The 60948-nt window shown below is 40.4% G+C and overlaps 1 protein-coding gene across 1 annotated transcript; it reads left to right on the top strand.

The window, feature by feature from the left end:
* Window positions 1–262: 262 nt before the first annotated feature.
* Window positions 263–43648, top strand: LOC127631772 (gap junction delta-2 protein). Its single transcript, XM_052110088.1, has 2 exons — window positions 263–468; window positions 42805–43648. The coding sequence occupies exons 1-2, from the start codon at window positions 398–400 to the stop codon at window positions 43646–43648; spliced, it is 915 nt and encodes a 304-aa protein (XP_051966048.1). The 5' UTR covers window positions 263–397.
* The last annotated feature ends 17300 nt before the right edge of the window (window positions 43649–60948 follow it).

Here is a 60948-nt window from a genome sequence, read left to right as displayed (position 1 = left end):
GTGTTGTGTGTCGGTGAGTCTGTGTGTATTTAGATGCTAAACCAATGAAAGATTTAACTTTTGTATGCCAGGGTCATCCAGGGACAAGACACAAGTAAAAATCTCCAATTATGCGCCTTTAACCTAGTTGCTCTCGCCTAGTAACTGCCACCTGAGAACTTCAGACCCAACGAAGAAAAGCACAAATACATTTAGACTAAAGCAGATGAGGAGGAACCATATGTAAGCATGTCTTCTTAAGCCATCAAAGGGACTACTTGTAGGAGCAGAGCGTATCTGTTGCTGTTGACTACCTCAAAGAGAGGTCGTGTGGACTGTTGGGTATCTTCAGAGGTCGACGTGAAGGATTCTTGGGTGTCCGGGTACAGTGACCCCTGCATGCATTCAGCACCCAACCATGGGAGAGTGGACCATTCTAGAGCGCCTCCTAGAGGCTGCTGTGCAGCAGCACTCTACAATGATCGGAAGGTAAGGAATGCAAAATCAATGTGATACTCTGGACAGTTTTCTCTGGTTTGAATAAGAATTTGGTCTTTGGTGTGATGCGTGCAATTTTTTTATGTAAGCTTCATGTTGGGGTCCTGATCACCCTTTCGGGGTTTATTTTGCGATAACAACCAGCCAACTTTAAATTATCCTGCTTATTGCACAGCTACTTACCAAATAAATATTTGCATTGAAATTATGTAATTATGTGAAAAGAAAGAAATCGCTGAACATCTGAATTCTGTTGTTTTTTTTTTCTTTATGTGAAAAAGGGCGTCTGACTGCTCAATATCCAGCTTATTATTACAAGACTTGTTGCCGAATAAATAAATAATGGACATGAAACATTGATTTCAGTTGAAATTATTTTATTAGCTTTCTTGTAGAGATTGCAGAGTGATCCGAGAAATAGGAAAGTTGACTCGCAATACCCGGATGTCCGTCTGATTTGTCTTAATCTCTAGATGTCCGGTTGTTACTCAGAAATATCAGATGCTAGATGATGCCATTGACCAATCAGAATCGAGTATTCCATAGACCCATGTAATAAGTACATGCTAGGGTGTGCATATTTTTTTTCATGTGCTGTTCTGTCAAGCACTCAGCCTTTCAAATGAAAACCACAAGCCCATACAAACATAATCGACACTAGGGGTCTCCACGGGCATTAAGTTGAAGCCTGAACACGGTCTGTACCAAGATTTTAAGGGTGCCTTCACACTTGCACTTTTGCTGCTCACCCGAGTTCGAATGACGTCGAAGTTTGGTTCATTTGGGTGGTGTGAATGCTGTTTTTCTTCAAGTCCTGGGTGGTCTTGGGTATGGTTAATGTGAACTCCTGTGCGTTTTGCTGCTAATATGAATGCAAATGTACCAAATCATTAAATCATTTTTAATGTCTAATATTCTTCACATCATTGCACATTCAATGCATCCGTGGCAGACAAACATATTTGTCCTTTTTTGCATTTAAATACAAAGAGATGAATACTATAATAACACAGCAAAGCTGATGTCTTCTTGAGTTGTTGCCTAGTTACAGTGGTAAACAGCTGCCACTTGTCCTCACATTGATGATGTAATCGGACCGCGGTTCCGACCCAAAAAATATGATGAGAACAGAGACCAGTGGGGGCAGTGGGGAGGAAACAAACTCCGGTCCGGTCCAAGCAATTGAACCAAGTGTTAAAGCACTCTAAATCAGGAGATCCATATCTAGGCTCCAGAATATCATAGAGACTTAATGGTGCACTCTTTTGACTGAACTAGCAACCACTAGAACACCAGAATAGAGTTTTTCACAGGTAAGCAAAACTCACATTTTATTCAGAAAATAAAAACATTATTATGTTAATTTTGCGGTTCCATTTGGTGCTGCTAGTGTCACAGAAATTACACAATTATCCCTGAACATATTTCTGAAACTTAGTGGCAGAAATATGTCCATGGAATCTTGTTAATAGTGCCATTCATGTTTGAGTTTAACCATAAAACAAAAGCAACAGTTTAAGTCTACTATAGGTATCTTATACTATATATATATATATATATATATATATATATATATATATATATAACGGCAAATTGAAATACAGAAAACTGCATGTATTGCGTGGATAAGGATAAGGTATTTTCATTTCCCAGTATTATAGTATGGTGTTATCTGCTCATAATGGTGGCTTATGGTGGAGAGAAAGTGACCTCGAGCTTTGAGCTTTGAGTTAATCCTGCACACAGCTTGAGCTCCTATTGGTTGATCTCAAGCTTCAGCAGTTCCAATGTTTGAACCACTGAAGCTCGTGAGACCTCAACTGACATCAAATGCTCGTGTGATGCTATTTTCTTTTCTTGTTTAGCCCTCACATTCTCCTCTCCTCTTCTAATTTGGACACAATTGTGCTTCCGGATTTAGCTCAAGCAAATATTGCATCTTTTTAAGGACATTTTTCAATGCTTGTTTGTGCTACATGGGGTTTTTATCATATATGACCTGCACATCTGACATTAGACTTTAGCTTTGCTTTGTGTGCATTGCCTTGTACTTAAAATTCGAATGCAATTTTCTGAAAAATACACTAATTTGTCTCAGCCAGTCATCTGAATTTATGTTTAAGGCAGTCACTGTCAAGCAGGGTGCATGAAGGCAGTCAGCCAGCAGACAAGGAAGGTGAAATGGTGAACAGCCCTCCACAGATGCTTAGCATCCAGGTTATTGGCAACTCACCTACTGACAGTGCATCATATATCATGTGAACATGGTGGTATGACCAAAAATAATTAAGAAATGTTGAAAAAAAGGAAAAGTCTTATAATACTTTTGTTAAATTAGATGTGACCACAAATTAGTTAATATCATATTAATGCAGCAAGTTGTGACATTGCTCTGCAACTACAAACAACTAAACTCTGATTTGCCTTTTGCCTAGCAAATACCCCTTATATGCTGCTCTGTATTTTCACACTACTCCATGTTTCTTTGTTGTTCTTACATTTAAATAACTTAAAACAGATTCAGAAAAAAATGGTCATACAGGTCTTGATAGTTTTGAGCAACATGAGGTTGAGTTTCAGTTAGGGATACACCAATGCATCAGCCCCTGATATTAATCAGTCAATTATTGACCAAATTAAAACTATCGGCATATTGGTTAAAGCATGAAAATGCATATATGAAAAATCAATAGTTTATTTATAATTCATTATCAATGCACCTTGTTAAAACTCTGTCAATTCAAATGCACAATCCAGAAATAATGATAGTCATGTAGAATGGTTGGCACTCCTAAAAACATTTTTTAATTTTTGGTTCTCACATTAATGAGGACAAACCAGCGTTACAGACGTGACATTTGACTTCTGAGACATTGGTATGGTATCCATTAAGGCTGCACGACTGATTGAGTTAAGATTAAAAATCGCAACAATTAAAATGTAGTCTGGATGTAGTCTGCATTTTGCACTTCATTCAGTGCTTTAGTCAGTGCTGTGTGAGCAGCCGGCGCCCTCTACCAGTCTAGACATTGCACCCTGATAGAATTTAAAAGGTTGGTTTTTTTGTTGATTATAAATGTTTATTTTTTTTAATATTTTTTAGCATTTTTGTGGAATTGCCTAGCATATGTAAAATATGTAATGTTCTATCATATACAATACATACTGAGCGGCTGTCTTTCTGTACTCTCGTTTTCTGTGCTCCCTCCTCTGCCTCATGCTCTCTCTGTCACTCTTGGTGAGTGTAGCTTTGCCCCATCTCCCTCTCTTCCTCCCATTCTCTCTCTCTCTCTCTAAAAATACACTTGGCTCAAAAATCCAAACTGTTCTCATAGAATCCTTTACTATACCTACATTTTTGAAAAATTATTTATTCCCTTTAATACAAGTTGCAATATCAATATTGTGAGTAAAATAGCAGATGTTCAGTTCACAATACAGAAAACTGCTAAATACTTCTTAGTCAATGTAGGTATTATTTTTTATCTAAACAAAGTCTATCTAGAAAATAATCGAAATAAAATCGAAATAAATCTCTAGATATGATAAAGTATATATAGATAAGGGGGCTCTTTAAAACCTGCAGACTTTGACCTCTAAAACAATGGTATGGTATCCATGAAGGCTGCACAATTTACTGTGTTTTATAATCTGATCATCTTCATTCACCATTCAGCACTGTGTGAGCATTTGGCGCCCTCTAGTGGTACACGCTAAGCAGTGCAGGAATATGAAAGGATTTATCATTACCGTTCACCTTGCAATGTTTGTCAAAATGATCGCTTCCACAATGTTGGCTTTGATTTTATTTTCAAACTCAACAGGTTTGCTGCAGAAGAGAAAGTTAAATATGGATCGAAGTGAACATAAAAGTGAGAGAGTGTAGTCTCAGCCCATTATACACTGGAACAAAATATCTTTTTGATTAGTCTTTTTTGGCTTGTTTTCCAAAATAATATCTAAAACTCCTTTAACGTACACATTTACTTCAGTAGCTATACTGCAGAAAAAAAAATTGTTATCGGAGAATGTTGAATGGAATATTTAATCAGGGCTCAACATTAACACTTGTCTGGGACAAGTTAATTTTTGAAGGGGCAAGTGAAACAGAATGTTACTTAAGCAGGCTGATTAAAATGTCAATAGCGCAAAAATAACTGGCTATATTTGTGATTGCCTAGGCCTGTGTCACTTCTTATAAATATCATATTCTTATTTTGCTGTTGAAAATAATCCAGAGCACATAATTTTAGAATTCACTAGTGATCTAGTAATCATTATAATAATTAAACAACCATAACAAGAAAACGAGAAAACACTCACTGCTCTTGACTGAGTAACTTTAGTATCTTTAAAAAGTATTAATGTATTATAATCATACAGTGAAGACCAGTAGTAGTTTTTATGTTGCAGTTCATTCTGAATTTTTACATGAATACTTAAAACTGCTGTTAAAAACTTTTAAAGCTGTTAAAAAGCACTGAATTTTCTTAATTGGTATTTTTTGTTCTATATTTTTAATCTTTCTATTCATTGCTTTTTTTTTCAAAGACTGTTTACTAGTCTTGAAAAATGAATTAACTTGAAACCATTCTTCCATAATTAACATATTAGTGTTATTATTTGTTGTGGTTTTGAAGATGGTATTGAGAATCATCAAATTTCACTACCGACTACTGACATTTTGGTATTGTGATAATGTATAGCCTTGGTAGATCTTGATTTAGTAACATGATGAAAAAGTAGATCTCATTCCATAGAAGTGTGAGCACCCCTGCTGTAAATGATGTCAATGAAGCCTTTCCTTTATCTGACTACCATATGTAACTGTAACAGTTAAAGGTGGGCAAGGAGGAGGCGGGAACTGGCTGAACAGTCAACATAAAGTTTAATGAGAAGCTCAACATAAATCAAACATAAACAAACACACGCACATGCAGCGCGGTCGTGTGCGTCTGTCTCTCTCTCTCTCAAACTGGCGTCTCCGGCCCCCCTTTATCTCACTCTCCCACTGATCATCTGATTCAGTGCCGGCGTGCATCCTCACGACCCGGCCACACCCTCCTACTCATCATAGTAACTTAAAATAATTGTCATATGACAATAGCAGTTTACATTTTCATTTTTAAAGTTTAATAAATGCATGATGTTTCCAAAGTCAATAAGTAATCGTGTTAAATAACCGTGATCGCAATATTGACCAAAATAATCGTGATGTTATTTTTCCCATAACAGAGCAGCCCTACTACAGATGCTGAACTATAATTAGCAATCCATCTGAATCATCGTGGTAAAAGAAGGAGCAGAGGATGTTTGATTCTCCCATTTATGACCTATCCAAATGATTTGATATAAAGCACCCACAACTATCACGCAACTAAAGCTTTGTTATGGGTATTAAAAGAAAACAAAGGAGACTGATCATCAACATGCACAGAAAGCCGAGGCCAGTTCTGGTTAAGCTGCTGTATATATGCATGATGGACGAAGCTGAGCTACAATCACACTGTACAATCGCACTGGAAATATTACTAGTGTCTTTTATATCAGTCTCCCTAATCTGATACTTTTATTTGATGTTTGATTTTGGTTCATTTGCACACGTGCAGCTGATTTGATTGGGCATCAAGCATCAAGCCTCAAGGCATCAAGACAAGTGATATGACATTTTTTCTCTTCCTTGTTCAGTCTTTGGTAGATTGACAACATATCCAACTATAGCATTAGCTAATATTTTTATGTAAATTCTTTGATAAAAAAAAAATGATGTCAAAGTGAAAATTCGAATTAATCAATAAAATTACATTTCACCTCAGAACTGCCATAAAATGTGTAAGGAGCTGCGTAATATAACCACCCAATCCTAAAACCTATGATGTAATGGATGACTGTATCTCTCTCTGCATCTCATTCAGCAAAGTGTGGCATATATTAATAGGCTGAAATGACTTATTCTGCTGAACTCGCAGTTAATTGCTGCACTAGGACCCAAGATATGCCTTGATTCCATGGCAAAAGATGCTTGAATCTTTCCTCTTTCCTTTCACGAGTCTCGGCAGGGCGACATTTGGCGTGTAATTCTGCCATTGTCAAGCCTGGCAGAGATTTGGCTGGCCATCAATAGAGCAACACTTCTGTGGAGGTGCCATCGGGCTGAAAATGAATGATTGCCGGATCATATCTCATTCATTAGTCACTACCTCAACACTCACACTTCACTGAGCGCAGACTGCTTAGCAGCCAATGGTGAATTACTCTGCATTTGACAGGATATGCCTAAGTCCCAAGGAACTGCTTTATTCATTATATTCAGCATTAGTGAGCTGTGTGGGTAGTTTATTTTCTCTAATGTGAGCTTTTATGAGGATTTTAATGAATTTGTGTCATTATCAAAGGGGGTGTAGAAGAATTTTCTTGGCATTTCACCTGAGCATTTCAAGAAAAAGCTCTGTATAATTTTTGCCTGCTGGATAACAATTACATTTAAATAGGGACTCATTCTAGAGACTATAATATCATAAACTACGTTTCCATCCAAGGATATTTTGCAGAAAAAGTATTAGCGCATCAAAATAAAGCTGATGGATATGCACATTATCGTTAAAATGTCACAAATGTCGACATAATATTTTTACGTTTAACTCAAGCACATAAAATCTTTGTCGATAGTTCAGTATAGTTTAAAGTATGTCTGTAATTGCTGGGAGGATTCACATAGTAAAAATGTATTTGTACTGTGTAACACTGTTTCTGTTACTTAACTTAGGTGGCCATCAGGCTTATATGATAAATGCTGTGAATGAGTGTGAAGATCTGAAAAGTGTTTTTCTGAGGACTTAAGGTATATAGAACTAGATAAACTGGGACATCACTCACAGTAGTGCCAATCTTTTGACATCAACATGACTAGAGCCCGAAGCCATTTGTTTTGAGAATAATGGCTGGCTGATGAAGTTATTGGCTGGCTAGCCGGCTCAGCCAAAACCTAAATGGCTGCTGCAGCCGCCAAACTTTTCATAGCTGCAAATGGCTGAAGCTGCCACTTCATGCCTACAGATGTCTATGTTATACTGATTTACTAGATCTCAATATTTCCAAGCAATGCATGACTTACACTATATTTCTACAAAATGCAATACAATGTAATAAAGAAAACACCAGATTTTACTTTCACAACGTATGTGCATATTTATTTTGTAGTCTGTATGCTACTAAACATTTTCAAATAGCCTACAATGTGTTGTGTTTAGGCTAAATGTATGTAGGCTAAGTTGTATACAATAACTTGGCATTATCATGGATGAAGCTTATCATATTACACCTTGATTAAGAACGCAAACTTTTGTTGAATTTATGAGAAATCTACAGACGCAAACAGACGAAGTGTAGTAAAATAAAGACCTAAATGTGTATTTCTGACTTTTTTCACCACAAGTCTGAAAGAAGACATGTTATTGAAGACAAATATCCAAAAATCTCAAAATTGACCAGTAAAAAAAAAACGATGTTTTTGCCTGCCGTGTCTCGCCTTAATATAAACACACACTGTTATCAGTATTATTTTGGACAAAGTTTTGCACATTTCACTTCAATGTACACTGACGCATGCGTTGTGAATTAGCAATGTGGAAACGATGGTTTGTTACTGCAGTAATATTACGTTCAGTGCTATAAATCTCTCCGTTCCAGAATATTTGGTTCATAACATCAATCTTTGATTCAGGTGTTTGTGCAACCGTGCCCTGAAGATTTAACAAATGTCTGGGTAGGCCTAAGTTAAAAAAAAAAAGGAATTAGGAAAGTAGGAATTAGGAAAGTATGTGAGAAGTGAGATCAAAATTACCTTGCATGCTTCTTTCCGCCATTTCACCTCAGTGCGAGAAAAAAATGAATCGCTTCTTCTGTACGGAAAACGAGCAATTTTAATTGGTCGTCAATTCACTGTGAGTCTGTGTATCGTAGCAACGAGCACAAGACTGTGCTGTTATGAATCCAGTGGGAAAATAGAACTCGTGTATTGTTTATATATTTCGTGTGTGTATGTCTCTATGTGTTATGTATACTTTGCCTTGTCTCACGTTTGCCCTTTGTTTGTCATTTTTGTCACTTTCGTAGTTCCGTAGTTTTCATTTTGTCCCTTTTGTAGTTCCATAGTTTTCTTGTTAGCCTCGTGTTCTCTGTTCATTGTTTGCACCTGCCCTCGTTAATTTGCCATTTGCCTTTGTTTATTCCCTTGGTATCTTGTTGGAGTTCTGTTTGTTCATTGGCCCCTTTTTCTTATGTTCATGTATTTATACCCTGGTTTTTGGTTCAGTCCTGGTCAATCGTTGTATGTAGATGAATGTTGATGAATGTTGTCAAGCCTGGTCTGTGTTCCCTGCCCGAGTTCTCAGTTTATGTTTCATCGTGTTTTGTTTATTGTTTTCCCATTGTGGCTTTTTCCTTTGTGTTTATTTGTTTGTTTATTTAATAAAAGTTAAAGCTGCATTTAGATCCGCTCTCCTCGTCTGCCTTCCAAGCCTCCCATTCGTTACAGAACGATTCACCACAAAATGGATCTAGCAGCTTATCTGGCGAATTACCGGCTCCTTTGCCTAAAGCAGGGGGACCGCCCTTTGGAGGACCACGTCCAAGATTTTCTGGAGCTGGCACAAATCTCTGATTTCCCCTTCTTCCGGGGTAGCTTGAACGGGTCTCTGAGGGAGCGGTTGCTGCCGACGAATCGTTGCTGGACACTCCTCAATTATGTGGAGGAGACCCTACGAGTCAGCGGATCGCCGCCCACTATGGACGATCTGGGGGATGACGCTACCGCTCTTCCCACAAAGGTACTCCCCCTGTCTGCCACGATTCGTCTCTGACTTACAGGCTGCCAACCTCGTCCGCTTCAGAGCCGGTGTGCCCCGCTTCCGCGATCCTCGAGCCGGCGTGCTCAACTTCGTCCGCCCAGAGGAGGAAGAGAAGACGGGCTTCCGCCTCCCGGCCCACGCCTGCCCCGGTCTGCGAGCCAGAGCCCACGCCTGCCCCGGTCTGCGAGCCAGAGCCCACGCCTGCCCCGGTCTGCGAGTCAGAGCCCACGCCTGTCACTGTGAGCGAGCCAGAGCCTGCACCCACGTCAGCCACGGTGAGCGAGCCTGCACCCACGTCAGCCACGGTGAGCGAGCCTGCGCCCACGTCAGCCACGGTGAGGGAGCCTGCGCCCACATCAGCCACGGTCTGCGAGCCTGAGCCCTCGTCAGCCCCGGTCAACCAGCCAGTGCCATTAGCCTCCGATGTCAGGGAGCCAGTGCCTGTAGCCTCTGATGTCAGGGAGCCAGCGCCTGTAGCCTCCGACAGCAGGGAGCCAGCGCCTGTAGCCTTGACCGTCCCTGAGCCAGCGCCTGTAGCCTCGACTGTCCCTGAGCCAGCGCCTGTAGCCTCGACCGTCCCTGAGCCAGCACCAGCAGCCATGACCATCCAAGAGCCAGTGCCAGTAGCCATGACCGTCCAAAAGCCAGTGCCAGCAGCCATGACCGTCCAAGAGCCAGTGCCAGCAGCCATGGCCGTCCAAAAGCCAGCGCCAGTGGTCGTGCCCGTCCAAGAGTCAGCGCCTCTCGAGCCTCCCAGGGCTCCTCCTCTTGAGCCTCCCGAGCCTCCTACGGCTCTGTCCCCAGAGACTCCAGAGCCTTCTTGGGCTCCGCCATGGCCCCGCCGTCCACAGATCATCCTTGTACAGTATCAGCCTCTCGACGCCCCTGAGCCTGCTAGGACTCCTCTTCCAGAGTTTCCCAGGACCCCTCCTCTCAAGCCTCTCGAGCCGTCCAGGACTCCGCCTCTCAAGCCTCTCGAGCCTTCCAGGGCTCCGCCTCTCAAACCCCTCGAGCCTCCCAGGACTCCACCCCTCAAGTCTCTCGAGCCTCCCAGGGCTCCGCCCCTCAAGTCCCTCGAGCCTGCCTGGGCTCCGACTCCCGAGCCTCCTACGGCTCTTCTCCCCAAGCCTCCTACGGCTCTGCCCCCGAGACTCCTATGGCTCCGCCTCCAGAGCCTCCCTCGGCTCCGCCTCCAGAGCCTTCCAGGTCTCCACCCCTAAAGCCTCCTATGGCGCCCCCTTCCTCGGCTCCCCCTCCTGAGACTTCCTCGGCTCCCCCTCCTGAGCCTTCCTCAGTTCCGTCTCCTAAGCCTCCCTCGGCTCCACCTCCAGAGCCTTCCAGGCCTCCGCCCCTAAAGCCTCCTATGGCGCTACCTCCATCGGCTCCACCTCCTGAGCCTTCCAGGCCTCCGCCTCTAGAGCCTCCTGCTGCGCCACCTCCCTCGGCTCCGCCTCCAGAGCCTCCCAGGTCTCCACCTCTAGAGTCTCCTCCCACGGCTCCGCCTCCCACGGTTAGGCCTCCAGAGCCTGTCCTTGCCCTGTGGCCAGCTCCCAGGCCGCCTGAGCATGTCCTTGCCCTGTGGCCAGCTCCCAGGCCTCCTGAACCTGTCCTTGCCCTGTGGCCAGCTCCCAGGCCGCCTGAGCCTGTCCTTGCCCTATGGCCAGCTCCCAGGCCTCCTGAGCCTGTCCTTGCCCTGTGGCCAGCTCCCAGGCCTCCTGAACCTGTCCTTGCCCTGTGGCCAGCTCCCAGGCCTCCTGAACCTATCCTTGCCCTGTGGCCAGCTCCCAGGCCCCCTGAACCGGTCCCTGTCCTGTGGCCACCTCCCAGGCCCCCTGACCCAGCCCCCTCTGTACCCCCCTTGGACTGCCGGTCTGCCCCTCATTGCCCCCTGGACTGCCTGTCTGCTCCTCGTTGCCCCCCTTGGTCTGTCTGCCCACCACAAGCTTCCCCCCCAGTCAATGGACATTTGTTTTTTGTGATGGTACTTTTGAGCGTCTGGAATCCGCTCCTTAAAGGGGGGGCTCTGTTATGTATACTTTGCCTTTTCTCACGTTTGCCCTTTGTTTGTCATTTTTGTCACTTTCGTAGTTCCGTAGTTTTCATTTTGTCCCTTTTGTAGTTCCATAGTTTTCTTGTTAGCTTCGTGTTCTTTGTTCATTGTTTGCACCTGCCCTCGTTAATTTGCCATTTGCCTCTGTTTATTCCCTTGGTATCTTGTTGGAGTTCTGTTTGTTCATTGGCCCCTTTTTCTTATGTTCATGTATTTATACCCTGGTTTTTGGTTCAGTCCTGGTCCATCGTTGTATGTAGATGAATGCTGATGAATGTTGTCAAGCCTGGTCTGTGTTCCCTGCCCGAGTTCTCAGTTTATGTTTCATCGTGTTTTGTTTATTGTTTTCCCATTGTGGCTGTTTCCTTTGTGTTTATTTGTTTGTTTATTTAATAAAAGTTAAAGCTGCATTTAGATCCGCTCTCCTCGTCTGCCTTCCAAGCCTCCCATTCGTTACACTATGTGATAGAATTATTATTTGATGCAAATAATTCTAGCCGGCTCATCCAAACTTTATCAGATGGCGGCTCAATTTGGCTTACGAAATTACTGGCTGGCGGCGGCTGAAATTCTAAATGGCGCAAATGGCAGCGCCTGGCGGCGGCTTCGGGGTCTACACATGACAATGAAAGTTCAACACAAGTGAGTCTAGACAATACAGTAATGAATATTTACACAAAGTGGCCTGTAGCAAAATGACACAATCCCTGCTTTTAATCTCTCTATAATAGTCTATTTTTGCTGCATGGCGGTATAAATTAGATTAGATTAGATTCAACTTTATTGTCATTGTGCAGAGTACAGTTACAGAGCCAATGAAATGCAGTTAGCATCAAACCAGAAGTGCAAATAGCTATATACACTCACCTAAAGGATTATTAGGAACACCTGTTCAATTTCTCATTAATGCAATTATCTAATCAACCAATCACATGGCAGTTGCTTCAATGCATTTAGGGGTGTGTTCCTGGTCAAGAGAATCTCCTGAACTCCAAACTGAATGTCAGAATGGGAAAGAAAGGTGATTTAAGCAATTTTGAGCGTGGCATGGTTGTTGGTGCCAGACGGGCCGGTCTGAGTATTTCACAATCTGCTCAGTTACTGGGATTTTCACGCACAACCATTTCTAGGGTTTACAAAGAATGGTGTGAAAAGGGAAAAACATCCAGTATGCGGCAGTCCTGTGGGCAAAAATGCCTTGTTGATGCTAGAGGTCAGAGGAGAATGGGCCAACTGATTCAAGCTGATAGAAGAGCAACTTTGTCTGAAATAACCACTCGTTACAACCGAGGTATGCAGCAAAGCATTTGTGAAGCCATAACACGCACAACCTTGAGGCGGATGGGCTACAACAGCAGAAGACCCCACCGGGTACCACTCATCTCCACTACAAATAGGAAAAAGAGGCTACAATTTGCAAGAGCTCACCAAAATTGGACAGTTGAAGACTGGAAAAATGTTGCCTGGTCTGATGAGTCTCGATTTCTGTTGAGACATTCAGATGGTAGAGTCAGAATTTGGCGTAAACAGAATGAGAACATGAATCCATCATGCCTTGTTACCACTGTGCAGGCTGGTGGTGGTGGTGTAATGGTGTGGGGGATGTTTTCTTGGCACACTTTAGGCCCCTTAGTGCCAATTGGGCATCGTTTAAATGCCACGGCCTACCTGAGCATTGTTTCTGACCATGTCCATCCCTTTATGGCCACCATGTACCATCCTCTAATGGCTACTTCCAGCAGGATAATGCACCATGTCACAAAGCTCGAATCATTTCAAATTGGTTTCTTGAACATGACAATGAGTTCACTGTACTAAAATGGCCCCCACAGTCACCAGATCTCAACCCAATAGAGCATCTTTGGGATGTGGTGGAACGGGTGCTTCGTGCCCTGGATGTGCATCCCACAAATCTCCATCAACTGCAAGATGCTATCCTATCAATATGGGCCAACATTTCTAAAGAATGCTTTCAGCACCTTGTTGAATCAATGCCACGTAGAATTAAGGCAGTTCTGAAGGCGAAAGGGGGTCAAACACAGTATTAGTATGGTGTTCCTAATAATCCTTTAGATGAGTGTATATATATATATATATATATATTTGGCAGTTTTCGCCACCCGATGGAGGGCTTCTGGTCTGAGAATGTGCAGTTGCCATACCACACTGTGATGCAGTATCTTAGGATACTTTCAATAGTGCAGCGGTAAAAGTTCAGCAGGATATTGGAGGACAGGTGTGCTTTCCTTAGCTTTGTAAGGAAGTAAAGACTCTGTTGCACATTTTTGATCAAAGTAGAGATGTTGTAGGTCCAGGAAATATCCTCAGAGATATGGACACCCAGGAACTTGAAGCTAGTCACACGCTCCACTTCGTCCCCATCAATGTAGATGAGTGTATGTGTGGCCCTTCCTAGTCCGACGGTAGTCCACAATCAGCTCCTTGGTTTTCTGGGTTTTGAGTGTGAGATTGTTGTTGGCACACCACACTGCCAGGCGCTGTACCTTTTCCCTAGATGCTGTCTCATCGCTGTCACTGATCAGGCCTACCATCGCGGTGTTATCTGCAAACTTGATTATGGTGCTGGAGCCATCCTCAGGTAAGTAGTTGTGGGTAAAGAGGGAGCAGAGGATTGGACTCAGCACACAGCCTTGTGGTGCATCAGTGTTCAAAGTGAGGGTGGAGGAGTTGTGGTTACTGATCCTAACAGACTGTGGTCTGTTAGTGAGAAAGTCCAAGGTCCAGTTACAGAGGGAGGGGCTGATGCCAAGATCAGTGAGCATGGAGATCAGCTTGGATGGGATCACAGTATTGGAGGCAGAACAAAAATCAATGAATAGTATCCTGACATATTTGTTTTTGTGTCCAAGTTAGTGAAGTGCTGAGGCAATAGCATCCTCATTTGACCTGTTGTGTTTTTAGGCAAACTGATATGGGTCCATTGTTGGGGGCAGGCATGTTTTCAGATGGGAGAGGACCAGCCTCTCAAAACACTTAGTGATGATGGGAGTAAGAGCAACGGGGCGGAAGTTGTTGAGGGCCACTGCAGCAGCATGTTTTGGTACTGGTAAAATGGTGGCTGTTTTGAAGCAGGTGCTTGAAAATGTTGGTGAAGACGTCAGTCAGCTGTTCTGCGCAAGCCCTGAGCACTCGGTCAGGGATGCCAATCATGAACTAAATCAAAACTTTTATGTTTTTGATTAATATAAGTATAAACAAGTGAATTTATTTAGCATTTATAACATGTAAGTTAAAATGCTCACTATTTTGTATTGCAAGAAAGTGGCTATTTGTATTAATGTTGTTATAACTGCATATATATGATTTATAATGTATTTGTTAATGACATATTTGTCATTGATGAACCCTGTTATAAATGCTTAACAAAGGGAACATTAATGTAGTGTTAACAAATATTTTGCAATAATTAATTTTGTAGTCTTAACTATTTTTATAGTCTAATTGTAATTCTGTAGTTCAGCTACAGCTGTGATAAAGTAGTAAGTTAACCACATGCTACTAATACAAAGTACCTACTAAAAAGTATTTTTAAATGAATCTGAAATATAACAGATGATAACATTTAGGAAATATAATAACAGGAAACAATGAGGGTTTTTGAATGAACTATTTAAAATAGGGTGACCGGATTAAACATAATAGATAATGAAATGATAGAACACATGGAATAGATTATACACCCTGTTTCTATAAACAATCCAAAAACATCAACAGAATTTAACTAAATATTCCTCTAAAAAACAAAAATGACTAAAAGATTCAGGATTCAGGTAAACAACAAAAACATGTAGTTAAATTAGAAGCATTGCTACTAGTTGTACTTCCTCCATAACACTGCTACAGATAGCTGTATACACTCACCTAAAGGATTATTAGGAACACCTGTTCAATTTCTCATTAATGCAATTATCTAATCAACCAATCACATGGCAGTTGCTTCAATGCATTTAGGGGTGTGGTCCTGGTCAAGACAATCTCCTGAACTCCAAACTGAATGTCAGAATGGGAAAGAAAGGTGATTTAAGCAATTTTGAGCATGGCATGGTTGTTGGTGCCAGACGGGCCGGTCTGAGTATTTCACAATCTGCTCAGTTACTGGGATTTTCACGCACAACCATTTCTAGGGTTTACAAAGAATGGTGTGAAAAGGGAAGAACATCCAGTATGCGGCAGTCCTGTGGGTGAAAATGCCTTGTTGATGCTAGAGTTCAGAGGAGAATGGGCCAACTGATTCAAGCTGATAGAAGAGCAACTTTGCCTGAAATAACCACTCGTTACAACCGAGGTATGCAGCAAAGTATTTGTGAAGCCACAACACGCACAACCTTGAGGCAGATGGGCTACAACAGCAGAAGACCCCACCGGGTACCACTCATCTCCACTACAAATAAGAAAAAGAGGCTACAATTTGCAAGAGCTCACCAAAATTGGACAGTTGAAGACTGGAAAAATGTTGCCTGGTCTGATGAGTCTCGATTTCTGTTGAGACATTCAGATGGTAGAGTCAGAATTTGGCATAAACAGAATGAGAACATGGATCCATCATGCCTTGTTACCACTGTGCAGGCTGGTGGTGGTGTAATGGTGTGGGGGATGTTTTCTTGGCACACTTTAGGCCCCTTAGTGCCAATTGGGCATCGTTTAAATGCCACGGCCTACCTGAGCATTGTTTCTGACCATGTCCATCCCTTTATGGCCACCATGTACCCATCCTCTGATGGCTACTTCCAGCAGGATAATGCACCATGTCACAAAGCTCGAATCATTTCAAATTGGTTTCTTGAACATGACAATGAGTTCACTGTACTAAAATGGCCCCCACAGTCACCAGATCTCAACCCAATAGAGCATCTTTGGGATGTGGTGGAACGGGAGCTTCATGCCCTGGATGTGCATCCCACAAATCTCCATCAACTGCAAGATGCTATCCTATCAATATGGGCCAACATTTCTAAAGAATGCTTTCAGCACCTTGTTGAATCAATGCAGAATTAAGGCAGTTCTGAAGGCGAAAGGGGGTCAAACACAGTATTAGTATGGTGTTCCTAATAATCCTTTAGGTGAGTGTATACTTTGGAGGGTATTTATAGCTGCACAGGCTTATAGTATTATGTGTGAGTCTCGATGTGTGTCTTTGTGTACTGTACCGAGTAACACCTTGATCATGGCGGATTTGATTTTCCATCCATTTGTTTGTTTTTAAGCCTGACATTTGACTGTTTAATCATTCGTTCATCAAACATCATGTCATTATATGCATTTACAGATTCATGACAGCTCACACACTTGTGCTAGACTCGCACTGTGACTTCCTGAACCACAAGCTGTTGGCTGTTGTCTGTCCCCTCTCTCTACCCTCCATCAATTTTTTTCATCCCTTCTTCCCTGTATGGAGGTCTTAGCACTTGGATTATATAGGTTCTGCATTGGATTGTGTGCAGTTTAATAACATGAAGCCTCAGCAGAGATGTGTTATGACACACATTTCCAAATCATCAATCCGTTTGACACTCAACATCAATACAGATTTCATCCAGATTACAAAGCAGAAATATATATATATATATATATATATATATATATATATATATATATATATATATATATATATATATATTGTTAACACAATAGTTTTCAATCTCCATTACAGCAAGATTATACACTGTGAGGACAGACGTTATGCCAAACAGTGGTGTATACAAATCAACAGGACAGGTGATTTGGAGTTCAAGAAAGAGATAGAGAAGCGATTGAGAGATTGTGGCTCAAAAAAATGAACACTATAGAGGCTTTATAACAACACTAACCTTTATTTCCTTTTCACACAAAACACAATGTAAAATTACAGAATATCGTTTCAGAAACACTTTTTCCCTTATTCTTACACAATGCTATCTCACAACATCTCAACACTTACTATGGTACATGACTGTGGCAGCAGGGGCGTGGTCAAGTGTCGAGAGAGAGCGTTTACAGGCAGCTGTCCGTCATATGTGTGTGTGCCTTTTGTTTTATTAAAATAGCTTTTATATTGTCAAGGTGGTTCTCGCCTCCTCCTTTCCATTAATCCCTTTACACTGGTGCCGAAACGTCCACCCAGGGGAGTGCTGCTGCCATCCGCCAGGGTACGGAGTAGCCCGACCACCCGGACGCGGAGAATGGCCGGCGTCCGTGAGGCGAGTGGGGACTGGACTCCCCGAGTGTGGCTGCCAGGGGCGGAGGAGTGTCCCCATGGGTTGCCGAGAATGCGAAGGGGTGTTCTGTCCGCTGGGGGTCAGACGGCAGTGTCAAGGACTTCCCTCCTCCTCCCGGGTTTCGGCACCAGTGTAAAGGGATTAATGGAAAGGAGGAGGCGAGAACCGGCTTGATAATATAAATAATATTTTAACGTAAAACTGAAACCAAAAGACACAAACACACACATATGACGAACAGCTGCCCATAAACGCTCTCTCTCCCCGGAAGGACACTTGACCACGACCCCGCTGCCACAATGACTTGTTGTTGATTTAGAACTCAATAGCGCATTAACCTCAATTACATCAACTGTTTGGAAGAACATTTAACTCATTTTAGTGCCACACAGTGGCCATTCCACATCAGAACTGCTTTGATACATGTAAGGAACCACATAATATAATTTTGCAAAAATGTTACCATGTAATTTTCATGAGATCAGGCTAGATGCAAGCTTTGGTGGATGGGAAGATGAACATTTTGTATGGCTTCATAATACTTGGAATATAGCACGTGTCGTATAGACCATTTCAAGAATATTCGTCAGTTTAAGGAAGTGATGTCTTTGTTCCTTTTTTCTACTAGTTGTCGAACTCATTCAAAACAACAGCGGGAGGCGCTTCTTTCATAGTGACTTTAACACGATTAATATTGATAACATTAACACGATTGTCATAAAATTCTATTACTAAAATGTGGACCATGTTGTTTGGTGGCTGGATGCTCACTGGATGCCTGGAACTAATGGAAATTGTTTAGATCTCCAAAAAAAGCAAACCACAAATGGACGCATGAACGGCAAGAGTGAAGCGAGATGGCTGGATACGTTCAATGCTAACAACTATAGCACACAACACAACTTATCTCTGGTAAGTGAACTAAATTTATGGCAACTAATTGTACGTTTGCGAAGTAGAGCTCTAAAAGTGACTACAGATCGCTCCCACTATAATGAATGAATCTTGACCGACCGTTTTGGAGATTTCCATCTTTCCCCATTTAAGTAGATAGGAGCTGCATTTTCATGACACTTGTTCACATAAAATAGCTGCGCAAACTGCACAAGAGCGTTCCAAAGATGGCCGCCAAGTGAACTGACCTACTTGAAAAAGAGACATTACTCGAAAGGATCTGGAAATATGTTTGGACCTTTCTAATTTCTTAGTTTTTGTTTACATACTTGAAATGGTCTATAAGCCCACATTTTTGTCTTTTTTCTGAGCTTGACAGCCCTTGGTCACTATAAGCTCTCACTGTATGGAAAGAGCAATTTTTCTACTTTTGTGTTCAGCTGAAATAAATAACAGAATGTGGATTTGAAACGATATTAGGGTGAGAAAATAATGACAGAATCTTTGTTTTTGATTGATCTTTTCCTTTAAAGAGCCCATATTATGCTCATTCACAGGTTCATAATTTTATTTGGGGGGTCAACAAGAATAGATTTACATGCTTTAACGTTCAAAAAACACATACTGTACATTACTGCAGAACCTCTTTTCACCCTCTGTCTGAAACACTCTGTTGTAGCTCCTGTCTCTTTAAAGTCCATCTTTCCAAAAAGCTCTTTGTGATTGGTCAACCGCTTAGTGCGTGTGTCGGAAATGAAACAGCGGGTATTATGCAAATGTGTTGCATAATGACAGCTATGTCACGGAAGTAATGGCAGGACTACAAACCAGGTGTTTCAGGAAGTTCAGGAGCAGTGTTTTCTGTGGGAGAAAGTAACTCCCTTTGGCGTGGACTTTGTGCTTAGTAACTGTGCAGACCTTTTACATGCACAAACAACTATATTACACACTAGAGGAAAGGTAAAATCCCCAAAAGCATAATCGATCCTCTTTAAAGTGGATGTAGTTTTTATGTTCGGTTTAGATTTTGAAGTGAAGTGGACAAGGGGTGTGTGGCAGTTTACTACTGAGAATTGGGAAGACATTTAACTGCATCTCTCCTGAACAAATAAAGGATTAATCTGTGTGTAACTGCTCTGAACATCATCAGAACCTCACACAGCTCGATGGAAGATGACATGAGAAGGGTCCTGTGAGAACAGGAGAGTTGCACATGATGATTGTCAGAACAAATAAATACAGAATGGGTATTCAGGGGTAATATTGTATATTTGTGATGGTGACTCCTATAATAATTTTTTTCTTCTTCTCCAAAATACATTTGCCACAATTATTGGCACCCCTAGAAATTCTTACGAGTAAAATATATCTGAAGAATATTCCCATTTATATTCAGGGGTGGAGAGAGTACTGTAAAATCATTCTCAAGTAGAAGTACAGTTACTTCCCAAAAAATGTAGTATGAGTAAAAGTAGCTATCCTAAAAACTACTCAAGTAAGAGTAAAAGAGTAGCAAGTTGCAAAGCCTATGCCCCATTATAATGAACACTGTATAATTTTAAAATACTTCACTTATCTATGATAAACATGACTTGAATCTGATTCCAAAAAATAAAAGGGAGACACAATGCATACAATGTCCATACAAGGTCCATACAATGAAAGTGAATCGGTGCTAAAATATTGAAGCTCATATAATCACATAAATCAGCATAAAAGTAGTCTATTCCATGTGCCTCCAGTGGTATAATCCATGTCTTCAGAAGAGATATGATAGATGTGGTGAGAAACGGATCACTATTTAATTCCTTTTTTACCATTAATTCTCTTCCCTGCTCAGTCAGTCTCCACTTTAACTTTCACTTTCTTCTTGTGTTTTTGGTGATTCACATTCTTCATGCATATCGACACCTACTGGGCAGAGAGAAGAATTTTTAGCAAAAATGTTCTTAAATATTGATCTGTTTCTCACTCACACCATATATCAATTATGTTGTCATGGATTAAACCACTGGAGTTGTATGTATTACTTTTAAGCTGATTTTTATGTGCTTTTTGGAGCGTCAACATTTTGGCACCTTTCACTTACATTGAATTGATCTACAGAGCTGAAATATTCTTCTAAAAATCTTAATTTTTGTTCTGAAGAAAGACATTCTTAGAAAGATGGTTTGAGGGTGAGTAAATAAGAAGATTTTAATTTTTGAGGGAACTATTTCTTTGAGTAGCACATGGCGGGGCACATTGTCCTTCTTTTGAGATAAGATTTTCAACATTGATTTAGTTCTTGTATCTTTTAAGCCAAAAAATAGTTGTGTTCTCATTCTAATGCATGATGCACCTGTCAATCAAAGGGCGCGCAACTAAAGACATCAGTTAATAAAAACTCAATCTTTTATATTTCATTTTGATCAACCAACCAGTGGTGCTCTTGCTATCAAGATTGATGTAATGAACATGAATGTTCTAGATGTAGAATATAGGCTAAATATTGAAAACTACTCAAAAGTTTGATCGAGGACATCTCTCTCTTTTATTTTCTTCAGATAAACATCTAGATCATTTTATTGCCCAGCGCTATTGATAACATTCCATTAATCTCTCACAGTAGCCCAATAATTTCAGTGATAGATAGTTAAATTGCATGCTATCTTATAGACACGCAGAATCTAGTAAGCAGAAATATGAAATTTATCTCGATATGTTTCTTCAAATTAGAAGCAGTATTAATGCTGATAAATGGCTTGAGCAAGTAAAACTCACGTGACACAGTCAAGCAATTGGCCTTTTTCACTGCAAAAAGCCCTTCCAGGTGCTGTTCAGCTGTAAACTGTGCTTGAGGCATTCTCCACAGTTGCCGCCAGATCGACAGCTGCCCCTCAAGTTTTATGTTTGATTTGATTTGACGGGAGTCACAAGACTCTCCCTAGCCAATCATGTTGATAGATGAAAATTAAATCAGGACAGGGAAGTAGCGAACACAGACAGTGGGAAAATAGCGCAGTAAAACTACAGTTACAGCACTTAAAATATACTAAAGTAAAAGTATACAATTTTTAAACATCATAATAAAGTACAATTCTTGGGGAAAAGTAATTAATTACAGTAATGTGAGTATTAGAAATGTGTTACTTTACACCCCTTTTCATATTTCAAATTTTTTAGGACACCTGGGTGACTAGGAACATGAAATTGTTCAGCCATGACTTCCTTTTTCACATGGATATAAATATGAGGTAACTCACAGACCAAATTCCCTTAGTAATCCACCACAATGGGTAAGACCAAAGAATAGAGTTTTTAGTCCTCATTTTTGGCAAAATGTTGTTGAGCTTCACAAAATGGGAAGTGGCTATAAGAAAATATCTAAAGCATTGAAAATGCCCATTTCCGCCATCAGGGCAATAATTAAGAAGTTCCAATCAACTGGAAATGTTACAAATTGGCCTAGAAGTGGACATGTGTATGTATTGTCTCTATTGTCACTATGGGTGGTTCAAGTGGCCAAAATTCTCCAAGGATCACAGCTGGAGAACTGCAGAAATTAGTTGGGTCTTGTAAACATCACATCACCACAAGTTGTTTGGAAGGGTTTCAAGAAAAAAGCCTCTGCCCTCATCCAACAACAAACTCAAGCATCTTCAGTTTGCCAGACACTACAGGAACTTCAAATGTGACTGGGTTCTATGGTCAGATAAAACTAAAATAGAGCTTTTAGGCAGTAAAGACCAGGGATGAGTTTGGAGCACAGAGAGGTAGCCATATGGAAAAGTACCCCATACCCACGGTTAAATTGGTGGGGGCTGTTTTTATGCCAGAGGTTCTGGACATCTTGTTCGGATACATGACATCATGGACTCTGTCAAATACCAACAGATAAAAATATAATCTGACAGCTTCTGCCAGAAAGCTTACAATGGTCTGTGGATGGATCTTCCAGCATGAGAATGATCCAAAACAAACATCTAAATTATCATAAAAAATTGTTCACTGACCACATAATCAAGGTTCTGCCATGGCTACCCCAGTTCTCGGAACCCCATAAAAACATTTGGGGTGAACTGAAGAGGAGATTTCACCAGTGTGGACCTCAAAATTTTAAGGATCTGGAGAGATTCTGTATGGAGGAATGGTCTCAGATCCCTTGTCATGTGGATCCCTTCTCCAACCTCATTAGGCATTATTGGAGAAGACTCAGAGCTGCTATCTTGGCAAAGGGAGGTTACACAAAGTATTGAATAAAAGTGTGTCAATAATTGTGCCACACATATATTTGACAAAAATGTTTATTTTTTTATTTTTTATAAAACTTGTGTTGTGTTTGCAATTGTTTGATGTCCATTACAAAATGGATGTAAATATTTTGAATAAAAAGGTTAAGGATAAGCAATAAAGACTGCAATGAAGAATATTTATCAAGGGTGCAAATATTTTTGACCACAACTGTATGTCTAGCTTGCCCCTAAAGACCAAACATCTGCTGTATGGAGAAAACCTGTAAATGGAACTCTACAGACAGACCACTAACAATCACACATTTTTATATCCCTATCATCATACTGTATATGTCTAAATATAGGCTACTGGATGCAATATTAAACTCAGAATTTAAAAAAATGGAAATCACATTAGTTAGTTTTCCTCAATCACAATTTAACAATTAAGTAAATATACAGATTCATTTTAAATACAGTTTAAGTCAGAAGTTTACTTACACCTCAGTCAAATACATTGAAATTCAGTATTACTCAATTCCTGACTAATCGTGGTAAACATCCCCTGTCTTAGGTCAGTTAGTATCGTTAATTTATTTTAAGAATATGAAATGTCAGAATAACAGTACAGAGAATTATATATTTCAGCTATTATTTCTTTCATCACATTCCCAGTGGGTCAGAATTTTAGATTAACCCTTTGTTAGTATTTGGTAGCACTGCCTTTAAATAGTTTAACTTTGGTCAAACTTTTTGGGTAGCCTTCCACAAGCTTCTCATAAGTTCCTGGAATTTTGGCCCATTCCTCAGACAGATCTGGTGTAACTGAGTCAGGTTTGTAGGCCTCTTTGCTCCCACACACTTTTTCAGTTCTGCCCACAAATGTTCTATTGGATTGAGGTCAGGGCTTTGTGATGGCCACTCCAATACAATGACTTTGTTGTCCTTAAGCCATTTTGCCACAACTTTGGAGGGATGCTTGGGGTCATTGTCCATTTTGAAGACCCATTTGTGACCAAGCTTTAACTTCCTGGCTGATATCTTGAGATTTTGCTTCAATATATCCACATCATTTTCCTTTCTAATGATGTCATCTATTTTATGAAGTGCACCAGTCCCTCCTGCAGCAAAGAACCCCCACAACATGATGCTGCCACCCCCATGCTTTAACGGTTGGGATGGTGTTCTTCGGCTTGCAAGCCTCACCCTTTTTCCTTCAAATATAACAATGGTCATTATGGCCAAACAGTTACATTTTTGTTTCGTTAGACCAGAGGACATTTCTCCAGAAAGTAAGATCTTTGTCCCCACTTGCACTTGCAAACTGTAGTCTGGCTTTTTATGGCAATTTTAGAGCAGTGGCTTTAGTTAGCTGAGCAGCCTATCAGGTTATGTCGATATAGGACCAGTTTTACTGTGGATATAGATTGTGTCAACCTGTTTCCTCCAGCATCTTCACAAGGTCCTTTGCTGTTGTTCTAGGATTGATTTGCACTTTTCGCACCAAACTACGTTCATCTCTAGGAGACAGAATGCATCTCCTTCCTGAGTGGTATGATGGCTGCATGTTCCCATGGCGTTTATACTTGTGTACTATTGTTTGTACAGATGCACGTGGTACCTTCAGGTGTTTGGAAATTACTCTCAAGGATGAACCAGAATTGTGGAGGTCCACAACTTTTTTGTGGTCTTGGCTGATTTCTTTTGATTTTCTCATGATGTCAAGTGAAGAGGCACGGAGTTTGAAGGTAGGCCTTAAAATACATCCACAGATAAACCTCCAAATCAGTACACATCAGAAGCTAACTGGCTAATTGTCTAAAGGCTTGAGATCATTTTTTCAAGCTGCTTAAAGGCACAGTTAACTTAGTGTATGTAAACTTCTGGCCCATTGGAATTGTGATTTAGTCAATTAAAAGTGAAACAATCTGTTTCATAAAAATCATAAATTGCCAGATTTTCATATTAGAAGTTGCATATCACCTAGCACCTAGAAATATATTATTCTGTTAATTTTAAACATTCTATTTATATTTCTAGGAAATGATACATAATAGCTGTTGTGCAACATTTGAAATGACCTCACAATGTTTAAAAAAATTCTGTAAAGTATGGAAATAGTTTTGTATGCAACTTCTTCAAAATCTGATGAACCCCCAGGGGTTCATGAACCCTAGTTTGGGAACCCCTAGAGTGAATAAAACTCAAAATGTGTTTATTGGGTCAAAGTTACTCAAAATGATGGAACAGGTCACATATTCATTTAATACATTTACAGTGTTCAAAAGGTACTGCATAACAGGAATTACTCACAAAATGAAAACAAACAAAAACACACAAACACACACACACAGCCATCATCCACCACGAGTCATTTGTAGAAGCATTCACAAACACGCACAGCTATAGAGGGAATGCCAACAGTATGTCACCATTTACTAACAGATCACTTTAGGAAGCCAAGCAGTCTTTCTGTGACAAGGCAGCTTCCTCTTGTGATACGCATTTTTTAACACATTCATATTTAAGACATTCACATATATGGCAAACGTGTAGGAGGACTGGCACGTGATGTTTTTGCATAGCAGCAATCCCAAACACCCATCATAGTGCAAATGAATTCATTTCAGACATACATTAAAAATATTCACATAAATGTGAATATCAAGAAAATGTGTTATTAAGGGGCAGCTGTGGCTCAGGTGGTAGAGCGGGTCGACCACTAATCGCAGGGCTGGGGTTTCGATTCCCGACCCACACGCTGAAGTGTCCTTGGGCAAGACACTGAACCCCAAGTTGCTCCTAATGGCAGGCTTGCGCCTTGCATGGCAGCTCTGCTGTAATTGGTGTATGAGTGTGAGTGTGTGAATGGGACACAGTGTAAAGCACTTTGGTAACCGCTAAAGTTAAAAAAGGCACTATATAAGTGCAGACCATTTAAGTTATATTTTGCATCACACATTGCCCCTTTACACACATTGCCCCTTTAAATCTTCCTTACCATAATGCATCCAGACATTTTAATTTCTTTTAAAACTTCAAACACAGTGTGGATGAGATTCATAAACATAGCAAAATCAATTCATATTTGAATGAATACTAATTAGTGTGGATGTGGCCTTAATTAAAATTAATTAACATTTTCAATATAAAACTTTATAAAATTGATAGTTCTTACTCTGTACATTCTGACTGGATGAGCTGCAATTGAACCATAGTAAATTACCATAAATGCACACACATTCTATATTAATGTGCAAAGGTTCCATTGTAGCTTGACAACAACCAGCAATTAGGATGAACTATATTACTTAGTGGAAGAATTGTTTATTCTGATAATTATCAATAATTTATTTAACCCTTTATTGAATATTGGTCTCTATTATCATAATGCTGGTGTCTAAGAACACCCCTTCCCTTTGACGAAGTCACTGTAATGTACATCCTTTCATGGCTTTATGTGAACAAATCTGTGTTGTCTTTGTTCTCATCTTTTAATATATCTGTATTTAAACACATGGTATCTGAGTTACATTTACATTTATGCATTTGGCAGATGCTTTTATCCAAAGCGACTTACAGTGCACTTATTACAGGGACAAACCCCCCCGAGCAACATGGAGTTAAGTGCCTTGCTCAAGGACACAATGGTGGTGACTGTGGGAATCGAACCAGTGACCTTCTGATTACCAGTTGGGGTTAGGGTTGTTTATGGTTCTTTAGGGCAGAGTTAGGGTTGTTTATGGTTTCTGTTTATATGTTGTGAGTTTTGGTAGTTTAGATTTAGTTATGTGGTAAACATTGTGTGGGAAAGGATCTTAACAACAGGTAGAAGGATCAGTCGGCTATTGAATAGAGTTTACCATTCGCATTGTAAACGATTGATCAAGCTTTGCATTTTATTGTCATTTGTTTCATTTAATATTTAGTCCTTTCAGATGGAAAACATTTATACATAAAAATGATGTGATCCAAAGTGTATTTGAACAGCGGCGAAACACTTTCTTATGATGTGTTACATTCATACAAGCAGACAGAGAAGTACGTTTGAAGTAAGTATTGAGCAACAGAAATAAAATTAAACTATATTGTATAAATCGTCATGTTAATATTTAGCTTTATGCTAATCAAAAATGCTGTGTCTAACCATTTTACATAACCTGTTACCAGACACTATCATATACGTTTATCAAGAAAATCCACATTAGAACATTCATTCTTTATTCTCTAGTAAGACCTTTGATATTATGGCAAAAATCTTATTCTTAATCAGAATTTTTGTATTGTTTTTTTATCAAAATATCTAAAAATCTTTAATTTTCCAATCTGTTTTAGAAGCAACACTGGATAAAATATTTAGGATTTCTTCAGAGAATGTATTTTTAACATATGATTTTTTGTCTTAATGTACAGGCAGATTTTTTTAAGTAAAACCAATCTCCACAGAATTTTTACACCACCCCCTGGATAACGTCAAAAAGCAACAGCACTATACTGTTGAACCATGTAGTTCGAAAAACGGATGAGAGGCATTGTTCCCACGATTTTTGGGAAACAGTCAGGACTAGCTAGTTAATTTCTCCAATGATGCATCATACTTTGGTGTTTAAGTAGCGAGTTATGACGTTGTAAGGAAACCTCCCCATGAAGAAAGAAAGCCACTTGAACTTGCAACTTGTGCGAACAATTTACAAATTGCTAAGGTGCGCGTGTGTGACTTTGAAAAGCACTATCTAGATAATTCCACTCAGTGACACAAAGTATCCAGGACATTAGAACTGTGGTGTAATCCTGAAGGTATGAAGTTTTGAAAATTAGAATTAAAACAATAAAAAGACAGAAGGATAAAGACAATGCAAACCTTAATGGCAGAATCCAGGTAATGCAAGGTAGTCTAAATCTAGCACCACCAAAGATGCACATTTAGACTAAAAGATCCACTTAACACACCACACAAATAAACATATATAGCAACAAAGAACCTTAAAAGCTTTATGACAGTGCTCATGTAAAGATAAAAACAACCAAAAACACTAGCACAGTGGTCACTTCCTGTTGCTGATTTGAGGTTGTGTGTCAGTTTGTTCATGTGTGTGTTAGGTTGAATTTTGGAAGTCAGTGAGGGTAAACGTGCCATCCTGGCACAGAACCGTGCATGGGGCTCTTCCTCTCCTCTTTTCCCCCACTGTCCTTCTGCTAAGAGCAGAGATAGAGGCCAGCACTCTGCTGGGTTTGTAGAAGGGAAAGGAAAACATGTGGTACTCTTATAAAATAAATCATTGTGGTGGTAGCATGATACAATGATGGTATCAAATTCAACATACTTATGTGCATTTATACACAACTTGTTCTGTCAAAGTTTATGAAAACAAAGTTATTTTCTTATATTCTTGTTCATGTTTTGCTGACCGATACAATGGAGGTCTTTGACTCTATACTGACACCTATCGGTGTGGATGCAGCATCATGCAAGCATTTGGTTACCAACATCACTGTAGAAATACCTTATTAGTTGGTATATTTATAGATGTGCGATTAATTAATTTCAGAATCAGAAGTGTCCAAAAACAGAAGTATTACCTAGACTAAATGGTAGTATTCTGCTGGTCATGTGACCTATGAGGATAGAAGAATAAAACAGCTTTTTCTGAAGGACTGATGTGGTTGTAGTTTTGTACATTGTTACATATTTTCCATAAATACTATTAATTTAAAATAGGAATAGTTCACCCAAAATGAAAAATATGTCATGATTTACTCACTCTCATGTCATTCTAAACCTGTATGATTGTCTCTCTTATGTTGAACACAATAGGAGAAGTTTTAATAAATATCTCAGTACGTCTTTTCAATGCAATTTCAGTGGATAGTGCCTCACTGTTAAAGATTAAAAAGGACCCCAAAGTATCTGAAAAGAAGTCCATGCAGCTACATAAGATGAAGTTTTGTCAAATGTTTGTTGACTTGGTTAACAAGTTAAAACCTTATAAGGGGCTAAATTGTTTGGTGTGGTGGAATTGACACAGCTGTCATTTTTGAAAATTGGATAGTAATAATTTTCACACAATACATATTGAAATGGTTTGTTTATTTTTGCTCTTTTTTTTTTATTATAATAGTTTTAAAAAATGTATTAATTTTTATTTTTATAATGGCTTTTCATAGTTTAATATTGAAAGTCTGGGTCATTATTTTAGGCTTAGATCTCTTTTATTGAACAATTTTTGGAAATTCCAAGGGATAACATTTGTCAAAAATATTTCTGGAACCAAGACTTAAAAAACAAAATGGAGCAAAATAGAATATCAGTTAGTTAAGTAATTGATTAATGCAGTAATTAATGCAAAAAAATATGCATGTATAAATACAATTCTCAGACCTCAGGTCACACTTGACAGTCCACGGCTCAGCTGAAAATGCCACAAGCTAAAACTGCAATGAAATCCAGCATGAGATTTCAGCTTTCATTGATTCACACACCACAAGATTTGTATCTGCTTTCCACCCTTTTGGGTTTTCCTCCTTATACACTAAAGCATTAGGAAGACAAACAACCATGTAAATCTGAACAGTTTATTGCCTGGAGAAAAAAATGCTTTTCAAAACAACCACTTCCCTCTTTTCTCTCAGCTCTTTTGTGTTATCTTGATCAGAGTTGTCAGCATGCCTGTGTAATTGCTGCTATCAGAGGCAGTGAAATTGTGAACTGCTAGAAAATAGAAAAATAGAGGCTGAATAACAGCGTCCCAATATAGCAGGTTCTTATCTCATAACTGAGAATAAACCCAAAAATATCTCCCTCTCTCTCTCTCCTTTCCCTTGTTCTCTCCAGTTTTCTGCCCCATTTTGTTGCCGTGGTAACTGGCAGAGGGAGGTAAAGTGATGCTACAAGGGGGTGGGGGGGGGGTCTTGAGGAGCCCATATTTTCTCTCCCTCCTGGAGTGAACATCTTCATGCCTCCATACACCTAACACACACACTTTCAGTCAGTAGCAAAGGCTAGTGTTAGACACACTTGATTGCAAGTGGCATGTCCTGTCTTCATGTAGGCTACTGATGCAACAGATATTTTTATAATGTATAATCAGAGATCGTGGTCACGGAAATAAGACTCACTGTATTATGTATTACACTGTATATGCTGATAATGTTACTGAATTTCACACATTTCATGGTATACTGCCATGGTTTGCAAGCATTTGGACAATGCCCACACGGCTGGGGCTAGCTTTTGTAGATAATTTAGATACGATAGGATCATTTAAATACGAGTGTAAGGGGGTTAAAGGGAAAGGAGGAGGTGAGAACCGGCTTAACAATATAAATAATGTTTAATTCAATAAAAAGACACACACAAACACATACAGGGCAGCTGCCTGTAATTCTCTCTCTCTCTAACTGTCGTCACCAGCCGCCTTCATCCCTCGTGTGCCCCATCAGGCTGATTTGGGACCGGACGTGTGTCGTTCCAGCCCGGTCATGCCCTTCTATGCTCTACAACGATACACATGCTTTCCTGTGTCCATGAGATCAGTCAAAAATAAAAGCTGTTTAAGCACTCAATGAAGATTGAAAGTCAGATTTGCAGTAGATAATGTGTAATTTGCCATGTTTACATTGTGCATTTTCTAATGCTAACGACAACACACTATACATGCTGTTGTCATAATATGCACCAGTTACCATCTTTTATTGTATTTTATGATGAATTTCGTGAAAAAATTTTTTTTAAGGAATCGATAGAGATGGTGGGTGTTTAAATGGGTGGCAACTCTGCACTCATGTTTCAAAAAAGAAATTAACTGGAAAAAGATGTTGGCATCAATGTAGTCAGAGCACTGGGCCACACCCACTGATTATGTAGACCAATGGCAGTAAGGTGTTTAACAGTTTGCAAAACCACCGCAATGAACTCAAAAATACCTTTTGGCCAGATTTTTATCGAAATAACGTCTCACCCGCTCTTTCTTTGATTTCTCTAGAAGTGTATTGGCCCATTAAGTGTTAAACTTTTGAGCATAACTTGTCCTGCACCACTTTTACTACGGACATGAATGAAACCTCAAATTGTTTGGTTTCTTTAGGAGAGGCGTACTAATTTTTGTACTAAAAGAGTCAGCGAGTACGTTTACATGGGCAGTTATAATTTAACTTCCGCATTGTCAAGCTACAGTCTTCATCTCTCTGTCAAAGTATACGACACTATGCACAATCATGAAGGAAGGATGGCAGCTGAGGAAGTGACATAGATGTTTTCCAGTTGACCTTTTGCCTTATAGCTGCGCGTCAAAAAAGTCAGCTACAGCAGACCCACAGAACAGTCACAACAACAACATGGACAACTTTACAGCTAAATTCTTTTCTTACATTCTTTACATGTTGATTTTGGTGCAGATCAGACGAATTCTATCTGTTGTGCTTACAGTGATTTCCGGAGGCAGAAGACGACACAATTTGCTCCTGGATTGTTCAAATTATACAAGCTCTGCTTTGCTTCACTTTCATCCTTGTAATCTCTGTGTAAAGCATAATAATAATATTTAGACTGAGGACAGTTTTCGTGAATAAATAGAAAAGTAAATATATGGTTTGTCTATATTTCCTGGTGTCTCTTGTCTGAATCTAAACCATTCTGAATCTGTAGCTGTCATTCGTTTCAGGCTGCATATTAAATATCATGCTTTCTGCCTTTCTCTATGAATGGAATCCACATGCAATCTGTAAAAGAAGCTGTTATAACCATTTGATGATAATTAAAAGATACTGCATGTGCAGTAAATAATGTGCTATTTGTAATGTTTAGCCTACATCCTGAATTCCTAGCACTAACGCTAGCATGCTACCCTTGGACATAGTATGCATATGTTACCCTATTTTATTGTATTGTATGATGCGATGTGTGAAAATAGTCCATGTAAGATCATGAGTTTTCATACTTGTTTTATTAAAGAAAGACATTTATCGCTACTACAAATATTAGTGCTGGGCGATATGAGTGTTACTCTGGAAGATAGACAGGAGAATTAGTCAATGGACAGAAAAATAGTAATTAGAGGCACATCAATGTGTCACAGTCGTGAATGGTTTACAGACTGCAGATCTGTCCGAAAAAGAACATTTCTAGAGTTCGACATGAGTCACTGTGTTACAAACTATATAAATCAGCCTCCAAAAGGGCACTTTAAAGGGAGAACAGTCATAGTAGCTATGCTGTAGGATTGCTTCAAACAGAATTTCCAATAAAAATGACTTAAAAGGTGAGTTCAGAATAAACATTATTTTTGAGCCCCACACCTTTCAGCAAAGCAAAGCTGTCACAGTGGATGGTAAAGTCTGCGAAGGGAAGAGGGCATAGGGATGATCATTTCGGAATGAAACAAACCCACTGTGTTTACACTGCGTCCCCAATTATTAGGCAAGTGAGTATTCTGATCTTATCATTATTTACAAGCACATTTTCCAACTCCAAACCATATAAACTTGAATGCTTATTGGATTCAATCATTTTCAGGTGGTATGTATTTGAGTAATGAGGAAGGGTTTGGCGAAAGTGACTAACACCTTATAACAAGGTGAGCATAATTATTAGGCAGCTTCATTACCTCAGGTAAAATGGGCCAAAAAAGAGATTTAACTGACACTGACATGTCAAATAATTTGAAAAAAATGAATTCCAATAAAATTCAAAAAATGCCTTTCAGATGGATACAACACTCTTGAAATAGCTAAACTATTGAGGCGTGACCACCGGACAATCAAACATTATATTGAGAATAGTCCACTGGGGTGCAAAAAACACATGGATGTTACGAACACGGGTGAAGGCGCCTCCTCCTCGAACCTCCGGAGATCGCATTCACCCGAGTACTGATTACTCACCCAGCTGTTGCTTATTACCTCACCCCATTTAACCGTGTCTGTTTGTTCCTCCCTTGCGAAGTCTTGTTTAGCCCCGGCGTCATTTCCAAGCAACTTTAGTAACCTCTCTAGTTTATCCGTGTTCCGACCTAGCGATTCCTCGACCCTGTTTGTTAGCTACCTGCCCAGTTACTCTAGCCTGATTTCCTACCACGATTGTTTGCTGCCTGCCCCGATCTCTAGCCTGTTCTTGTTACGCCTCAGCCTCTCTGTTTCACACTGTTTGCCTGCCCAAAACCATTGCCTGTACGACCTGAGTTTACTGCTTCAATAAAGCCGCATATGGATCCCAACCAACCTGAGTCCTCATTACAATGGAGAAGAAAAGGTGCAAATTAACTGCAAAAGACTTGAGAAGAATTAAACGTGAAGCTACCAGGAACCCATTATCCTCCAATGCTACCATATTCCAGAACTGCAACCTACCTATAAATTCTGAAAATTTATTCAGAAGCTGAAGCATCAAGATTGGGCAAAGAAATACATGAAGACAGATTTTTCAAAGGTTTTATGGACAGATGAAATGAGAGTGACTCTTGATGGACCAGATGGATGGGTCAGTGGCTGGATCACTAATGGACACAGGGCACCACTTCGGGTCAGGTGCCAGCAAGGTGGAGGAGGGGTACTGGTGTGGTCTGCTATCATTAAGGATGGACCTATGAACCTGGACTGAAACTCAACTCTCAAACCTACCGCCAGTTTCTGGAAAGTACTTTCTTCAAGCAGTGGTACAGGAAGAAGTCCTCAGCATTCAAGAAGGTCATGATCTTTATGCAGGACAATGCTCCATCACATGCATCCCAGTACTCCAATGCTGGCTAGCCAGCAAGGGCCTCAAAGATGCCCAAATAATGACTTGGCCCCCTTCCTCATCTGACTTAAATCCTACTGAGAACATGTGGGCTATTCTCAAAAGTGAGATTTACAGTGATGGTAGACAATACACCTCTTTGAACAGCATTTGGGGGGCTGTGGTTGCTGCTCAAAATTCACAAAACTCACATTCATGTTTGAGGTTTAATAACATTTCTGGATTGATGAGAGCATTGTGTTTGTTCAACTATAAAATTAATCCTGAGGAATACAATTTGCCTAATAATAGAGCATGCAGTGTATTTGTTGTTGTTGTTGCTCTTTTTCTTTGCTTTGTATTGCGTTCGACTTCCAGGTAAAATACACATTTGGCGGCACCTCTGTTTTTCAACCTCTGAGGTTGTTTATCAATGATATATGCCTCTGTTGAAGCCATTTAAGGGTTTAAAGGCAGAAATGTGAAAAAAAAAGTTGTTTAAAAAGTTGTTTAAATTGTAATTTTTACAGTCATTTTAGGGTTTGTTAACGTTAAATCTTCATGGCTCTAAGTGTACACAGAAAAGTTTAGTAAGTGATTTTATCCCAATAAAACCATGTTTGCATGCATATTATTATGTCTTGTGGCTGTACTTTTGAAAAAGTATTTGTACGTAAAAAAATTGCCAAAATTGTCACTTTCATTGTAAGTGCTCCACTGTAACCCAGAGTTTTGCTTATTTTAAAGCAAAATAAATTTTTGTGGTAATCAATATTATGCCACAAATGCTGTCGATTAAGCTTAACTTGTACTGAACCCGGAACATGCCTTAGCATGTTTGATAGCAGAATTCCTGGCAAACAACTTCATTACCCATGGTACAGCAGAGAACGGTTCACCAATCAGGTACGTCATGCCAGGGGCTCCCCAGCCTGAGAGAACGAGGGAGGAATGTGACAGGGTGGAGTACAGGGCCGGGTCGTGATTGAGAGAGAGATTGTTTACAGTCAGCTGACCGTCATGTGTGTATCAGCGCACCTCTGGATGGAACCAGTCTATAACCACATTATATAGGTCTGATAATCGGATTTGCAAAAAAAACAGACAGGTACGATTTCAGTTGGACTAACGGTTCACATGACATTTTAAAAAGACAAATTATTGGTTTAGGCCAACTTTTAAAGTGTATGTAAATGCACTCCGTAAGCATGAGCAACCACATAACCACACAGAACACATAAGCAATCACATAGCAATGTCCTGGTAACAACCCACAGGCAAGCTCCACTTACATATTCTTCTGAAATTAGAACAGCCTAGTACTTTTTTATTATTATTTTCTACCCTTTTTCTCCCCAATTTGGCATGCCCAGTTACCAATGCGCTCTAAGCCTCCATGTCTGAGACAGTCAATCCGCACATTTTATCACATGGCTTGATGAGTGCGTTACCGTGGAGACCTTGAGCGTGTGGAGGATTCACGCTATTCCTCGCGGCATCCATGCACAACTCACCACTCGCCCCATCGAGAGCGAGAACACCATTATAGCGACTACAAAGAGGTTAACCCAACATGACCCTACCCACCCTAGCAACCGGGCCAATTAGTTGCTTAGGAAGCCTTTCTGGCTTCACTCAGCACGCCCTGGATTCGAATTCGCGACTCCAGGTGTGGTAGTCAGCGTCTTTACTTGCTGAGCTACAAAGGCCCCCCACAATCTAGTACTTTTAATGTCATTTCTTCACATTTAAATAGTCCCTAAAACATGTTTTTTCTGGGCACTCTGTTTTACGTTGATGGGTAAGAGAGAAAGATGTGAAGAGGAGAAGTAAAGGAGATGGAAAGGGACAGAGAGAGAAAGTGTGAGGATAAAGGTGGTAGTGGGGGACAGATAATCTTAAGCTATTCGATGGCATTAAAGAACTCCTAATGCAAGAATCCATCTATTGACTCAAGTAGAGATTAAAGGTTGTGGGTTTTGCATGTTGAAGCTATTATATAATTCATCCTCTGATGGGTTTTTTCCACATTGGCAGTTTTTTTTTATTCACGAAAATCTTGTATCATTTGTCGCTGTTGTGTTTGTCTTTGCCTACATTTGTCATTCCCTTCACAATTTTTTCTTTCTCATTTCACAGCATTTCTTCAGTCTTTCTGCCCACGTTAACCACACAAAGACAATGAACACTTCTTCACAGCACAGTGCTTTTTAAGCATACCTCCCTCATTATGCACATTTCCAATGTCACCTGAGAGATTTCCTTTGAATCTAGAATTCATTTGAATCTTGGGTAGGCTCAAATTTCATGTCCAGGTAGAGTAAAGTTGCCAACTGTCCAGTATTAGCTGGGACGGCACATATTTTGCTGAAATCCGTATAGAGCGCCAATTGTCCCATATTTAAGTTGCAAAATGCTCGAGTCCACCCCACATCCCTACAAATTTGGCATGTTACTTGTCCTAAACCATTTGTACGGACATTGTCTGTGGTATATTGTACGTTGGTGTCAGTGATACAGACATATTTTGGTTTACTTTCAACTGTCCGCTGTCTCACAGAACATCTGATTCCATGCACGTTTTCCTCCCTGAGCTCAGTGTGAGGCTTCCTCTGTTTGGGTTCAGATTAAAGCTGTCTCTTTGACCTCACAGCTGGAGCAGGAACAGAACTCATAAATCCATTCAGATTTGAACATCAGAACTGGTGACTCCAATCACATAAAACACTTAACTGTCGTGACACCTTCACCAGAGCCTGAGAGCACCTAGAGAACACGGTTAGTCAAACACAAGGATAAAATTTTTTAAACATGCAATGAAATATACTGTAGCTTTACAGCACTTCAGGTGTTTAAAATAAATCTGAATACTACAGAGGGAGTATGCAAAATACAAATATTCAGTCTTTGTACAGAATCTGAATGTACTGTTTATCATACAATAAATTGTAAACAAAATTATCCTCAAAATCAAACAATGAACCGCATAGGACCAACAATATGTAAAATTATTAGCATCACATCAGCTGAATAGGAAAATTGTCAATTTTGGTTTCTAAATTCATTTTGGTGATTTTTTTGTGATATTCCACAATTTTGTTTGGCAAAAACCATGTTTGTCCTCGCTAGAGAAACCATTTTTTTACTATTATTTTTTGCCTAGATCATGGTTTTCAAGGATAAGGGGGTGTCAAGCAGCACAACAAGCAAAAACAAGAGTTTGGTTGTGACTGTCGCTTGCATTTGTGTGTGTGAGATGAGGTCTGAGCAGTCTAGCGTGCTCAAGTGCTGTCTTTGTTTCTGATTTAAAAATGAATGAGACTGTAAAAGCAACTACATTCCTGGGAAGGATGAAAACAGAGAACAAGAAGAGATATCTAGTACTGATAAAGAAGGGTTTCATTATATTTTAATGCTGTACATAAATAAACCGTTTTATGATGCTTGTCAGCTGTTCGGCAGAATGTGATTTATTTCAGAGTACAGAGAACTTTCGAAATCAACGTGTGATCATGTTGGTGAAATGTGGTTTCTATATGACAATCACTGTGGGGAGGATTTTAAAAATAAGAGGGCTTGGTGACATCAGCAAACCTCTACAGTGCTAGTAGATCATTTGGAAATGCAATCAAATTTCATGCTAGTCAATTAAAAACGTACTGTGTAATACATTTCCAGTTTAACACCTAGATCCTTTTACTATGTTTTGTGTTGCATTACTGCTTACTCTGATGGAAATTTACCTTATGGATTGAATGTCTGGAGTTGTCATGTATGTGGCACCATCACCTTAGTTGTGCCGTGATATTTAGTCGAGATGTGATATTTTGGTGAAACTTTTCCACTGACTTTTTTTTTACTCCATATAGCACTATAGGCTGTAACGCATCTATGCAGGGGGTTGGTGAAGCCTCTGAAAACCCCTGCATTAGAAACCTAATGTTAACCTATGAATAGTATTAGTATAAAACAGAAATAATTACGGCTATGAGACATCAAGGTTTGCCCAGGACAGTTCTGGTTCTATGATTTGTGTCCTGGAGTCCCAACAATAAAACTATAAAAAATGTATATGTAAAAATAACACTGTTAATCGATTCCAATTTTTTAACAGATTGAATATACATATATATATACACACACACACACACACACACACACACACACACAGAGTTATGTGAAAAAGTATTTGCCCCCTTCCTGATTTCTTCTATTTTTGTGTCTTTTTCATACTAAATTATTTTCGATCTTCAAAAGAGATAAAACAAAGGCAACTGGAGTAAACACAAAATACAGTTTTCAAATATATATTTTTTTACTGAAGCAAAAAAGTTTCCAACACCTACAGTATATCACCAATGTTAAAACTAACTGCCCCCTTAAACTAAACAGCTGGTTGTGCCACCTTTAGCAGCAACAACTGCAACAAAAAGCTTCTGATAACCGGAGATCAGTGTTTCACAATGCTTTTTTTGGAATGGTGGCTCACTCTTTTTTGCAGAACTGCTTTAGTTCAGCCACATTGGAGAGTCTGAACATGAACTGCCCATTTAAGTTCCTGCCACAGCATCTCAATTGGATTCAAGTCAGGACTTTGACTAGGCCACTCCAAAACTTACATTTTCTTCTTTTAAGCCATTCAGAGGTGGACTTACACCTATGCTTTGGATTATTGTCTTGCTGCATAATCCAGTTGCGCTTGAGCCTCAACTCACAGACTGATAACCGGATATTCTCCTTTGAACATATTTTCTGGTAGAGAGCAGAATTCATGTTTCCCTCAATTATTGCAAGTTGTCCTGTACCTGAAACAGCAAAGCATCCCCACACCATCACACTACCACCACCATGCTTGACCGTAAGTATGATGTTCTTTTTGTGGAATTCTGTGTTTGATTTACTCCAGATGTAACGGGACCCCTGTCTTCCAAACAGTTCCACTTTCAACTCATCAGTCCACAGAACATTCTCCCAAAAGGTTTGAGGATCATCAAGGTGTGTTTTGGAAAAGTTCAGATGAGCCTTAATGTTCTTCTCAGTTAGCAGTGGCTTTCACCCCACCACAATTCCATGGATGGCATTTTTGGCCTGTGTCTTTCTGATACTGAAGTCATGAACAGTGACCTTTATTGATGCAAGAGAGGCCTGCAGTTCCTTGGATGTTGTCCTTGTCTTTTTTGTGACTTCCTGGATGAGTCGCTGTGCTCTTTGAGGAATTTTGGAAGGTCGGCCACTTCTGGGAAGGTTCACTACTGTGACAAAGTTTTCTCCATTTGTACATGATGACACTCACTGTGGTTCTTTGGAGTCCCAGAGCCTTTGAAATAGCTTTGTAACCCTTCCCCAGACCGATGTATTTCAATAACCTTTTCCCTCATAATTTCTGGAATGTCTTTCAACCTTGGCATAGTGTGCTACTGAGTGAGACCTTTTAGCCAACTTCATGCTGCTGAAAAAATTTCCATTTAGGTGTTGATTTGATTGAACAGGGCTGATAGTAATCAGGCCTTGGTGTGTCTAGTCCAGCTGAACCCCACTATGAATGCAGTTTCATAGATTTGCGGATTAGAGCGAATACTTTTTCACACAGGCACAGATGGTATTGGATAAATGTTTTGCTTCAATAAATAACATTATAATTTAAAAACTGTATTTTGTGTTTACTCCTTTGTTTTATGTTAGATTTTGTAAAAACATTTTTTTAACAATTTAGTATGATACACAAAAACAGTAGAAATCAGGATGGGGCAAATATTTTTAACAGCACTATAAATATATATAAAATGTATTATATATTTTTTCATTTAATAACTTGAATTATGTATATATTAATTCCGATGATCAGAGGTTGAGGAGCGCTGGCTGGCCCCTGCTGACACAGCTCTTAAAAATGCAAAGATACATGTTCTTCAAGCTTGAATTGCCTCAAAGATAGGAAAATATGAACTTTTATTAAATCATTTACATACGGGTCAGGAGGCATGATAAATTGGGTTAAATAGTTTTAAAAGGTAAAACAAAAACAGTTATCGGACAGAAACACTGCACTTCTTTAAAATAATACTAAAGTACTTAGATGTTATATGTTGAATTCTATAAAAACATTTTTTAATTCAGTTAAAATGTGTAGCTGACATGAAATTTCAAACAGTGACAGCTTGTATTATTAATCTACAGGCATTAAAAGTCATCATAATTGATAAATACTTCTAAAATGTGATTAAAATAATGAAAAACTAATGGTAAAATATACACGTTCATATACTAAATAGTGTAAATTATATATATTTATATATATATATATAAATATTAATTATATGTTCACCTAAATGTTTTCTTATTAAAATATTTTGATACATAATAACTGTATGTACACTGGCAGCCAAAAGTTTGGAATAATGTACAGATTTTGCTACAAGAAGAAATTGGTACTTTTATTCACCAAAGTGGCATTCAACTGATCACAATGTATAGTCAGGACATTAATAACTGGAAAAATTACTATTAAAATTTAAATTTTTTAAACTACTTCAAAGATTTCTCATCAAAAATCCTCCATGTGCAGCAATGACAGCTTTGCAGATCCTTGACATTCTAGCTGGTAGATTGTCCAGATACTCTTTTGTAAGTCGCTTTGGATAAAAGCGTCTGCCAAATGAATAAATGTAAATGTAAATGTAAATGTACTCAGGTGACATTTCACCCCACACTTCCTGTAACACTTGTCTTGTCAGGCATTTCTCATGAACCTTACAGTCAAATCAAATCAAATCAAATCACTTTATTGTCACACAACCATATGCACAAGTGCAGCAGTGGGTGAAAGCCTTATGTGCAGTTCCCGAGCAACATAGTAGTCATAACAGTGACGAGACATGTAAAAATGTACAATTAAAAAAGATTTATCTAATGTACACATGATTGCACAACTCAATAATAATATACAATGTACAGTAAACAATACACATAATATAGAATACACATACAATAAAAAATACATAAATAAAATAAAAAAAGTATATAAAGTGTGTAACTTGTTTAGTTGTACATCTGGTCTTCCACATCTCTTTCTGTCCTTGTTAGAGCCAGTTGTTCTTTGTCTTTGAAGACTGTAGTTACACCTTTGTATGAAATCTTCAGTTTTTTTTTGGCAATTTCAAGCATTGTAAAGCCTTCATTCCTCAAAACAATTATTGTCTGATGAGTTTCTAGAGAAAGCTGTTTATTTGATCTAATATTGGCATTAATGCCTGCCAGTTTATTGCATACTGTGGCAACTCAAAAACAAACACAAAGACAATGTTAAGCTTCGTTTAACAAACCAAATATCTTTCAACTGTGTTTGATATAATGGCAGGTGATTTTCTGGTACCAAATTAGCAATTTAACATGATTACTCAAGGATAATGTGTTGGAGTGATGGCTGCTGGAAATGGGGCCTGTCTAGATTTGATCAAAAATGACTTTTTTCAAATTCTGTTTTGAGTCAAGTGATGGTGCGATTTCTTTTTAAATCAGTAATGTCATGACTTTACTTTGTTATCAGTGGAATGCCACTTTGGTGAATTAAAGTATCAATTTCCTTCCAAAAGAGAAAAATATGTACATTAATTAAAACCTTTGGCCACCAGTGTATATATAGTAAAATGTCACACAGAGACTTCAGTGAACATTTTCAAGTGATGACACAAACAATTTTTGGAATCAGAGTTATGAATTAATTCAGTGAAGTGGACAGTTTTAATTGATTCATGGCTGCTCAATGACTTGAACTTACCAAATCTTACCAAGTTTAAATCATGGATGCTATTATAATACGTCTGTCTTAATACTTTCATACTAAAACATTTGAACACTCTCAAAAGTGTTACAAAACATGTAACATCTCACGCATGGCATTAAATGAACATTTTCAATTGATGAATAGAAACGGACAGTTTGAACTGATTCACAGAAATCAAACGTACCAGCTCTACTGTTTTTACTAAAGTTTAAATCAGATAAATATTAAAACATCTTGTACTTATGAGTCTCAAGACAGGGAAGGATCATAAAACTACTCTAAAGCCCTATTTAGAAAACATAACGGCCAAAAAGGCATATTAAAGTCATTACAATACTTACTGAATATTCACTATGTTGCCCAGCACTATTAAAAGAGCCTTCATACAGAGCAACCCAGCTTAAATGCCATAAAAGTATGTAGTGTTTGTTTTCAGTTTTGTCATGCCTCACAAACATATGTAATCTCTCTCTCTCTCTCTCTCTCTCAATCTCTGTCTGTGTGTGTGTCTCTCACTCACTCATTCAATCAAACACTGGTACAGAAATAGCCCTAACAGCACACAGTAACTGAGGTGTACAATCTAAACTGTTGCTATGGGGAAAGAGATGAGAATGGGTTGACTGTGATTAGCTGCTTCCAAATTAATAAGCAGTATGTACGACACAGGTTACTGTTTCAAAGGTACAAGTTACCATGTTAACCGAGTTTAATGGCATGGAAGGAGATATAATTAGAACTTGAGAAGGCAGAATTGTCCGCTTTTAGTTTTAAATTAGAACTCTTCATTAAATGAGCAGAGCTGGTTTTGAAAGAGAAAAACACACATATGAATGGCAAATGCTAACATCTGCATTGCTAATTAGCATATAGCTTAATAAGGGACAAATTACGTCAATGAAAGAAATGGCCCTACTGAAATTAACTTAACTTAAGGTGGTTAGCTGGTCTCCCAGCCTGGTCAAGCTGAGTCAGATTTATTAGTTATGGAGGGGATTTGGGCACTTTTCAGCTGGTTAGGCTGGGAGACAAGTTGGTCAGCCAGTGAAACACTAGCTTGGCCAGACTGGAAGACCAGATAAACCTGCTAAGATAGTGGTTCTCAACAAGGGCCCCGGAAACTTCCATGGGAGTTTAAATATTAAAAAGTGGTGCAGTGGTGGCTCAGTGGTTGAGGCTCAGGGTTACTGACCAGAAGGTCGGGGGTTCAAGCCCCAGTACCACCAAAATGCCACTGTTTGGCCCTTGAGCAAGGCCCTTAACTCCAGGTTGCTCCAGGGGGATTGTCCCAGTAATAAGTGCACTGTAAGTTGCTTTGGATAAAAGCGTCTGCCAAATGCATAAATGTAAATGTAAAAAAAAATTAAAATAAGATATTAAAATAAATTAAATGATAAAAAAAATAACCCTGCTAAAAATCCAGATTGATGCTTACAACATGTAACCAGACATATTTCTTACTCAAATGCACCAAATCCACTGAGCACTTGCTCAGACAATTTCTTTTCGCTTTTGCTGTGTTATGTCAGCAGATCACCTTTGGCTGGTTTAACATAGAGAGGAAGTGTTTTTCTGCCACTGACCAGTTGTCACTTTCTCCCTTTCTTTCAGGATTCTGCTGACGGTGGTGGTGATATTCCGTATCCTAATTGTCGCCATTGTAGGTGAGACAGTGTACGAGGATGAGCAGACCATGTTTATCTGCAACACCCTCCAACCAGGATGCAACCAGGCCTGCTATGACAAGGCCTTTCCCATCTCCCACATCCGATACTGGGTCTTCCAGATCATTCTTGTTTGCACACCCAGCCTTTGCTTCATCACTTATTCAGTGCACCAGTCAGCCAAACAGCGGGACCGCCGCTACTCTTTCCTCTACCCAATAATGGAGAGGGACTACAGCCACGAGGGAGCTCGCAAACTGCGCAACATCAACGGTATCTTGGTGCAGCACCCTGACAGTGGCGGGGGAAAGGATGAACCTGATTGCTTAGAGGTGAAGGAGATCCCAAATGCACCAAGAGGCCTCCTTCATAGCAAGAGTTCCAAGGTACGCCGACAAGAAGGCATCTCTCGCTTCTACATAATCCAGGTAGTTTTCCGCAATGCACTGGAAATAGGCTTTTTGGCAGGGCAGTACTTTCTTTATGGCTTCAGTGTTCCAGGCATCTTCGAGTGTGACCGCTACCCCTGCCTGAAGGAAGTGGAGTGCTACGTATCACGACCCACTGAGAAGACCGTGTTCCTGGTGTTCATGTTTGCTGTGAGTGGCATCTGCGTTGTGCTTAACCTCGCCGAGCTCAACCACCTGGGCTGGAGGAAAATCAAGGCCGCCATTCGAGGAGTGCAAGCCCGCAGGAAGTCCATCTGTGAGATCCGCAAAAAGGACATGGCCCACCTGTCACACCCCCCAAACATGGGCAGGACCCAGTCAAGTGAGTCTGCTTATGTCTGATGTACATTTATCCAAATATGGTATGGACAAGGAGTGGAGTAGAATGGAATAGAGGGTGGAATGCTGGAATGACTTACCTGTGCAAATGCTTGTAATAACTGATGAGGAGGGGCTCCACATAGGCACATCTCTTTCCCACAGGCCACTCACTCCCTCTTTATGCAATGTTACAATGTGTAAGGATGTTTGCACAGTGTTGGGATTGCAAGAGCATGTGGAGGCGAGGCAGAGAAGAGGAATTTTTCAGTTCCGCTCTGGAAAGTCTCAAACTGGACACAAGAATCAGTGGAAGGGCGAGGAGCGGAAGGCACAACTCTGGGAGGTGATGCATGTATAATGCAGAATGTTGGGGAAAATACAACATCTGGGATTGTTTTCCTTCTGTTCTTACTCTCAGATCCTGAGAAAAGTGGATAGCATCACAAGAACCTTCAACTATTCTGAATCTTTGTTGCTGAGTGGTTGCTAGAAGAAGCATACTGTTTAGGTTTTCTCTCCTGGCAGCGAATCAGTCTAAAGCAAACAAAAGGGGGGATATAAACATTGTTACAGCAGTGGCACCTTAACTTTGACACATGATTGAACAAACTTTAGCATATTTTTTTCTAATCTCTCTCTGGTTATAGTGGACTTTGTGGTGACATGAAAGACTATTACTGTACCTCTGGAGAAAGCCTGCCCTTCCACAAAGACCCCCCACTGTTACGTGTTCCAGTCGAGCATTCCTCCCTCTTGTGGTGCATGAAAGTGTGTTTATATGTATGTATGTGACTAAATTTGAAAAAATTCAACGATTCGCATCCTTTCGCAAAGATTGGTGCCATCCATTTAAATGCATAATTTGTTTCAGATTGTTGTATATAACTTGACATGTAGTTAAAAGATTATTACAAAGTTAGATTATTTATCTTTACTGAGAAAAGGAGCCAGGATAAAGGGTTTTTCAAAGATTGAAAAGATTTTCCATGCATCAAAAGAAGTTTATTTTGTTTTGTATAAGATGACATTGAATTTTTATCAAAACAAAAGGTTGGTGTAAAGGTATTTTAAAAGGCATGTTTACAAAGCTCTACCTATCGAATGAAGGAAATGTGGTGTTCAGCGTGCGTTTACATAAAAAGGAACAATTCCCTTTTTATTAGATTTTCTTCTCGTCACATATTTATGGGCATGCCATTATAATAAAAGAAGAAGCTTCGAAAAAATAAATGTATATGTTGCAATTTGTGAGACGGGAAGTGTGGATAAGAGAAGGAACTCACTCTGGGAAGGACTTTAGTGGTTAGAAAGGGTGCCTTTTGGATTATTCCACCCTAAATCAGATCTATAACAAGTATCTATAGTGTCGTATACATATGTGTGCCGCTGTGATCCCCTGTTTGCCTTTGTTTACAAAGTGTGGGATAAAGCAGTGTGTAACTTCTCTCACAAACACACACAACACTAAGTTGTTCATTCAGACAATATCAGCACTAGCGTATTAGCTTAAACCCACTTAACAAAGTACTTGTGCCTAAACTCCCCTGATTTCACTCTGCACGTGCACATAAAACAACAGTATAGAAAGAACACAGCTCAACTAATGCGGACAGGCTCGCTGATATACCGCAGTACCTGTCAGGGAATACACAGAGTTACAGAGAGGGGTGACGTGGTAAGGAACATTTAAAAATCCAGCAACTCAATGTGTCCTGGCTACACAAAGAGTTTTGCAGGAAAGTGTTTGTTTAGGTTTAGTTTGACATGAACTGCAGTTTCTGAATCAAACCAGAAGTAAGTGTAAGGAAGGATATTGTCATTCACACCTACATTGAAACATTATGATAGATTGTAAATGAGGCCTCCCAAGCATGTTGCATTCGTTTTGTAGCAAATTAAATCAACTCCTAAAGAAACCGTAAAACCACCAGAACACCTAAATTCAAGATCCAGGATTTCCATGCCTACTACATCCAGGGTCCAAAGTTAACTCTCGGCAAGCAGCAAATGCAAGTATGAATTGGATTTGGTTAATCCAGAAACTAAGCTAATCGCCAGTTGGTGGGTAACTTTATTAGGAACTGCAAAAATACTGCAATTATCTGACCATAATCTGACCCTAGCTGATGTATGTGATGTGAGCGAGCGATAAAAGTTACACAAATCGTAAGCCACCAAAGAGAAAATATGGGGAACAAAATTATAGGTTTTTGTGAAAGATGCAGTTTCACCAAAAAATTGAGAATGTCTGATCTCATATACAGAATGATGCGGTGAAATACACAAAATGTAAGGAAAATATAGCAAAGTTATAATTTCCATTGTCATATGGATGAATACATATATATAGTGTAGTATAGAGTGCAGAGAGTAGAGATTGCATACATCACCTTTACTGTATAAATGATATGTTAGGACTATAGCCATCAAAATGTAGGGTAATAGGGACAACTCTTGGGACCAATCACATGCTGTTTTTGTCTCTCACTCTCACTGTACCTTCTCTTGTTTTTGTATTCCACTTTTTTTATGCTGGTCTATGAAAAAAAGTGATTCTACCAAAATCATAACCTCTGTAACTACGCAACATAAATGTGCATCTTTTACAGACAGATGATTTTCAAGTGCAGTTCAGAGATTATGGATATTGCTTCCCCAAGTGAGATCTTCCTCATATGGTTTAATCCACTCTTCTCCTCAGTCTACTTTTTTTTTTTTAATAAAATCTATATCAAGGTTTTAGTAGTAGAAAAAAAAGAACAATGTGGGATTTTATGCAAAGTTTTCCTTTTTATTTATTTTAGCTTGTGAATTATGTTTTTGTGTGTCAGTCTTTTTATACATTGTTGTAATATGAGGGTAACAGGGGTATTTAAGAGGAGAATTAATTTTTTATTATTATTGAAATCACTTGTGAGGCTGAAAATGTGGCTCTTCTTGCCCAAGTACTGTAATATGCAACTTCATAACAAGCTGGGTTTCAGTGATGAGCTGTTCAATTATGGTAAATGCATGTTTAATTGATATGAAAAAGCATGTTTTTTTTGTTTTGTTTTGTTTTACTTTTCATTTTTATGAAACAGAAAAGCAGTAAAACGTAAGTAAAAGGAATGGTTAATGCTTAGTTATGTAATACCGGGTAAAAGTGGGCCAAAATTTTATTGAAAAACTGTATTAGATTTTTTTAACCAGCCTACCTGACTAGGCAAACTTTTGGAAATGTATGCAACAATTTATGTGTACCACAAACATTTGATTCAAGGGAACTAGTTTAAGACTACATGTATACACACCCTTACCACTGTCAGTGAAACTGTTTCTCCTACAAAAAAGTGTGTTTCAAAAAATCAGTTTCTGTAAAATTTGGAAACAATGTGCAAGTAATCAAATCTGAGTGTTTAATTGATGGTATGACCTTCATCCACTGCCACTTTCTCAAATACGAGGATTTTCTGCTGATATTACGAAAGTTATAATGTCAATTAAACACCCAGTCTAACAGTGGACCATTGCACCTGCAAAAAGTTTCTCAGGTGATGATTTGTTTTTAGTCATTCTTTTCAAATAACATTGTTTTTAGTGTTTAAACAATTTTTATTCAATGTACAAATGGCAAAAGCCATTTTTAAAAAGTATGCCAACGTTTTCTGGACTATTACTGTATGGACACATTTTTAATTACACTATATGAGACCCATGTTTCTGGGAATTAAATAAAAAAAATTTCACAATCTAAATGTGCTACCATAAAATCAGAACATTGACAAACCTTAGTCTTGTCTTTTTTGGCAATGCCAAAAAGGATTTGACAGCAATTATGTTACCCAGGTATACTTATTAAGTAATGAATAGAACAGAGTGAAGTTCATGCCCTCTTAATTCAGGCAAAAGAATCATTCTAATCACAGTTTAATCCCTTTTGAATGATTGTCACATGTCCCAGGCTCCTCTCTGAGTGTCTGCTGGATATCACACCGCCCAGAGTCAACACAACCCATGTCCCAACCGCACCTCCCCATTGGAAACCTATAGGTTCTCCTCTAAAGCTCTGGCCCGAGACCAATCACTCGTTTTGGCACAGTTAAATCAGATGCATTTTTAATCTGCTGTCCTTTCCTTCGTGGACATGGTTAGATTCACAACCTGTCCAAATAAGCCTTGTACTGTAAAGGAATAGTTCATAAATGAAAATTCTGTCATCAGTTCTGTCAAGTTTTTCTGAACCCATGTTACCATCTTTAATTTACGGAGCCCCATAGAGGACAGGACAATTGATTTTCTGAAGTAGTTTTACATTCCATTGCAGCTTTATCTATCCCTCACTAAAATTAACCATGATATACATACTGTAACCATAGTACTATATTTGGTAGGAACTGTGGGTTTAAAAAATCTTGGTATATGTACCACAAATTAAACATGGTATATAGTAAAACTGTATTAACCATGGTTTTGGAGATTTTTTCTTTAATTTTACTACAAATATCATGGTTAACATACGGTTGCTGTAGTAAAACTTATTACATAACATACTGTATATAACTGGTCTGGGATCAGATTGACAGGTGACTCCACGTGTGTTGCCAGGGGTGTTTGACACCTGCCACACTAGCCGCACTAATCTCTCAGGAATAAGATGAGTCGCCACTCCTAATCACATCTGTTTACACGGCCGTATAAACACAGGACTAGCATTTGGCAAAGGCAAAAGGGCAGGTGAGCCATCTATTCCCCGTGCCTGCACCATCGCAAAGCAAATAACACGGCTTTAACTCAGGATCTGTGCGAAGGCATCAATCCTAAAAACCAATGTTTATACACAGAGATCAATATACGAAATCAGGACGTGTTATGCTAACTTCTGTCATGAGAAATGCAGGAAAGTTTTTGGTCTAAAACAGGGTGTAATACTTATTTAGTTAACTCTTATCCAGAGGTGGGTAAATTACTCAAAACATTTTTACACTACAAATTACTAATTACCTTTTCATTTTTTATTAGATTACTTATTAGTCCATAAAAAAGTAATCAGATTACTGATTGTAATGTACTTACATTTACTTAAAAGTAATCAATTCAATTTAATATCAGTAACAGTAATCTGTTTACAAGGATTTAAATTGTAATGTTACATCCAATACTGCACTTTTCACAGTCAACTGAAAAGAGAAAATACTCACTTAACAATGAGTCTGTCACTATTCTAAGTGGCCCATCAACATTTTTGCTGTATTTTTGGATAATTTTGGTAAAATAATAAATACACAGGACTTCCATAGACATTAAAAAAGATTTTAAAATCATGTCTGATAATATAGTGAACAGCTACTAAGGTAGAATTGGTCAGTACATTTTTAGGTGGAACTTAGCAAAGGGTCAACTCTGAGTTGTTCTTGCCTAGCCCTCAAAAATATCAACTTTTCTCATTCCATAGCTACAAAACAACAGTTTTCAAGGATCAAGAAAAACAAATGTCAATTTAAAATTCACATTTAGCCGTTAGACATTCCACGACATTCCATCTATGCTGTCACTGCCAGGTTGTGCAGGGTAACACTGCTACCTGAGGTGGGATTTTGCAGCCACGTCCTCTAGATATTATGCATATTAATCAGGGCAATCTGTTACCCTTTAATACTTCATGATATCAACGGTCTGATTAAATGTGTTAGATTAAGTGCACTAATTAGGATTTATTAATTCATCATCTTTTAAATCAGATTTCCTTTTTATTCTTCTTTTTATCACAGTATCTTATTTGTGTGTGAGGACATGATACGTAAAGGTCAACACACACATTTGTTCAACTCGATGTGCAGCGTGTAAAATGTGACACTCCTGAAATACCAAAGGGTGCAGCTAAAATGCGAAGTCATCAGTATATAAAGAGAGCTGTACAACAATTGTTAAGTCTACAAACGCCACCATTTCTTGTAGCCCTGTTATGGCCTCTTTCATAGTCTTTGCTGATTTTCCCCCAAATAATCGATTCTTACTTGTTTCTACTTTCCAAAAGGAAATATGTTGTTTGGAATGCAGATTTCTATTTTGTATCCAACTGACCTTATTTGAAGGTTTTGCTTTCTATATGTTACTGACTTGTGGATTGTGTATGATGACTGAATTAAACACCTTGAATGAATTCACGCTGACTTGTCTGTCTTTTAGTCTGTGTGTGTGTGTGTGTGTGTGTGTTAAAGGTATAAACATAAGTGTGAGGTCTAGTTCCCTTTCAAATCAGTTCACTCGACATTATATTCAAGCACTATGGGGAAGTGTCTTTTACACCATCTTGTTGAAACCCTTTAACAATATAGATTGTGTACAACCGTCTCCCATCACACACCTCAGCCATGGATCACTCGATTTATATAAGATGGAACACACTGGGAAATATTCAGAAAAGTGGTAGTCTACCTATTCACCTATTCTCCTCCGCTGCGAACGCCCACCGCCCCCTCTGGTACTCCCAAGCACTCCCCGGTGCAATTCTTTCATTCTGTCATTAGCAAAGTCCAAGAGGGCATGGAAACAGTTCTGTTAATTGTGCAGAAGTGGCCCAATCAGTTCTGGTTTCCGGAGATGATAGAAATACAAGACAGCCCTCAATGGGAAATACCGCAGAGGAGAGGCCTAATCTCTCAAGCACAAGGCTTGATTTGGCATCCCCAGTCAGAGCTGTGGAACCTACATGTATGGCCCCTGAACACTGCACATCGGACAAGCCAGAATTAGTTCAGTCGGTGATGAATTCCATTTTACAGGCTAGAGCATCATCCACGAGACACCTCTATGCACTTAAATAGTGCATGTTTTCAAACTGGTGCTCTTCATGTGGTAAAGACCCAGTGAATTGCCCCAGAGCTGAGATTTTGACATTCCTTCAAGAGCATCTGATCTTACCCCGTCAAAGTTCAAGGTTTATGTAGCTACTATCACGGAATACCACGCCCTGGAGGCTGGCTCTTCAATAGGCAAACATAATCTAGCTGTTAAGATCCTTAGGGGAGTGAGGCATTTGAACCCCCCTAACCCTGCTATGGTGCCGACTTGGGACTTGAATCTGTTGCTGAAGGCACTCACAAGGTTTCTGAATCTGTGCTTTACTTAAAGACTGCACTCTTATTGACTTTGGACTCATTTAAATGGCTGGGTAACATGCAGGCACTGTCAACCTTACAGGACATATATTTGGCAGCAGGATGGTCCTCACAAAACACATTCACAAGGTTTTATATACTGGTGCCGAAACCCAAGAAAGGAGGAAGGACAAGCTGTCTGGGAGAACTCGCCGGGAGGAGCCATTACCATCATTACAGGGGATGGAGGTGTCACTGCCGTCCGCCAGGAGCTGGAGGAACCGTTGCGTCTGCCAGGGGCTGGAGGACTCACTGCCATCTGCCGGGAGGTGGAGGAAATACCAGGGGACAGAGGAACGGCTGTCATCTGCCAGGGGGTGGAGGGGCTGCTGAGGACCAGGTGGGCGGCGTCCACGCGGGTGCCGAAGAAGAGTGTTTCTTTTCTCTCTCTCTATCGCTGTCTCTCCAGCTTGCTCTTTCTCTCTCCCCATCCCTCCCCTCATCTCTCTCAGATTCTCTGGATGCGGGGAGGACCATTGGGTGGCGGAATGGCTTGAAGGTCAGCGTCTCCCCTTTGGAATCTGAATCGTGGCCGGGCCGTGTGGATACATGCCCAGTGCTGAGTTGCCTAATCAGCAGGAGGGAGATTAGGGAAGAGCCGGGGATGTCAGAGAGAAAGAGGCTGCACTGTGTGTGTATTTATGTTGCTGTGTATCCAGTTTGATGTTCAGGGTACTGGAACATTCGGAAGAAGCATGCCGACTTCCCGTGTGATTATTTAAATAAGTTAGACATTCATAGGTTGACTCTAAAAACTAGCCCTGCAGCACTTTCAAAACATTGCTATTTGTTTGAGTGACCCTACATGTCAACTTCTGGCTCAACAAATGGTGTGAGTTTGGGACAGGGCTATCTGTTTTTCCAAACAATTGATGCGTTCTACATAAACTGCACAGTGACTTACCGTTTGGTGAGATTTGCAGGTTGCAGTCAGGGGAGGAGTTGAAAAGAGATCCGTCAAGCTGGATACTTTTGTGCTTCCTGTAGTGTGCTGAATCTTAGTCACTGCAGATCACATGATGCCTTTTTTCTTTATTGCAGACACAGTGGAATTCAGATAGACAGAGGTTAGAATTTTATATAAAATAAGTAGAAACTATTGTGTGTACAAGAAGAAAGTCCAAAAAAAGCCTGTTTTATTTTAATACCAATAAAAGTGTCAGTATTTTTAATACTGTGTTGTCATTCAGAGCTCACACAGCTGTTTTGAAGCAACTGCAATGGCTGAGCCAAGCAGCTACTCTCGAATCGTTCTAGCGGTAGGATGGCAAATGTCACGGTTATGCAGTGGTGGTGCCATCTCAAGTCGGAAAAAATGTCTTACCAGCATACACTGCTTCAAGTCCAGTGCTGATCAGACTGCACAGCACTGCATGAAGTCAAACACAGCTAATGGTTGATGGGGCGGGTTGAAATAGCTTTAGGAGTTTTGGGAAATCTTTTTGGAAACTATCGTTCCCCTTCTGTCACTCTCTCCACGTTGTGTCAGAGAAGCGACACTAGAGGTCTCACTTGAGCACCGATATTCACCTTTGATCTATGAAAAAAGGCCAATGAGAAGTTGGCAGCCAGTATTTGCATATCCCGCCCCCGGACATACGGGTATTTAAGCGGGGCAAATACGGGAGTTCATTCAGAAAATTTCTTTGGCGCCGATGGTCGTGTCTGCAATTGCTGCGTGTTACACACCGAATTACTGTCATTCCTCTGCTGCATGCTGTTGGATTCTACGGGGCACAACAGCAGCTTTCTCCAGTTTGCACGGCTGTGCATTCCTGCCCCTGGGCGCTTCGACAGTTGCAGATTATAAAAGAACTCTCACAAGTCCTTTTTCATAAAAGAGTGATTTTATTTAAATTGTTTTATTTAAAAAGATTGTCTTGGTAGCGATCACACCGAGGCTGCGTTTGTGGATGGTTCATGTTCTCACTGCGAGAACATGACCATGACAACGCTGCAGTCGCGGCTCACTTACAACCATAAGCAAGCCACTCCAGCCGCCCCCCGCGTTGCTCCTTCTTCCCACGGGATTGAGGATGATGCCCCTCGGACCACCCGCACCCGGCACGCTCGTTGACTCCCGTCCGTGCTTGAGGCAATGGTGACTCGCCTTACAGCCAGTCTGCCTACCCTCTTGTGATCAAAGCAGATGAGCTCGCCGCGGCATCGGAGGGCGCGGTATCTGATGCTGAGGACTCCCCTGGGCTGCCGCTTTCGGGCCTGCATGCCCAGGCTTTCCCGGGCAGCCAACAGCGTGGGCTTGGATTGGAACCCTCCATCCTCCCCACAGCCATCACGGCTGGACGACTGGGCGCGCTCACAGCCTCGCCCCCCGCGGCCCCGTTTTTCCCGGAGGTGCATGATGAGCTGACGTCTTCGTGGAGAGCACGCCTCTCCACCCGTCACACCACCACCTGCTCATCCGCCCTCGCCACCCTCGACGGTGGAGCATGCCACGGGTACACGGCGATTCCCCAGGTGGATAGGGCAGTTGCGCTCCATCTATGCCCCGGAAGCCCTACCACCTGTACTCCCTTCCCGGACCTGTAGAGCAACATCCTCGCTGTGCCACCGGACGTGCCGCTTCCGCCCTGCATGCCATGGCTCTCCTGCAGGTCCACCAAGCCAAAGCACTGCGAAACATGCATGGGTCACAGCGCAGGCGCTCGATGGCCACGCTGGTGGTCCAGGAACGTCAGCAATGGCTGAACATGGTCGAGATGTGTGAAGCTGACAAGACTTGCTTCCTCAACGCCCCTGTCTCCCAGTTTGGCCTCTTCAGCGACACCGTCGAGGACTTAGCCCAGCAGTTCTCCACGGTGAAGAAACAGACGGAGGCCATTTCTCACATCATGCCTCGCCACAAGCCTGCCGCCATGGCCCGTGCCCCGTCTGCTCGCCGAGGGCGTCCTCCCGCGGCCAGAAGACCTTCTGCTCCGCCTCAACCCGGGACCAGCTCTCAGCCCCAGCGTCGAGCAAACCGCGGGAAGCGCACGCCCCCCGTCTCACGGACCCCCTCGAGGACCCGGAAGAAACCATGCTCTACAGAGTATCTAACATCCTCCTCGGAACCACTGAGGTGCCTGGCATGTTGCTGAAGGAAGAACGTGGCACAACAAGGAGAACATGTGGTGTTGAAAGGAAGGACCTGCCACTCAAAGACATCAGGTGGGTCTTCTCGTCTCATGTCTCTCCAGAGAAACTGAGAAGAGGCCGGTCCTCCGGCAGGAGTCGAACCTGATGGAACATGCTCATGTTATCGCCACTGAGCCCTAATGCATACAACAGAACACAGAGGAGAGATGGGCCCAATTTCAGACCCAAAAGGAGGGCATCATTTAGATTGAGGCCACAAAATTTATAGGAACAGTTAAGCACATGATGATTCAGCCCATTATGGCTCACTAAGTGATGGTGTATGTACCACGATTCACCGTCTGCAGGGATCTCATTTGGTTTGAGCTTCTTGACTGTTCCTGTTTTTACCAGCTTGGGCATAGCTTCTTAGTAGGCTTTGGCCCATTAGAATCCTTTGTAAGATTTTTCTTAGTACTCTTCAACCTCAGTAGGACAGCCTCCTTCAATGCCTGAAACAGTGGCATATCATGTTTCCTTAACAATGTGGTTGCATATCGGATAATGACTGCCACCTCTACCTGCCTGGTCTTAGTCGCAAAAATCTCCAGTAAATCCTCCTTTTAATAAATGTCAGAATTAAACACTCTGGACACTTTTTTCCATTCCGAGAGCAAATGCAAGATAACGGGGTGTAACTTAATTTCTCAAATGAGTTTGATAGAAAGGCTTTGCAATAGCGAAATAGGGGCAAGAACTTCCTGTTCAATACAAACTAGTGAGGGGCTCTCTCAGGTGGAAGTGACCAATTAGCCAAATGTCTGAGACTGAATGCATAATAATAAAACAAAATCTTGGGTAGGCCTAGCCCACCTTTGTCAATCGGCCTATGTAACTTTTCAAGTTTCAAGTCAAGTGAGATGGCAGTGACTGGCAGTGACTATTCACCACTGACCACCTGATATTGAGGAAATGTCTAATGTTATCGGAAGAGCTGCGTACCTGAATAAACCCCACCTGATCTATATGTATAACAGATGTCATAATTTAATTAATCAATTAGCCAGAGTTTTTGACAATATTTAAATGTCTAGATGGATCTGGGAAATTGGACGGTAACCCTTAGACTCGCTTGGATAGTTGTCCTTTTTTTAAATCAGACTGATCCGGGCTTGCGTCATGGTTGTGGAGGCTTTCCATTCTTTAATGATTCTGTATAAACTTCTAGCAAAATTGAAGCCAGTTTTGTAGCATAAGATCTAAAAAAATCAGTGGCAAAGCCATCTGGACCTGTAGGCAAGGCCTAAATTACCATGCCAAGCTCCACCAAGGCTATCTCAGAATCAAGGGAATTGTTTAGCTCAGTCGTCAGTTTAGGGAGTTCTAAAGGTTCCACAAAATTTCTAATATCTTCATCAGTAGATTTAAAAGCATTATTAATATCAATGGCCAAGGTAAAAATTTAACCACCAGCAGATTTCACTGAGGGAATGGTAGAAAAAGAATATATATAGCCTCCTGAATATATATAGCCAAATGCTTCCTTGCCATCAGACGACATTTGGTGCTTCAGCTCTGCCTCAGCACTTTTAATATTCCCTTTCAACTCCAATAGTTATCGTACTTTGGATTTTTTGATGAACGAGTCAATCTGTATGATACGGCTCCTAAGAACCGACTTAAGTGCCTCCAAAACCACTCCCACGGAAGATACTGAGGACTGGTTGGTTAACATTTGTTGGAAATCAGGATTTTGCAAAAGGGATACATTAAAGTGCCAACAATATGATGTCTTTTTCTCCATATGTGGCAACACCTCTAAACACAACAGAGCATGATCTGAGACTAAGGTGTTTCCAATTCAGCAATCAACAACTGATTGACTTAGATAAAAAAAAATATTCTAGAATAAATCTTATGAATAGACTGATGAAAAGAATGTATAGTCCCTAACAGATGGGTTCAAAAATCTCCAAATATCTGTAAGACCAAGATTTTTACACATCCTGAGAAGTGTCAATGTTGCTCTAGGGGGTTCACACTTTTGCTTCACTATGATCAAGGACTGAGTCCATCAAATGATTAAAGTCTCCTCCCAATATTATATCATGAGGTGTGCCAGCGGCTTGCAACATTCCTTCAAGATCTATACAAATGCCCTGATCATCAGTGTTAGGTGCATAAATATTAGCCAAAATCAACCTTTGCCCCTGAATTTCTGCTAAAACAATAATGACTCTTCCCAATTTATCTTTACTCTGTTTGAGACATTTGAGTTGTTGATGTTTACTTATCAATGTAATAACTCCCCTGCTCGTATTTGAGCCAGCACTTATGAAAACAGGCCCACCCCATATCTTCTCAAATTCTTCAGCTTCCTGTGGGAAAGATGTGTTTCTTGAAGAAATACTATATCATATTTATTTTGTTTAAGAAAAGAAATAACCTTTCTTCTTTTTATTGAGTGCCCCAACCCATTCACATTCCACATGAAGAGAGAGACAATCTACTCATATTAACATTTGACATTGTGACATATTAGAAAAAATAGATTGTGTGTCAAAAACAGAATTATAAATACCACATTCCAACATTAGTGCAATAATCAAACCCCAAACTTCCCTGTGTTACTTTAACACATTAACCTGTGCATAACAGAGCCAACCGGCATCCATCCCTCTAAACACAAACAGTCCATGTACGCCTATGAGAGTTCCAGCGACAACTTTTCAAGTCCAGTTTTTCTATACAGATTTTGTGAGACAGTATTACATAACAGAAGAAAATCTATAAAACAAACTCCAGCCAATAGGTAGAATAAACACAAAGAATGTATATATATATATATATTCATCCGCATAACTGTCCAGAAGGTGTGTTCCTCCACAAAACAAACTCCAGCATCTAGCGGGAAAAAAAGTTTTTCACTTTCCTTGGACAGTCAAACGAATGTTCAGTGAGCCAGCTGTTAAATTAGTGCAGCAGATGACCTAATCCTTCCAATGTCCTGCAAAAAATACTCCAAAAAAACAAACTCCAGCCAAAAGGAGGCACAAGCACAAAGAATGTGCAGATTCATCCACAAAGTCCTGAAATAGTGTTACTACACAAATCAAACTCCAGCCGCTTGGCGGAACCTGCACAAAAAGGAAAAAAAAGGCGCCCAGTTTCCTCGAACAGTCAAGTGAATGTTCAGTGAGTCAGGTCCACTCGGCTGCAAAGTGAGCGCCACACAATGACTTACTTATCCCATTGACTTTATGAAGGACAACGCTTGCAGTGGGCATGTAAATACTTTGCAGCCATACTTAGCACCTATTCTCAACCTGGCCGGGAACATAAGTACAAAAGGGACCCTCTGTTGATGCAAGAGTTTCTTGAAGGAGTATTATTCCACAAAACAAACTCCATCCGCTAGGCTGAACTAGCACAAAAAGAAACAAAAAAGGCACTCAGCTTCCTCGGACAGCCAAGAGAATGTTCAGTGAGTCAGACCCACTCGACTGCAATGTAAAGAATCACACCATGACTTTATGAAGGACATTGCTTGCTTTGAGCATGTAAATAATTTGCAGCCAACCTTAGTATCTATTCACAATTTGGCCGGGAACATCAGTGCGAAAGTGAACTTCTGTTGATGTTAGAGATTCTTGCATTCCTTGAATCGATCACGTTTCTCTCTTGTCAAATTTGCAAAGTCTGTGAACAAGAAAATGTTGTGGTTCTTCCAAGAAAGCCTCCCTTTGCTCCTCGCCTCGCGTAACATGAAATCTTTATCGGATGATCTCAGAAATGTGGCCAGAATTGTTCAGGGCCTGTCTACCTCAGCAGATCTACGAGCTGGAACCACATGAGCTCGCTCAATTTCCAGCTTATGGGCTGTTATGTCAAACAGACTTGGAAAGAGCTTATCCAGAAATCCACCATATTCTGACCCTCTGCTCACTCAGGAATTCCAACAATTCAGACATTGTTTTACAGGTTACAATTCTCAAGATCTTCCAACTTTTCCCAAATGCATTCCAAGTCCACCTTGGTCGCTAGCAGATTAGAAGCGAATTCCCTCTCTGATGATACCAGATAATCGATAGATTGCTCAACATTGACACTCTTGTAACCAACTCAGTGAATTTCATCTCCATGGCAGTGATCGATTGATGTATTACAGCAAGATCCTCCAAGTCAGCAAGGAACTTTGTCAGCTTTCCGTCATGCTTCACAGTTGACTCTGAATTTTTTTCACTGCACTGTCCAAATTGAGTTCCAGGCTCGAGGCTTCTGAAGGGGCTTCAGCTTGAGCATGGGAAATTGAGAATTTAAAAACTTGCTTGGCAAGCATCCCGAACTTCAAACAATTACATCGACTCCCCCACCATCTAGACAGAAAAAGTCACAAACATCAGAATTTGTCGCAGTTCAACCATGCACCATATAATAAGATGAATTACCGAGATGAGACCTGCCATCATTCCTAAGCCTGACCTCCCACGGCTTCTGTGGCAGCTCTGCATCACCTCTAGCTGGCATGGATAACCGCTCTCAGCGGCCATTCTCCGCAGATTCGCACTTAGATCCTAACAGGAAATGACAGTTTGGTTACATATATTCTTGTGGCAGCGGGGGCGTGGTCAAGCGTCCGCCTGGAGAGAGAAAGAGCGGTAAGGGTGCTTACACCTGAGCTAAATTATGCCTAACACCTGTTTCTGATTACAGTGAACACGGGGAGAGCGGCATAAAAGAGCGACATACCAGCAGATCGGAAGTCTGGATCAGAGAGAGAGCAAGAGTGTAGAGGGGATGGGGATACAACAGGGAAAAACACAGGGGGAGGAGAGAGAGAGAGAGGGCTCCTCCACCCTCGGGCTCGCCGCCATATGGTCCTCCGCAAGCCAGATGGCTGCCTCCAGCGACGCCGTGCAGTGGCACTGAACCCACTCCTCTGTCCTTCTTGGCAGACTTTCTACTTGGCAGATGGATTGATCGAACCAGTACCACCTGGTTCGATCAATCCCTCGACATCACGGTTCCCCTCTAGCAGTCATCTCCAGCAGGAGTCTCGGAGCCGTTGGGCGAAGGCGAATGGGCAGTCGGATTTCTCCAACTTCATGCTCCGGAAGAGTTGCTCGGTTCCCTTCCGGACTCCGACCAACCCATTGTAGAATGGCCCTTTTTAGGACTACATAAGCCAGGAGGCTCGTTGCTGGCAGTTGTTGAGCCGCAAACTGGGCTTCCCTGGACAAAAGTGAGATGAGACGAGCCGCCCATTGGTCGTGTGGCCAGCCTCAAATCTCGGCGGTGTGCTCAAATAAGTCCAGGAAGGCTTCTGGATCATCCGCCGCCCCCATCTTCTGTAACGCGGGCGGGGGCAAAGAGGAGCTGTGGTCCGGGGTCGCGGCTGTGGCCGGGGCGGCCTCCTGGCTGAGGAGGCTCTGGATTACATGCCGATCCTCTGCTTGTGCCTGCAGGATTTCGAAAAACCTGCAATTTTGGTCTTGCCGGAGCTCAAGCAGGGTCTGATGGTGGTTTTGGTGCAAACCAGCGAGGGACTGGAGGACCTCCGCCAACTGGGAGGACTCTATGGGGCGACTTCCTTCCATCACCTTGGATAATTTCCTGGATTTCGGCACCAGTGTAAGGACTCCACAGCAGACAACAGGTTTCTTTATCTCAAGTGAGTAGTCTTTTTATTTAGCTCTCACGCCAGAAGACAGCTTAAATTTTACACATATAACGTTCAATCTAATTGATCTTGTTTTCAGGATTTTTAGATATTTTTACAGGAAAACAATACAAAAATTATTATCAAGATAAAATAATTTTTTTTAACATAATTATGATCCAAGGTGAATTTCTTGATTAAAAAATATGAATATGCCTGGCAACATGTGCATGTAAAATGGTTAGAAATAGCATTTTAGCTTAGCATAAAGCTGACAAATTTCACAAGGCTTATTTCTATTTCTTCTGCACCTAACTTCAAACTTACGTCTCTAACTGCTCGTATAAATGTAACACATCATAAGAAAGTGTTTCACTGCAAATGTACTATGGATAGCATAATTTATATTAATACATTTTTCCATCTGAAAGGACTAAATATTAAATGAAATAAATGACAATAAAATGCAAAGTAATCTCTACAGTAATCAAAATACATTTTAAATGTAACTGTATTCTGATTACCAATGATTTAAATTGTAACTGTAGTGGAATTACATGTATTAAATTACTCCCCAACCCTGCTCTCATTCTTCTAAACATCACAAAACCCCAACATGTTGCAACTGTAAGTAACGTTACCTGCTTTCCTGTCCTCTCCTACCCGGTCTCGTAACAACAGATGCGAATGAGTAAACAAGGTTAAAGAATAACTGAAGAACAAAGAGCATGTCACCATGAACAACACACAGTTAATCCAGTCAGAGTGACAACATTTACTGAGTAGGATACCAACAGTTATAAAACAAAACACAAGAGCAGTACTTTAAAACACACATCTAACAGAGAACAACTGCAGATTTAAATTTTCAGTGGAATTCACTCCCCCCTTCTTCCAGACAGCAGCTGTTTTATACAATGAATGTCTGTCCAGATAAGTTACAGGAGAGTGATGATGTCAATGGAGTAAAGATGATTGACAGGATGAGTTAATTTATATATACATCAGACGAATGCTTTGGAGTGTCCAAATTTGGTTGTATCTGTTACGAATCAGACGAGAGCAGACGAGAAGTGAGGATCTACACGCAGTTTATTGAAAATTAACAAGGACAAACGACTGGTAAACACAGGAACAAACAAAACATCCATGATGGGAAACCAAAATATAAACAAGAGGAACAAAACATAAACAAGAGGAACATCCACGAAGGGTACGGGCAGGAACACGGGCAGGAACACGGGCAGGAACACGGGCAGGAACACGGGCAGGAACACGGGCAGGAACACGGGCAGGAACACGGGCAGGAACACGGGCAGGAACACGGGCAGGAACACGGGCAGGAACAGACATTACCTAACATTTAACAACCGACAAAGACTGAACAAACAACAAGGCTTAAATACACAAAGGATAATGACACACAGGTGAGAACAATGAAGTGCATT

Source organism: Xyrauchen texanus, chromosome 38 (assembly GCF_025860055.1).
Source record: "Xyrauchen texanus isolate HMW12.3.18 chromosome 38, RBS_HiC_50CHRs, whole genome shotgun sequence".
NCBI lineage: Eukaryota > Metazoa > Chordata > Actinopteri > Cypriniformes > Catostomidae > Xyrauchen > Xyrauchen texanus.
This window is presented reverse-complemented; position numbering and strand designations above follow the sequence as displayed.

Bases quoted from the DNA above. Each gene is read 5' to 3' on its own strand.
- LOC127631772 (XM_052110088.1), top strand. From the start codon at position 398: ATGGGAGAGTGGACCATTCTAGAGCGCCTCCTAGAGGCTGCTGTGCAG. The intron at 469-42,804 runs GTAAGGAATGCA...CCTTTCTTTCAG, and splicing joins CACTCTACAATGATCGGAAG to GATTCTGCTGACGGTGGTGG.